The sequence below is a fragment of the Engraulis encrasicolus genome, chromosome 1, assembly GCF_034702125.1.
Source record: "Engraulis encrasicolus isolate BLACKSEA-1 chromosome 1, IST_EnEncr_1.0, whole genome shotgun sequence".
NCBI classification, from domain to species: Eukaryota; Metazoa; Chordata; class Actinopteri; order Clupeiformes; family Engraulidae; genus Engraulis; species Engraulis encrasicolus.
The window spans coordinates 24,217,055-24,289,143 of NC_085857.1; the positions used below are offsets into that span (position 1 = coordinate 24,217,055).

The 72,089-nt window shown below is 43.0% G+C and overlaps 2 protein-coding genes and 3 long non-coding RNA genes across 5 annotated transcripts; 1 reads left to right on the top strand and 4 right to left on the bottom strand.

Moving 5' to 3' along the window:
* Positions 1-539: 539 nt before the first annotated feature.
* Positions 540-5,674, bottom strand: LOC134449215 (uncharacterized). Its single transcript, XR_010034916.1, has 8 exons — positions 5,506-5,674; positions 4,247-4,316; positions 3,881-3,973; positions 3,352-3,436; positions 3,114-3,183; positions 2,790-3,005; positions 2,402-2,546; positions 540-619 (listed from the first exon to the last, which is right to left on the bottom strand). It is a non-coding gene; the product is annotated as an uncharacterized LOC134449215 (long non-coding RNA).
* Positions 5,675-6,774: 1,100 nt separating this feature from the next.
* On the top strand, positions 6,775-16,928 carry cdc6 (cell division cycle 6 homolog (S. cerevisiae)). The gene is made up of 12 exons (XM_063206471.1): positions 6,775-6,926; positions 7,836-8,134; positions 8,496-8,852; positions 9,392-9,591; positions 10,112-10,281; positions 10,685-10,791; positions 11,117-11,256; positions 11,953-12,053; positions 12,382-12,452; positions 14,126-14,310; positions 14,901-15,041; positions 16,302-16,928. Exons 2-12 carry the CDS (start codon positions 7,879-7,881, stop codon positions 16,389-16,391), a joined length of 1,818 nt encoding a protein of 605 aa, XP_063062541.1. The 5' UTR covers positions 6,775-6,926; positions 7,836-7,878; the 3' UTR covers positions 16,392-16,928.
* A 1,633-nt stretch (positions 16,929-18,561) lies between these two features.
* LOC134456661 (B-cell receptor CD22-like) lies at positions 18,562-22,689 on the bottom strand. The gene is made up of 6 exons (XM_063208110.1): positions 22,446-22,689; positions 21,999-22,262; positions 21,543-21,553; positions 19,640-19,839; positions 19,411-19,465; positions 18,562-19,063 (listed from the first exon to the last, which is right to left on the bottom strand). Exons 1-6 carry the CDS (start codon positions 22,687-22,689, stop codon positions 18,899-18,901), a joined length of 939 nt encoding a protein of 312 aa, XP_063064180.1. The 3' UTR covers positions 18,562-18,898.
* A 29,750-nt stretch (positions 22,690-52,439) lies between these two features.
* Positions 52,440-53,597, bottom strand: LOC134455477 (uncharacterized). The gene is made up of 3 exons (XR_010036116.1): positions 53,396-53,597; positions 53,223-53,308; positions 52,440-53,133 (listed from the first exon to the last, which is right to left on the bottom strand). It is a non-coding gene; the product is annotated as an uncharacterized LOC134455477 (long non-coding RNA).
* A 1,550-nt stretch (positions 53,598-55,147) lies between these two features.
* LOC134455520 (uncharacterized) lies at positions 55,148-55,820 on the bottom strand. The gene is made up of 3 exons (XR_010036120.1): positions 55,615-55,820; positions 55,442-55,527; positions 55,148-55,352 (listed from the first exon to the last, which is right to left on the bottom strand). It is a non-coding gene; the product is annotated as an uncharacterized LOC134455520 (long non-coding RNA).
* Positions 55,821-72,089: the final 16,269 nt, after the last annotated feature.

Here is a 72,089-nt window from a genome sequence, read left to right on the forward strand (position 1 = left end):
ACACAAAAAATGCTCTTTCTTCAGGTGTTACTTGAAGCTGCATAGGCTGTCTGAATGTCAGTGGATTCAAAAGAGTCATTGAAAGATACTCCCATTTCTGTTGTTGTGGACTGGTGGTGTCTACGTAGGTGGTGTCTACATAGTAAGTCCTTGTACACTTGAACAGCCATCTTGGCTGCAAATTATCATCATATCCTGTGCATCTGACAAAGCGTGTACTTGACAAAGATGCCAAACTACTTTCTTGATGTCTGTAGTAACTATTTACATTTTGGGCATAAACACATGTTGAGTGATCACTGGGCTGCTGGGAAGCTTTGAGAGAAGTTGTAGTGCCTTTGTTCGTTTGTTGGTTGAGATGGGAACGTCATAAACATATTCAAACAAGGTGAAAACAGAGCTGAGCTGTGCTGGATATAACAAGTTGCAGACCCAGTAAAGCTTGAACAGCTTGTCAATTGTGCAAGTCAGGCCGTCTGCAACGAGAATGGTCACACGGTCATTCCTGGCGGTTATGACAGACTCTTCAGGTTCCCAATGCAGACCACTAGTGATAGGGTTGTGGATTCCATCTCAGTGTCAGTAGTGCAGTGAAGAGGGATGTGAAGTTGGTTCCAGACTGAGAAGAAGTAGAAGAGGAGGAAGAAGAAGAGAGAGAGAGAGAGAGAGAGAGATCATCAATAATACTTAATAGCAAGTTTTACTTAACTGATTGAAAGGTATGAAGCATACCAGTCAGTATAGCCGAATCAACTACACATACATTGATATCATGACATCTTCTTAGCTCTTCATTAAACTGAGTGAATTTAATTTCATTCATTTTTCATTTCATTCTTTATATATACGTATGAAGAGTTTATTGCAAAACGGTGTATCTACCCTTTTTTTTGGCATTTTATTATTGAAAATGGCTGTCCAGAGGTCCTATCACCTATGTGTGAATTCTTGCCATTCAAATATTTTGAGAACATACTTTTTCAACTTACAGTATATCACGCAAGTGAGTACACCCCTCACAGTTTTTTTGAAGATTTGTGATGACATATTTTCATAGGAAAGCATTGAAGACATTTCACTTTGACACAATGATTAGTGACCTTTTAACAACATATTAATTTGCTTAAAATTTCTTGTTCAATCAGAAAAAAACTAAATACAGCCATTAATGTTTGAATATGTACTCACAAAAGTGAGTACACCTCAGATTAAAATCCGGTAGAGAAGGGGCAGTGTTGGCTCGAAATGAAACTAAATGAAAAGGGATGAAAGGGGAGGTCATCAGTGTGCATTTCAACCTTTCTTTGCATTGAACTTTTACATTTTGAGTCTGCACCTGGCTTAAATAGATTGGTGTGAGATTTGAATGCAATCCTATGGAGAATATCATGATCTGCTTCAGTAGTCACAGTGCATGTTGATATGCATGTTTCTTTTAGGTGTATTTCAGATTACCAATGTTGACAGCATCCATGCATTCCCAAACCATGTCAGTCCCACTACCATGCTTGGCTTTTGATAGGATACACTTTTTTTGTAAAACTTACTTGTTTACCACCACACATGCTTGACACCATCTAAAGTATATTTGTTAATCTGGGTCTCTTCAGATCACACGACATGGTTCCAGTGATCCATATCCTTGGTCTGTTCATCTCTCTTGAGACCAAGATAAACAAATTTGCTTTAGATGGTGTCAAGCATGTGTGGTGGTAAACAAGTGAGTTTTACAAAAAAAGTGTATCCTCTCAGTAGCCACGCATGGTAGTGGGACTGACATGGTTTGGGGATGCATGAATGCTGTCAACATTGGCAATCTGAAATACACCTAAAACAAACATGCATGTCAACATGCACTGTGACTACTGAAGCAGATCATGATATTCTCCATAGGATTGCATTCAAATCTCACACCGATCTATTTAAGCCAGATGCAGACTCAAAATGTAAAAGTTTAATGCAAAGAAAGGTTGAAGCGCACACTGATGACCTCCCTTTTCATTTCAAGACGATTCGAGCCAACACAGCCCCTTCTCTACCGGATTTTAATCTGGGGTGCACTCACTTTTGTGAGTACATGTTCAAACATTAATGGGTGTATTTTGCTTTTTTCTGAGTGAACAAGAAATTTAAGCGGTTAAATAAGTTGTTAAAAGGTCACTAATCATTGTTTTTACAAATTTTTGTAATGCTTTCCTATGAAAATGTATACTCAAAAATCTGCAAAAACTGTGAGGGGTGTATTCACTTTCGTGATATACTGTATATGAAATTCATTTTGCAATGCGGTATACGTATGAACTTATACAGTATAATATCAGGAAGGAGCCAAGACTGACTTGCACCAACACAGACCCACACGCAAACACACCCAAACGCAAACACACACACATATTCCTACCAAAGATGTCAGCGATGCAGAGTCCTAGCTGGCCAATAGTGTGTGAGGTGTTAAGTTCCGCCTCTCCGTGCAGCAGCAGCAGGTTGGAGGATGGGACCTTTAGCTTGACTGACAGCTCTTCCACTGCATGCTTCAGAAGCTCTGTCTGCAACACACATACACATAAATATTACTGACACACACATCAGCTGTATAGGGTTATCTACTTTCCATGGCTTCCCCCAACTATAAAACAGAATTATAATACTTCCTGTAAAAAGTCTTTGACTAGGCAAAGCGCTATACAAAACAGATGTACTGCTGTGTGTGTGTGTGTGTGTGTGTGTGTGTGTACCTGTGCTAGTTGTATTTGGTGTATGTCTGGTCTGTGGCGTATCTTTAAGTTTACCAGTCGTGCCGGTGTGTTCTGCTGATGCTGCTGCAAGCGTTTTCATTGGCTGGTTTTCCTGCGAGGGCGTGGACTGCATACGATGGCGATGTCTGCATCGTCAGACTCCTCTCCTTCATCCTCCTCCTTTAATTGGCTAGCTGCCGCAGCAACCCCGGCCCCTCTGGTGATGGACGCAGCAGGGAGCCAAGCGCATCCAGCCTCATGTTAATCTCCCTGTCACACACACACACATACACACACAATGTAAGGAAAGTTGAAAAGTCACTGTAGAGAAAGTGTCAGTGCGTGGCATGCACACAAGTGTGTGTGTTGTGTACTCACGTTAGTTTGCGGTTGGGCCGCCGCCGTGCCTTGAGTGGTGTGGAGGGGGGCGGAACGCCTCAGCACAGTCCTAACACCAACACATACACACACAAGGATGCATTAACACACATCAACATGATGGATATGGTAAGCATACAGCAATAAATTGGAAAAATATTGTATAGGGGCTACTATGTTGACTCATGGTCTGTGTGTGTGTGTGTGTGTGTGTGTGTGTGTGTGTGTGTACACTCACATTGTGCTTTGCATGGGTTTGGTCACCTGGTCCGAGTCATCTGAGAGTTCGGTACACTGCTTCCCTCACCATCGCTGTCAGAAATCTGTCAACCACACAATATACAGTCTCAAGTTTGCCGTCCGTGTTAGCTGTAACTCATCCAAATACTGCTACTTTGTACAGCAGGCACATATTTACTGACCAAGTTGCTCTCTATGACAAAAGTGCTATGGGCTACTGTGACAGGTAAACAAGAAACAACAGGTTAACAACACTTGGCGCTAATTAGTTCTCTACAACTACAAACCGCTGCTGTTCCCTTCCGTTTGGGATCCATATCACCAAACTATAGTTCTCTTGAACTTAACTGCATTGTTATAAGAATATGGCTATGACAGCCTTAAATAGCAGGTTAAAATATGGTCATTGACATTTTGGTGACAAGGTCATAACTCTGTATCGCAATGAGGTCCTAACAGAGGCTCTGCATGAAAGTGTTTTTAAAGATTAAAAGACGTTTTAAAAGTAACTATCCTTTGAAAAATACCTGCACAAAATCAACCAGAAAAGACATCTCAGATTTTACACTGCAGCGGCTTCGGAGTCAGAATATGTGTGAGAACTGTGTAGCACTTTTCATCTGAAAATGAGAGCAGAAAATTGTACAGCAGTACTTAAATGTCACATTTACCAAAGTCTCTGTGTTATAACAATATCACAGTAACATATTTATCACAATTGCATACAATACAACAATAAGAAAAAAAATCTGAAAAAAAAAAAACTAAAAAAAAAACAAATGAAAGGAGGCAGAGGGCCTGTAAGTGGATGGCAATTAGACACATGATCACATAGACAATATGATACACATGGAAACACACACACACACACACACACACACACACACACACACCATCAGTCTGATCATCCAACTGTTCAATCAGAGTAGGAGCTTGGACAGATGTGGCCACAAGACCTGGGCCCTGATTAAGAGAGAAGAGAGAGAGGGGGGGAGAGCACGTTAGTGCCCAGTGCATTGAAGGTACTTTAAAAATCCTGTAGCCATAACTGGTGTTGATACCTTGGTAGTCGCCACACTTCACACGCAGCTGTTCTACTCTGCCACCTAAAACTCAAACTTCTTTTCTTCTTTTCAAATGTCATGGTATCGTCACCAATTACCATTGCCTACAAAATCTCGTGCGTGGCCGTTTTATCCCTCGAACAGCGTACATCTGGCACGTCGCACCCTCCATCTGAAACAACTGCCGGTATTTTCCCAACACACCGTCATACGAGGTCTACCGAGACAAAACACGACAGCGTTGACCAGTTGCCCAGATCTACCATATTCAACTACATACTGAAACGGTGAAAACCACGACACTTACATGGAACTACGGTTCAAAGCTTGTATATTGACTGGCCACAACAACTACAACCAAGCCGACATAATGTGATTCGGAAATTCGCTTGTATCACCTTTCATCGAGCCAACACAAAACAGTGGGATACTGCTTGCTTTTACTGGTGCTATTCTACGAGGGTGGCGGATGGTCTGATTTACATGATTTGACGCAGAACTGCTTACGTTTGAAGCGCTGAAGTTTAAAATCGCCTCTATGCTAGCTAGCCCTTGTCTTGCCCCCTCCGATACCTGCTGTTACTAGCAGCATCCACTTTTGCCCCACTACCAGTACTAGCTCTACGTCAATCCATCCGTGGTGTTTCAGTATCCTTACATAAATCCTGTCAGACTTTCTTTCATGCTCAGAAAATAGCTTTCAAACTTCACATCAGTTAAGTGCCGCCTGATTTCTTCCACACCAGCTAATTATCAGTTACCCTATTAGCAACCAATGTTAGCAAACCATCCAATATCACATTTCAAACCTTTAATTTTCCCAACACAACACGTTTTAACCATTAAGTTAGATGTGAATTAAAAGAAAATAAATATAATTTATAGTGCAAGCATTAAAGATCAATAGCTAACTGAGTATCAATAACTAGCTACATCTGATTGTAGGCTAGCTTAATGTTCACAGAATCACTGAGGCTGTTCCAATGTTCGTACAGCAAAACTTGTGAAGCAGGGTTTGATTTTAACCATACATTAACGGTAACACACGTAATTGTTACGAAATTATACCAATAAAGCGAATTACTTACGCCAGCCTCTCTCGGTGTCTGAAGTCAAGTCGCCGCATCTTGCATTTCCAACGGTAGAAAAGGCGGGCGGAAGTCTGCTTTCAAATGTCCACAGTCACGCGATTGGACAGCCAAACGGCCGTTAGTTTCTCACTTGTAGTATTAGCACGACCCAGAAATGAACCTCTTAACTTCAGGTTTCACAATTCTGTGAAATCTTACACAAAAATGACACATAATCTGTCACTGTCTACACATCCCAATGTGTTGTTTTTTTGATACATCTGTTTAGGTACATATAGTGTGTCCCACGGTGCACCCGATGTGAACAGAAAAAATAGCCTACTAGGAAAACTAATATGGCCTATTTAAAAACAAAGCACAAAAAAGCAACAGCAACAATAACAATCATGTCGATTTCCCTCACCTGTTTTTGACGTCCAAAAAAGTGACCTAGACTGACGTCCGAATTTTGAACTTCATAATGACGTACAAATAGGGTCATTATTAGACGTCCAAATAAAGGACCTAGTTTGTACGTCATTCTAGGGTCCAAAACTGGTCATGGACCGACGGACGCAATTTAGACCTAATTTCAACGTCTATACGACGTCCAATGTTTAGTGGGTCGTTCTCCGTTAATTTCCATTTCTCTGATCTACCTACAGATAATGGCCGCTACAGATTGCCGCAAAAAGGGGGGCGGGGTCCTCTCTAGTGTTATTTTCTACCTCTATGCCTATGGATTATTGCATTCATAAATTCGATTTACAATATTTTACCAAAATACAGCAGTTAGGCTATGTGATGATGTTTCTTTGTTGGGGTTAACGGACTCAGCAAAACATAGGGGGAAAATAGGTCTACAGTGTAGACTTTACCACGCATATATTTTTCCCCTCCACATTAACAATTTCTTGGTCTCTCTGTTCAGTATTTTACCATTTCTATTACAATGTTGCACAATGAATTGGGGGTTAGACAAAGTATAGTCCTAATCCAAGTTTAATATGGTTTAATTTAATACACTATCCATTAATACACACAACATAGTTTCTTAAAAGAGCATGCATTTAAAACACATGCAATATCGGTAGTTTCTCATAGAATATTTCCCGGGAGAAAAAAATCCGCGAAAAAGTGAAGTTGACAAAAGGTTGATTGTCCCGCCACGACAGCTGTGAGGTGGGAATGCATGGCATTGGTTGGCTCAGAGCGGGTCTGGGTTGGGCTTATGTGCAGTCTGAACGCATTTAGCCAATGAAGAGAAGGCAATGGATGACAGTGTCCCCGAGGGACGAATGGGTGCTAAGAGGAGGTACTAAGAACTTGTAGGGATACCGTCACTTTGGCGGCAGTTCCAGTTTGAGAATTCAGTACACAGAAGACCGCGGAAGACGTAGAACCAGTTGTGAGGACGAAAATACAGCTCATATCGTAAGGTAAGAGGTTTCCTTAAATTATTATCGCCATTTAAACAATCTAAATTTGACATGATTTGTGTCACAGTTTGCCTATTGTCCCCACTCAAACTGTTTCTGTGAGCTTCATTTCGAATGGTTGTAACAACTTTGGCGCCCATTTGGGTCTTATCTGTTTGGAAGATTAACAAAGTTGCAATCAGACTCATCTAATTCTACACATTTGTGCTTCACTATCGTGTCACAACAACTGTTTTCGATCTCATGTTCCTCTGAATCAGTCTGTTGTTGACTAACTTTTTGGTGTGGGTTAGGGGAAATAAAAGATGCCTACGAGACGAACTAGCCTAATAAATACCTAGCAAGATAATCTGTCGTGTCACTGGAATTCTTGGTTGACACTTATCACATCGGATTTGTGAATGAAATGTGATCAATATCAGTACAGATTTTTGTTCGTGAAGGTACATTTTCGTCAGTAATTTGCATTGCAAGTAGTTGGCGCCACAAATCCACCATGGCATTGTCCTTCCGCATTGAACTCCCGCGACTGTACGTGGAAATGGTTTCACACTTCATTGTGAAATGACACTGACTGGCTACCATAAAACACCTTTAGAACTAAGTATTTCTCTCACACTAACTGACTTTGGTGTGCTAAATGATTGGAAGATTAGAATTCAACATGCTAATTTGTACGATACTTTATTTCATCATCCTACCAACCGTGGTGGTGGTGCTGAATGCTAGTACGGTACACAACAATGTTTGTACAAATGTCTCTGTTTGTGTTGTCAATAACCTGCATTTGCACAATTTAACGGGCCAATCAGGAACGTAAACAACCAATGAAGGTGCTAATTATTGTGGCTTTTTTATCTTCTAGTCCTTCTTTTTATACCCGGAAGCTGATTTTGTGTGTTTCTGCAGTTTCTTCTGTTTGTACAGATTAGTGTCATAGACAGAAAAAAACATGCCCAGCACACGGTCCCAGAGCCAGTCCACCCTGCCGTTCCCCAGACGGAAGTCTTCCAGGCCTGTCCCCCGGTCCAAGAGCATCACCACACCAGAAGACGCGGAGCAGGTCCCACCCCAGCCCCAGGCACCAGCAGCAGCAGCAGCCACTACTGCTAAACCAGCCCCAGACACCCCTCTCTCGCCCAGGCACTCAGCCCTCAAGAATGCCCCTCCGTCCCCAAGGCTGCCCCTGAGCCCACGGAAGCGCATGGGTGAGCATCACGTTTTACACACTATCATAGGAGGTGTCGCTCAGGGTTGTTCAGAGAGAGGGTGATGACTTTGGGTTCCTAAACACACACAACCATATCATGATGTGAAATGACAATATGTTTTACAGTTTAGTCATATGACTGTTGCAGTTGTATCTAGCATCCTCACACAAAGTTGTATCTTGCTGGGAGTTTGGGATCGTTCTATAAAATAATTGACTGAAGAGTTTGTATACGTGTAAAGCACCACTAGCTGCGGTTGCTACATTGCATCCTCACAAAGCTAAATGTCCAGTTTGTTTTTGTATTGCACTAATGACTTGATTGCACAGCTTGGCTCACCGTGAATATGTCATTTCAGGCGATGAGAACGGATGCAACACCCTTCCCAGCATGCTGGGTTCCCCACCAAAGCAGAGCCGCGTCGCCCTAACATCCCCTCAGAAACTACCCTCCCCTCACAAGATGACCGCCCTGTCTCCCCACAAACTCAACCTCTCGCCGTACAAGCGCAAGTCCACCGGCTCCTCGTCCTCTCCACGCAAGCTCTCCTTCGACGAGAACACCCCAGTGTTCACCTCGCCAGCCCGCTCAAAGCCCGCTGCAGACGTCCCGCTCTCCCCCTTGTCCCGGAACTCCCCCCTGAAGCGCCAGGAGACGCCCAGTAAGAAGCCAGAGGGGAAACCTGCCGTCAGCACACGCCTCTTCCCTGAACAGAGTAAGTTGAATTCCCACTTTGGATACATGTGTGAATTGCAAATTGTACTACACCATACCTTTTGGTGATGTTTAGATGACTGTCTGTTTTAGTCTAAATCACACTTTCGAATTCAGAATGCATGTTCAGCAGGTATTTTGTAGTATGTAAATGTGCAAAGTCAAACATGTCTCAGCAGAGTCTGAGGGATTTAAAAAAACCTGACTCTCAAATGACACAAAGGAGCATACCACAAGGCTGGGCATGGCGATATTTAATCTGAATGCTCATTGTCCACGAGGACTCAACTGGCTGGATTAACAAACTAGCCCAGGTTCAGTCTAGTCTCCATGTGCAATGGCATGCCATCATTATAAGGCGTCTTCCATATAGCCCAACTTCCAGGGTGTGAAGAAGGCCCTCCTCGTTGTCAATGTCCAAAAACAATACTGTGGAACTAAAATGCATAAGCTTGCCTTTTCACAGAAGCCCATGTCACGCCTCTAGTCTCCATACCAGAGTGTAACGATGTCTCACTTCGGTCTGCCTGTCTTCTTCAGAGTCCCAGTTCCAGAGCGTGAAGCAGGCCCTCCACACGGCGGTGCCCGAGAGGCTGCTGTCCCGCGAGGCAGAGCGCGCCTCCATCGTCTCCTTCCTGGAGGCCCACGTGGTGCCCGGCCTGCCCTCCAGCCTCTACATCTCCGGCGCCCCCGGCACGGGCAAGACGGCCTGCCTCAACTGCGTGCTGCAGGAGAGAGAGGTGAGCACTGGGACGGGTCACTTTGCACACATTATCCAAATCCTAGGTGTGTGTGTGTGTGTGTGTGACTTACAGTATTTTTGAAGAAGGTGCGCTCCGATAGTTTCAAAATGGCCATTCAGGTTTTATCAACCAAATCATCAGTACTTTTGTTTGGAGAAAATCTGTGTACAGTATTGATATTTATCAGGACAGCACGTTTTCAGACGATTTTCATGAAAGAAAATGACTGATGGCAGGTCAGGACAAAAAAATGCTTTGCAAGCTGTATTAACACGTTCGCTCCTTTCTTGCGCTCTCTCTCTCTCTCTCTCTCTCTTTCTTTCTCTCTTTCTTTCTCTCTCTCTCTCTCTCTCTCTCTCTCTCTCTCTCTCTCTCTCTCTCTGTCTCTCTGTCTCTCTTTCTCTCTCTCTCTCTCTCTCTCTCTCTCTCTCTCTCTCTCTCTCTGTCTCTCTGTCTCTCTTTCTCTTTCTGTCTCTCTCTCTCTCTCTCTCTCTCTCTCTCTCTCCCTCCATCTCAGGACCTCCTGAAAGGTGTTGAGAAGGTGGTGGTGAACTGCATGACGCTGCGCAGCTCCCACTCCATCTTCCCACTGCTGGCCGAGAAGCTGGGGGCCGCGCGGGGAGGGGCACACGGGCAGGCCGGCGAAGCACGCCTGGAGAAGCTCCTGACCAGCAGCGGACCCACTGTGTACGTACATCACGTGTGTGGGTGGGGGTGTGTGTTCAGGGGAGGCCTGCTTGCAGGATGCGACCCAGGATATGTGTGGGTGGTGGAGAGACGCATAAAAAGTTAACATAAAGAAAGCATAAAAGTTCAAAGTCCTTTGATCTTTTCAGGGTCATTACAATGTAACATATACATTTTATTCCACCACTCTTTGACACCAATGGTTGCTGTAGTTGTCATTGCATTGTTTAAAATGTAGCAACAGGTTTTGGTGTAATTGGCAACACGACACAAATTGGCAACACAAACCATGCTAATTCTTTACACTAGGCTTTGGTCTATGCTCAAAATAGTCTATATGTGAATGTTATCTTGGATGTAGCTAATTTGTCATTTATCGTCTCATCTTCTCTTTTGCTCACAGGCTGTTGGTCCTGGACGAGATGGATCAGCTGGACAGCAAGAGCCAGGAGGTGCTGTACACCATCTTTGAATGGCCCTACCTCCCCAAGTCTCGCCTCTGTCTCATCGGTGAGTGGGGCACACTGCTGTTTAGTGGAAAGAGACATTTCAGAGGGACGATTGTGATTGAGTGTGTCTTGGCTCTTTCCATGACTGTGACGTGATTGGATGAGAACTTTCAAACAATAGAAGAGATGTACTGAGGCTGAAACAAAACGAATAATAAAAAGCAGAATCCACCTATATAATAATTGACAATATATGAACATTTGTTAGCAAATTTTGATCTTGTGTCTACCCAGAACAAGGTGAATGATGGTGAACGCAATGTGTTCTCGTGATGTGCAATGTGCAGGCCCTTGGTTTCATACATAACCATCTCTGTTGTCTGCAGGTATTGCCAACGCCCTGGACCTGACGGACCGCATCCTGCCGCGTCTGCAGGCCAAGCCCCACTGCCGGCCACAGCTGCTCCACTTCCCCCCCTACAGCCGACAGGAGCTCACCGCCATCGTCCAGGACCGCCTCACACAGGTACGGCAAGCCACAGGGCTCAAACAGGACATTTACGCTACAGATGATTCTTTAGAAGAAAATCATACAGGTAATTGTTGCAGAAGCCCAATAGTCTATTGTGTGCAGGAATCCACACGTCACCAGAAGCACATGTGTAAGTGTGGAAATATTAGTTGACAATTTGTTATTTTTTGCCTATTTTTGGCATCCCACAGGTCAGGGAATTACTGTAATATCAGTAATAAAGTTAAAGGTACACTGCAAGATTTTTAGATTTCCAGAATTCATGCTGCCTATTCACTAATGTTACCTTTTTCATGAATACTTACCACCACCATGAAATTCTAAGTATTAAAAAATTGCACTTTTCATACATGAAAAGGGGGATCTTCTCCACGGTCCACCATTTTGAATTTCCAGAAATGGGCATTTTTGGCTGCAAAAATTACTGTTATTGGGCCATACTAGAAAATTTTAGTTTATTACTTAGTAAACTTTCATGAAAAGATCAGCCCAGTTTCAATGAGCAGCATAGTTGCAGTACCCTTTTTAACCATTTCCTGCACAGTGTCCCTTTAAGGTCACTCCAGACATGGAAAGTCAGGGAATTGGTTGATTCTATGTGCCTAGTCAGGGGTCATCGGGGAATGTTGATTTGTGGTTCAATAAGCCAAACTTCTGCGAAAGTCGCTCAATTCTCTTTTCCTCTTCCAGGTGGGTGGAGAGGGCGTTCTGGATGCCTCAGCTGTACAGTTCTGTGCCAGGAAGGTGTCTGCCGTGTCTGGCGACGCTCGCAAAGCCCTCGACATTTGCAGGTGAGTCAAAGAGCCATTAGGTCACAGGATATTATGTACATGGTTAAAACATTGTTCATAAAGCCAGAGGTGGAATCAATCGAATCGAATCAATGGAAGGTTTATGGGGATTCCACTGAAAATGAAATGGTGTGTGTTGCAAGGGACGTACCCTTAAGAATAAGTCCCAATCATGTCAGGCCTACCTTGGAAAATGGTGGCACTATTGTCTCTGTAATATTAATATTGCCTCTAATACATCAATGCAAATGGTACGCACATGGTCTTGCAGTGAAGAATCTCTGCTAATACTGCATGTCTGGTCTTCCCTATGCTTGCTCTGTCACAGGAGGGCAGTTGAAATGGTGGAGTCTGTGGAGAGGTCAAAGAAGTCTTCCGAACCGGCGGCTGATAAAAAAGGTGAGGCTCGCTGCTGGCACTCCATGAAAAGCTTTGATATTGGCAAATGGGGTGAGATGACTGCTTCTTGGGCATACGAAGACCATTTTGTAACCTGTGAAAACAGATTTGTATAGACGGCCACTACTATAAACTGTGTACTATAACCAGAGATGGGACCAAGTCACTAATTTGCAAGTCGCAAGTAAGTCTCAAGTCCTTCCAATCAAGTCCGAGTCAAGTCACAAGTTACGACACATTTGACCAAGTCAAGTCCAAGTCCAAGTCATGCCAAAGCCAAGTCAAGTCAAGTCCAAGTCCAAGTCGTGCCAAAGCCAAGTCAAGTCCAAGTCTTATTTTTTCCAAGTCATTAACAAGTCACCTTGTATTATATGTGCAATATTGACAATTACCTTTGGTCATAAATTCATTACCTCTCCACACTGCTTTGCATGTCCCCCTTCGTCAGTCATGTCCCGAAAATCGACCATGGTATACTATGATTTCAGTTTTTTGAGCATGGTTCGGCATTGGTTTTTGGTTTTACTAGGTTTAACTATAAATTGAACCATGGTTTTACTCTGAAAACTAACCATGGTTTTACCACGGATTATAATTATTCATTAAATTACTTTTATCTTTTATCCAACGCATATATTGGTGACAGTCCTTTGAGCAATATGGGGTTAGGTGCCTTGCTCAAGGGCACTTCAGTCATGGATGGAGATGTAGGAAGAGGTGGGTTTAAGGGTGGGATTCAAACCTGCAACTCTGTGATCTCCAGCCCAACTCCCTAACCATTACAGCACGGCTGCAGACAAGCTTTCATGTTTGTTTGGGTGACCATGCTGATCATATATATTTTTTAGCATGGTTTTTGACTATGGTTGAAGGTAAATCATTTATTTTTCTTTCTTTCATGCATTTTTTTCACACACAAAATGCAAAAAAATATATATATATTCATTGACTTGGAGCACAATTGCAAGTCATTGCAAGCTAAAACTGTCAAGTCGAGTCAAGTCTCAAGTCAATAGCGTACAAGTCGAGTCAAGTCACAAGTCACTCCTAATATTGGCAAGTCAAGTCTCAAGTCGAGTCATTTGTGACTCAAGTCACAAGTCAGTCCGAGTCACAAGTCACAAGTCCACATCTCTGACTATAACCGTGGTTGTGTAGTCATGCGCCAGGGAAACATGCAAGCGCCGTTCATTCCTATTAGGCAAGGCAACAGAAGCAAAGCCAACAGTTGGAGACCAATTTAATCCCATGCAAAGGGAAGCAAATTTCACCAGTGGCCACCAATCCGATTGACCCGTGGGTCGTTGAGCTGTCTGAATGGAGCACTGCATTTTACCATGCTTCTCTCATTTTGCTTTTTAAAACTAGTCTCCAGCATTAGGTTCAATTGCAATTGGGCAGCCGTGTCCTACTTGTTAAAGAGATGGGCTTTAGATCAGAGGGTTGCAAGTTCGAATCCCACCCTTACCTCTCCCTTCACCTCCATCTATGGCCAAAGAGCTCTTGAGCAAGGCACAGGACCCCACATTGCTCCAGGGACTGTAACCAATGCCCTGTAAAAATAACTAAGTTTCTTTGGATAAAAGTGTCAGCTAAATGTAATGCAATTGTCCAGAGTAGTATGATTCTAGCAGTATCTCACACCTGTCTCTTTCGCCTCTGTTTTCCCGCAGCGGTGCGTGTGAGCGTGCCCCAGGTGGCACGGGTGCTATCGGAGGTGTACGGCGACCGCATGGCCAGCGGGGGCACTAGCGGCTCGGACGCGGGCGAGAGCTTCCCGCTGCAACAGAAGCTGCTGGTCTGCTGCCTGCTGTTGCTCACGCGCGGCGCCAAGAGCAAGGAGATCCCCCTCGGCAAGGTGAGCTTATGGCACCGCTGCGTAGACACGGACACTACATACCGCACGGTGACCATTCCTGTGTATTGGAACAAGCGTTGTCATGTTATGCCAGCACATTGCTATCGATCGGTGACGAGCCTGTACGACGTTCATTTCCCTAAAAGTGACGGTAACGCCTGTGAGAAATATCAGTATGCTGTCCTAAGCCGGTGACGCCCAGTGTTGGCCCACGGCAAAAGGCTGAACATGGCGCCTATGGTGTTATCTATGGCGCTGTTGTGCTAGCCTTGCGAGAAAGACGAAAAACATCAAACATTTTGCCTGCAATCATAAAGGTCATATAACTCAGTCGGGACTATGGCTAGAATCAAACCGTTGTAATGAGTCCGCACCAGCGTGGATGTGAGGCAGACATAGTAAAGACCTTTGGGTGCTTCAAGGAATAGAAAAGCGCTGTATTAATGCAGTCCATATAAAAGTATATGAAATTAGCTGTATGACTGAAACGTAACAACATCTTTGTCATGAGTGTATAAATGCAGTGCATAAAATGTGCTAAATGACTTAACATTTAACCATCCCTTTTTGTGTTTTGCTTGTCCGTCCAGCTGTCGGAGGCCTACGCCAAGCTGTGTGCCCAGAGGAAGGTGGGTGGCGTGGGGCAGGGCGAGTGCCTCTCCCTCTGCGGACTCCTGGAGAGCAGGGGCATCCTGGCCCTCAAGAAGGCCAAGGAGGCTCGCCTCACCAAGGTACGGAACCAGGCGTCTTTTCATTCTCCCGCACAGTGCGCGAATGCACCTGTATCATTTACTCAGGGCTGATAGTATTCAGACTCCATGCCTGATTTCAGGCTTGACAGAATTTGCCAAAATAAAAACATTGATAATAATTAGCCGTTATTCTTATCTCAGAAAGTGTTACAGGTTCAGGGTTTTCTTCTACTATCAGGCTTGAATAATGGTCATACACAGGCTATTAAATGTTTGAATAATGTGTCAAAATAGGCCTATGTTACGTCACTATGCAGTATCTTGTTGTCGTCGTCGTTAGAGCAGCGGACAAAGTTCAGGCTCAGGATTTTTTTCCACCATCACCCCTGTTTACTGGTACATACTGGAAACGTACACGCTTCCATTGTCTTTAATTTTCTATTCAAAAGGTGTGCAAATGCACCTGTATCGCATGGGCTATGCCTTTGGGGGCACTGGTTAGAATCCGGTCTGGGTCATTTCCAGTAATGGGCAAAATGGGTTCATTAGTCACAATCCAGTACCACATATTCCAAATGACCTGGTTTTACTTGTCCAATTCATCCAGGTGATTGGCTGATCACCCGGTGGAATTGAACATGTAAACAGGGTTCCCACGGGTCATGGAATTTCTGGAATATCATGGAATTTCATGAAAGTTTTTCCCGTCATGGAATTTTACCATTTAGCGTGCACAGTCATGGAATATCATGGAATTTTCCGAATAGTTGTGTAGAAGCAAACACTTTTTTTTTTTTTTTTTTGGTTATACTACAACGCTCCGCCAAAGACGGTTTTGGTTTCGTGCTGTAATGTGTAACATTCTAGAATGCAATGAGCCCAGCTGGCAGTGGTGCTGTGTCGGTTTTCACCCTTTAAAAAAAAAATTAACGTCATTTCTTTTTACGGAAGTGGTCATGGAAATCCTGTTTTTTTGGGTCTGAAAAGTCATGGAGAATCATGGGATTTTGTATCTGAATGGGAATGGGAACCCTGATGTAAAACAAGGTCCTTTGGAATATGTGGTGCTGGATTGCAACTAATGAATGGTCCAAAAGGAACTTGGTCTCATTCCCTTCTAACCTATTTCACCCCTGACCCGTTTTCATGCCTGCCTCCTTAACTGTGACCACTTTTCTGAAAATTAATGTCATCAAATACACTGGGCTCTGTAAACTTAAAGCTCCCCTAAGTGTCAAGTGTGTGTTATGTTTTATCTTTAATTTCAACGCTAATCTATTTTATTTTTTATTTATTCAGGTGTCTCTGAAGATCGAAGAGAAGGATGTGGAGAACGCTCTGAAAGACCGTGCTCTCCTGGGCAGCATCCTGCAAGCAGGCCTTCCCTGAACACACACACACACACACAAACACACACACACACACACACACACACACACACACACACACACACACACACACACACACACACACACAGATGGGAATGCTCAACCTGGCTTCTATTTATACACTGCATAATGATTTGACCATATCGATTTTAAAGCAGATATTTATTTTAGGGTTTTTTTGTAAATAGGATTCCATTGACATTTTTATTTGTACATAAATGTTTTGTCAAATTAATTCTCTAGAATGGGAATGCTGCAGTAGGTCCAGAAGAGTTAGGAAATATCTGAAGTATTACAAGGCCATGGTTTTATTTTCTAACTTTTATTGAACCTACATTTGTATTATTATTTTGCAGTTTCTGCAAACGTTACAAATCATTGAAGAACTTTATAAGTTGGAGTCTGCTTGTCATAATGCACAATAATGTTTGCAATTTGTTGTTTTTAATTGCATTCTTTCCTCTACCTTTTGAGAAGTGATGTAAAAATGTTTGTTGCCCGTGCCCTTCTCTTTTTAAATAAATTTTGAAATATGCAATGTCCAAGTGGTGTTATTTATTAACTATTACATATAGCCATTTCTGTTGTGTGTGTGTGTGTTTGTGCAATTACTCACATTGGTGAGAATTGGTGCCGTATGCAGCCTCCAAAGCTGATGTGGCAGAATGTGTATACAGTATGTAGGCCTATTTGAAAGCACTTCAAGTCCACTGTATAGATGATATTGTGCTATAAATACATGTTATGTCCATGCTTATGGCTGACAACGTATAAACAAGCTCAGTACAACATGTTAACAGAATTTCAAGATACACACCCAGGTTAAAAAAAAGAATTTGTGATTTCTCTCATTTTATGCACACAACTACTTGGTCAATGCACAAGTTCTTGTATGTATATTTTTCTTTTAGATCAATACATCTGGTGCAGCAAGTTTACAGCAATTGGTTTAGTAGCAGAAAAAAATTACATGCTTTTGATTTTTAAATGGCAAGATTATTCCATGGTGTAATCACTGTTCTTCTCAGCTCTACCAACAACGGCATGCAGTTAATCACATACAGTTGAGGACGATATTATTAGCCCGCCTCCTGAAACTAGAAATTTCTCTAGATTTCTCAGTGAGAATGACCATTGTTTACAGTTTCTGTAATTCTGGAAACAAATACACTGATGGAGATCATGTCCAATGAGTTGAAATTGGATTTTTCTATTGTTGCAATGAGTTAACACAAAAAAGGCCAAAAATGACGACAAAATTATTAACACCCTGATCATTAATAGTCAATATGGCACCATTTATGAACCAAAACTGGTAACAGGCTCTGATAAGTTGTTACCTAGGTTGGCATATGCCCCACTAGGGATTTTGTCCAATTTCTTCACTGCATAGTGTTCTAGCTGGTCCAAATTGCATGGATGCTGAGCATAGACATTTGCCACAGACTCTCAGAGGGATTAAGGTCTGGACTATGAGCGGGTCATTCCAATATCATGGTTTTAGTGTCCTTGAAGAACCTCTGAACTAATTTTAAAGTATGCTTTGGCTTACAATGTTGTTGGAAGACCCAGCAATCCTGGGGTCCATATCTCGAAAGCGTCTTTGCTAACGACGGTAGCAACGTCCTTCGTAAGAGCGACTCAAGTCTCTCTCGACAGCGACGCTCACCACTAAATCCAAGGGAATGGTAAAACGGTCTTAAGACGGTTAGCAACGACAATAATCGAGAAACCCCTGGGGATTATGATAGAATGTGGAAGTTGACCATGCAAAAATATGCTCATAGAGGAAGCTTTCAATAAGATGATAACCCAAAACAAAACGTACATCCAAAATAGTTCAAATGTTCTTCAAGGATAATAAAACCATGGTCATGTAGTGGTTCAGACCTCAATTCTTTAGATAGTCTTAGTGCTGAAAATGAATGTCCAATCTCAACATCCATGCAATTTGGACCAGCTTAACTATTTGCAATAAAAAATGGGCAAAAATCCCTGGTAGGACATGTGCCAACATAGTTAACAACTAATCAAAGTGCCTGGTGTCAATATATGGCACTGTATTGACTATTAATGAAAATGGGGCTAATAACTTTGTCCTTGCCATTTTTACCCTTTTTGTTTAAACTCATTGTAAAAATGGAAAAGTCAATGTTTTTATTGGATACTATCTCCAGGGTGTATTAGTTTCCAGAATAACATAGATTTATTAATGATGATCATTCTCAATGATTAATCAAGAGAGATGTCTAATTTCAGGAGGGGGGCTAATAATATCGTCCTAAACTGTACATTCACTTAGGGTAACAGAGTGTCAATGGCCATGCAAGACCAAACAGGTGAAGATTTTTTGAAATAGAGTTAAAGAAAACAACAGAGGAAAGGTACCAGGAGCATGTTCATTATCTGAAGTTCCGAAAAAAAGCATTCAGTGTACTAAAACAATGTGTACAAAAAAAGTGGTGTTATCAGCCACTTGGTGGCTGCGCCTCCTCTGTGGAGCTGGACTCAGGCGTAGGTGATGGAGTCATCCTGCTGGTTAGTTTGGGGTTTGGGGCGTTTAATCCGAACTCTGGAGTATTGAACATCATCTTGGCCATGTGTGGACGCTTGCTGGGGACCTTGGGTCATGGTCCTCATTCCCACAATGTCATAATGGAGACCAGCCTCAGTCTGGCCGGGAGAAAACAGGTGAAGCAATACAGGTGAAGACGCCATTTTGGAAATGTGAAAATCTACTCAAACTTGTAAAAAAAATGTAGGGGCTTTTATGCCTTTATTTGATAGGACAGTGTGAGATGGTGAGAGGAAGTGAGTGAGAGAGGATCAGAAATCAAACCCCCTTGTCCCCGGCTTAACACTAAAGGCTTGACTTCACATTGCATTGCTCCCATGGTTACTTGGTTTTAATGGTGTTAAACATTTAGAATAAATATTATATATATACATTGGTACAGAACTCTGTCATTTTTTTTCCACAAAAGATCAAGGTCATAGACTTTGGACAGCAAACTGCTCACCTGCAAGTCAGCATGTGTGGCTCTTGTACCTGAAGTCATTCTTTCCTTCTTCTTACTGTTAACAAAAAAAACTTTCTTCTAATAGATCTGTGTCATGTCCACCTCAAAAGATTATTTCAAGGAAATTGTACTGACTGTCCAACAGCAAAGGCAGATCATACTCTGCCACTCTATCAAAATGAATGTTGAGAAAATGTAAAGATATGCTGTAGTGTGCAAAATCACCCACCTGGTGGCAGCACCTCCTCTGTTGAACTGCACTGAGGCGTAGGTGACGGAGTCATCCTGTAGGGTAGTTTGGGGCTTGGAGTGTTTGATCCGAACGCTGGAATACTGAACGTCGTCTTGGTCCTGTGTGGACGCCGTCTGTGGAAGGTCAAATGTCACGGCCCTTGTTGCCACATTGCCGCACAGGAGACCAGAGCCACTCTGAAGAAGAGAGAAGTGGTGTGTCTCAAATGGCGTACTTGTGCACTTCGGGCACTATGTTTCAGTGTGGTCAGTGCGCCCTACACACTGAAACATTGTGGTCGAAGTGCACAACTGCGCCATTTGAGACACGGCAATGGAGTGAAATTCATTTCTCCAAACTTAATCCCTTCCTCTGTCCTCTGTCTTTAATGTTGACTTGGGTTGAGGCGATTGTAAATTTGACATTCATTTAAGTGTTCTTTTCCAGATAGATCAGGTTTGCTATTTAAATGTTATTTTAAATACCGAACTTTGAAACAGACAAATTTGGTCATATGCCACAAGATTTAATTTCTAACTCCAGATACAGCAGGGGTCAGGAACCTATGGCTCTAGAGCCATATGTGGCTCTTTTGGCAACTGTATACGGCTCTTACTTATCTAGGGTCGCCAACCATCCCTTGAAATATGGAATTGTCCTGTATTTATAAATAAAAGTATGGGTTCCATATAGAGTTGAAAGGGACAAGGGAGGTTAACAAGTGTTAAAATGCAGGAAATTACATCTAAGAAATACAAAATTCTCCCAGACCCTCGCCATAATGAAGTTGACAGTTGGCAACCTTATTAGGCTTACCTGTTATCAATAAAAGCAATAACTTGACAGTACACTCTAAAATTGTTGGGCTTAATTGAAATACATGCTTTTGATTGTATTCAGTGTTTTTAAAATGGTATGGCTCTCATGAAAATTTCTTTAAAAAAATTTGCCGTTTATGGCTCTCTCCAACAAAAAGGTTCCTGACCCATGAGATACAGTATATCAGGAGCCTGACATCACCCACGTAAGGCTGCTTTCACACCCAAGCGGTGAAGCGTCACAGGACGGAAACGATTTTTACCGGCGGTGGCGAAAATTAGTTGTGTGGATTGGCACTGCCCTCACGATCCGATTCGATCACGATTCGAGAGGTAGCGATCCCATCCTATGCGATTCGATCCTATGTGATTCAATCCAATCCAATTCTACAGTGCATTGCAATGCATTACATTTCTACTGAAAGCAAAGCACATGTTTAATCAGTCATGATGAGGCAATACAAGTAGTCAGATACTGAGCAACAATTTATTGGCTGTTTTCTGTATCAATCTGTCTCAGTCTGTATCAGTCTTGCAATGTTTTGAAGGGCTTTTATTTTATTTAACATTAATTTGCTATCCATGGAAGTAATTGAATCCGGATCGATTCTGGAACTTGCCGGATCGATTCTGGATCGTCCATGCCCCGCATCGATTCGGATCGCCGAATCGATTATTGTTGACACCCCAAGTGAAAATACATGGAAACAGATCTGTCCTTCCACACCAACCGGCGGTAGTGAGGCGTCAGCGACGAGGGAGCCGGCTCCGCTCTGCGCTGCATTTGGAAAATAGAACTCAAGTGGATTTTGGGTGGCAGTGACCGGCGGTGTCCTATTCAAATGAATGGCAAACTAGCGCACTAACTTTGGCTGTCAGGGGGGGGGTTTGAACAGGACTGGCCGAGCACGCCAACGCTGTCGGTGTGAAAGGCAGAGTAGAACACACCGGCGGAAACTAAGCAGAAAGACCTCATTCGTCTCGCTTCCGTTCCGCGATGCCTTGGCGTGAATTTGACCTAATGATGTTGAAGATGTAATGTAAAACATCACAACAATGATGATTAACTATGTTTACTTAACCTGTTTGTAACCTGTAACAAGAGTTAGAAGATGTTCAGCCAAACCGCTCACCTGCACGTCCATATGTGTGGCTCTTGAAGTCATTTGTTCATTCTTCTTCCTGTTTTACACAAATAAAATGATCATTTGTCTTTTTTCTTGTACTTCTAATAAATCCATGTCATCTCGACATCGACATACTTTCATTTGATTTTGAAAAAAATATATACTTTATATATATACTATATATGCATAAAGTAAACATACCTAATGTAGACAATTCCAAGTAGCAAGGCAACCAGAATCAGGAATGTTGTTACAATGGCTGCCAGGGTCACAGGGACAGCAACTGACTCGTGGGTAAGCAGACAGCATTTATAATAAAGTTTTATCAAAAAACCATTAACTCCTTTTTAGTAGACAATATTAAAAATATTTAATACTAGAAAATATTTTCATAGTCCTCTGCATACTCACCTTTCTGAACAGCGATGTCAGCAGATGTTTGAGAGCCCACCTCGTTGTGTGCCTGGCAGTAGTAAAGTCCACTGGTATCAGAGGTGACATTGAAGCTGATGCTCTCTCCTGAGCCCCTAGTGAGAGAGTCAGCTCCAGTCTTCATGTACCAGGTGTAGTTGTGCACAGGTGGGTTGGCATCACTGCTGCAGGTCAGAGTCACTGAAGCGCCCTCAATGATTTCGCCAGAGACATTGAGGAACACCACTGCATTCTTTGGCTTGTCTGACGAAACATGTAATATGTAAACATGGTTTAGAAATTCTTAACTTTGAAAAAATATGTAGGCTACAACCTGTTTTTATCAATGAAGTGGCCACATCAGTTTATCCTCAATCCTGTTTCAGAAATAGGATGATTTCATATGTTCTAAATGTCTTGAGAGGAGGATGGAATTGGTCAACTCACATCTGACATTGAGAATCACAGCAGGGGATGAGAGATTATCGTGTCCTCCAACGGCACAGTAGTAACTGCCTGAGTCCTCACTGCTGACTGGGTTTAACAGCAGTGTGTTGTCTCTGGTTGTGTGGCTAGACAGAAGTGGTTGGCCATTCTTGTACCAGGTGAAGGTGGGGTTGTTGGGCAGGGAACAGGTGGTGTTACACATCAGAGTGACTATTTCACCCTCTGTTACTTTATCAGATGTCATTCTTACCTGCAATGCTAAAAAAGTGTGTTAGTTGTATTCTGTATTATTCCATGTTTAATTTCATGAAGTTTACTAGTTACAGATGTTGATGATACTTACAGGTGACAAAGATGCTAAGTCCAGATGATCCCGAGTATGTCTTTCCCTGTTTTGATGCCATTTTCAGGACATATCGTCCAGAGTCACTATCTTTTATATTGCGGATTATAAAAGTGACATTGCCTGTTTTGCCCGTGTACTGTGACTTATGAGGATTGTCTGACAACTGCATGTCTGCTTGAGGTTCTCCTGTCTTCTCCCAGGATGTTTTTTGAAGGCTTTGGTCACCAGGGTATGTGTAGATGCAGGGAATGTCCTGTGATGTGCCTGAGAGTGCACAGACACTGGTGGAGACGCACTTCACAGCCCAGCAACGTTTCTCTGGGACACCTAACGATCATCATAACGGTAATTACAGTAGATATCACTTATCAGGAAAATATATCACGATTGGTGGCGGTTTGTCTGTGAAAGATTGTTATTGACCCTGGTCATTTAATCAAAAGAATCCAAGTTCTGTGGGGCTGGACATCTTGGGGGTGGACATCAAGGTATGCTGTGCCTCTTGTCCAAGGATCTCAATCAGTTCATTTTTACCACAGAGTGAGATATAATCTACTGTACATATGTACCTTTACCTCACACCTGCCACTGATTAAATGTTTTGATATGAGTGGCAGGCGCAAAGCATTGTAATTTGTACTCACACATTGTCTCTGAGCGTTGAGCCTCATACAGTTTCACTGCACAGGAGTAGTTGGCGACTTCAAAGAGGCTGAGTGGGTCCAGTAGTATGGAGGCTGCCGTTTTGCCTGGTAGTTGCTGTCCATTCTTGTACCACACATACTGAAAGTCAGATCCCAAATTACAGGTTGAGCTGCAGGTGACTTCCGTCTGGTTCTGGGTGCCCTCTACGACATCCTCCCTCACCTGCAGGTCTGGGAGTAGAGGTCAGTGTTGGCTGTGGTCATGCTTGTGAGTAAAGCCATGATCTAACTGCAATGTTCCTAGTTAATTTCGATTTAATTTTTTATTAAGGATAGCCAAGGGGATCCGACTAACAGTTACAAATTACCTGTGATTGAAAGTGTGACACCAGCCTTGTTTGTTATCCAACTTCTGTGCCTTATAGTGCTAAACCGGAAGTGATATACACCCATATGTTCATCAGACAGTCTGTCTATCCTGAGGTCACATGAGGGAGAACTAGATCCCTTGTGTCCTTGAAATATCACAGTCTGCTTCCTATACCACTCTCCTCCCTCATATGTGTTTCCAAGTCCCCATGAGTCGTAATATGATGGGTAGTAATATCTGCAAGGCAGAACCACGGGTGCCCCTTTAATGCCACAGACATCTGAAGTGCTGTGCGTTACATTCCCAGCTGAATCCCCAGCTGAAACAGAGAGAGAAATAAATGTCGGACCAGTGGGAATATCTGTAAATATGTATGCCCCATGGGCTTAGGGCCTGTGACAGCCTTGACCGGGTAATCTGGGGCCAGCTCTAACCCCGCCAGCCACCCACCCGGTCACCCTTCAATTAAATTTCTCCTGATTTATTACCGCTCTATCCCCATGTAGGCCTATGTGTAATGTGTCATTGAACTGACTGAAGTTCTGTAACATACCTGTCAAACACAGGAGACAATGTGCCAAGAGAATTCTGATGAGCATCAGAAGCATGGCTTTTTCTGTCTGTAAACATAAAGAATTAAAATATCAAGTTTCTTTTTATTTAACAAACATGACAGTGGCATATATTAGGCCTACTTTACACATTATACTAATATTGTCAACCCAAGTGCTGACAATATAATGCCAGGATTTCGGTTGGGTTAGGTTTATCAATATGGGTGCAACAATAACCCATCCCAGTAGTTTACTGTACCCAAAATAGGTTTCCCTAAATCACACTTCTTTCCATACAACATTCTTTCTGCCTGCCCTGGAAGAAGTGAACTGGCCTAAGGAAGTTGCACTTAATAAAACCATAAACATTATTTCATTGGCAGGAAAAAATGAATCGAAATTACATAGAAGAGTAGATTAAAATGTTTGTATCGTGTTGTCATGAAAATATCACATTTTACAGACAATGACAAATTAATTACAAGCCTTAAAAGCATTCTCACAAAATTACGGCCAATGTTTTCCAAGTGTGATTACAAGGGCTCAAAATAATTGCCTGACAAAACCAAGACTGCAGATTCAATTTGAACTCTGTATGTGGAAAGCTAAAATAAATGAGTTTCCCCCTATTGCTTTTATCCCCCCCATGTCTGCTGATTGACCATGTGTAGTTTCATTAAGGAAATGCAACTCACCCTTATCCCATAGAAGTGAAATAAGAAGGGCCCTTACATCTCAAAGATGAAGTGCACGGTTCAGCACAAGGATCATTTGAGTGTCGTGTAAGCTTCAGTGAAGCTGTCAAGCTCTTAATGGTGGGCTGGTGTGAGGGGAGTGCATACGAACATGTTCCACAGGATGTGGTTAAACACCTTGTGCAGACCATCAAAGTACATCCAAGTGCAGGCCATTTAAATTCAAGTTCAAACTTATACATTAATTATGGCACTTTATCAAACACAGAAAATTAGCCTATGTAATACACAACATAACACAACATATTGGCAGATACACAGCTCCTAGTTGTAATCACAATGAACCATTGCTGGAAGGGAGGCTGTTGAAAGGGTGTCTGGTGAAAGGCAGGTGTGATTTCTGATGAACAGGCTACATGGCAAGGATGTGGCATGCAGTCATCTGGTTGTCATGGCGGTTAGAGATGCATCACATTACTATAGACAACAGAGTCCTCTTCTGGGGTCCGTTTCTTGATTCTTGTCGTTGCTAACCGTCTTAAGACTGTCTTACCATTCCCTTGGATTTAGTGGTGAGCGTCGCTGTCGAGAGAGAGTTGAGTCTCTCGTACGAAGGACTTTGCTAACGACGATAGCAAAGACGCTTTCGAGAAACGGACCCCTGGTCTGCAAAGAATAATCAACAACAATTCATCACCACAGTAGTAGACTTTCAGTATGATGTAGAGTCAAGTGTGATCATTTGAAAAATTACTTTGCTAAGTCTGAGTGGTTGTCTATACAACAGCTTGTTGTTTCTTGCAGCCCATAGTACAAACCACAGAGCAGTAGGCCTCTCGGGCACAGAGGCTGTAACCACAATGCATCACACTAAAATGAAAATGTGTTAAATGCAGGGGATGTGGGTAAACGGTCTTTGAGTCCTTCGATTCTTTTTTCTCATGCATTTGGTCTTTATATCAGCTCCACTGCCAGATGAGATGACATGTCATTTGTTTGAAGCTTTTCTGTCCTAACCTTAATAATCTGACACGTTTCCTTTGACAAACCAAGTTACTGTTATTCCAAGGCAATGTTTGAGGCTTCAGCAGGAGCCTCTGCAATTTATATAGATATATTTAAAATATTTTTGGGGGGTTTTATTGCCTTTATTTGACAGGATAGGGAAGGTAGTGACAGGAAGTGAGTGAGCAGAGAGAGATGGGGAAGGGTGAGCAAAGGACCCGGGCCGGGAATCGAACCCGGGTTGGCCGCATAGAGAACGAGTGCCCTACCATTTGCGCCACGGTGGGGTCTAGAGCCTCTTCAATTTAAACAAAACTGATGCCACAATCCATTCCAACTAACACATTCATGAGAATAAAAAAGAAATAAAAATAAGTACGGCATGCATAACTGATTCCAATAAGGTTTCTAGGTAGGCTATCTTTAGAGAAGAACACTCACCGAATGAATGAATGAATGAAAGTTATCCCTAGTTCAGGTGCTTTCTAAAAACAAGCTATGCATTAAATAACTGCAGGACATGTGTAACTAAGTCAATTTTCCACTTGGAGCAGTTGTCACTCTTAATTATTTAAACTCTGAGGGTGCTGGCCCAAATGTTCAATTCAGTATTTCAAGGAGGCCGCACCTTGCATAAACAGTGTTTTTATTGCACAAATGTGTTTCGGTATGTGCCCTCTTCAGTGTGCAAAGTAACAAAAAAAAACAAGCATAAATACCCACACCCATTACCACACCGTGTTGTAGCCAACCAATGACAAAAAATAATATACATATTTACAGTCGTGTAATGCAACATACACGTAACCATCCTCACATTCATAAAAAAAACAGGTCAGCTGTAGGTCTTAATACATGCCATTTGGAATGCAGGAATTCAGATTTAAATGTACAAAGCCTCTCACTTTAAGAGATGGTTATCTCTATCTCCCCCTCGTGGACATCGATGAACCATCTCTGACCTGCAGATTGAAAGTGCTTCACCACAGATTATTTGTCATCACTTCTTCTAATTGAACTCTTGTCTTGAAAAATTCTGGTTTTCAATTGCCTCTTCGTTTTACCAACATAGATTAATCCACACAGACAGGTCAAAAAATAAACAACAAAGGTGCATAAACAAGTAATTCTACCCTTGACTGTGTATGTTTATTTTCTCGTCAACAATTGAATCAGACCATGCTTTCTTCAAAACCTTCCATCATTGAACCTTATTGTAGGATCACAATCACTTTCCTTAACATAAGCACTTTTATCCTGGATGACAATGGAACACCCCTTGTCTGTTGGTTTAATCACTATGTCCTCATCAGTCATTAGTGTGCTTAGTGCGTCTTTTTCTGTGTTCGTAGGATTATGTCTCATGGAATAGTCCTCAGTTCTTAAACAGAACATATCTCGCTCTACCAGCCGGCAGAATGTCTCAATATAGGGGATTCATGGGAGGGAGGAATATGCTCTTGGGTTCGAAGACAGTCTTTTCAGTTTCGTCAGTGGATCCAAACATGACAGCCAATAGATTGTGTTGCATTACAGTTATTTTGGTGTAAACCGCCTTCAGAGGAATAGATCTAAAAAACTCCAACCAATAGATTATCTTGACAGGTGGACTGAATACACCACTGCCATTGGTTAGCTACAGTTCAATAGCATGTAGTGTAACTAATGTCGCCTTCACGGGCTCGGGACCTCTCGAGACAGCTGACGACACTGCTCACGTGACAGCCAAGTTCTGGACTTTGGCACATGAACGCCACTGATCCCGGAACAATCGGAAATCATGCGTGTTTTGTTTTGGTTCTCTTTTCTTTTTTTTCACCTCCACTTGAGCCTCCACACCCACGACATATCATTTTAGCTGAAGTAAGCCAAATTAAACAGTCAGAGACCAGCATTGCTGTCATATATGCATCTGCAATTGAATGACATCAACTGGTGTTGTTGATAGTGATTACAAGACGATATTTTAGCTTTTATGATACTGTTTACATGTCAGTTGCATGCATGGGCGCCATGTTGATGATGCGTGTGTCGTCACACAAAACACAAGCTCGGGAACTCGTTGTTCTATACTTCCGCCAGAGATCAACCTCGATAATTATCGATCTGATATTGCGTCACCAAATGTTCACTCCCACTTTCCCGAGGTTTTAGGTCGGCTTTCTGGGGATTCTCGACTTTTTGAACGAGGTATAAGGCCATAACGTCTTACCTTGTGACATGCTGTGACACATATGGACTCTGATGAGTAGTGTGGTGCAGTGACACCTCTTGTCTGCGAGCCCGTTTGAAATGAATTCTGCCATATTGGACATCACCCTGGTCATGTGGCGTCATTGTCTGTGTAAAGATTGTGGAAGAGAACAGAAACCTATAGTGGCAGAAAACATTTTGTATAGTTTGGCCTTGTCAAGCTAGTTTAATGGTACATTCCAGAGGACCATGGGGGCATTCCTAGGGGTGAGCCAGCTGGGCCCGGGGAGGCACGAGAGGGGGCGCTGCCCAGGGTGCCGGTCATTACGGCTCCGGGCATTCCATTTGTGTTGGTCACTATGAATCTGAGGTCAGATCATTCACAAAGCTTAAGACACAACCTAAAACACAGCTCCATTGGTTTCATTTTTCAAATTTGGAATACATCTCATAATGGTATTAATAGTCCTAAAATGAATAACTGGCAGCAATAACATAGATTTGGTTATTGACGTGAATAGTGACCTTGAAGTAACCCAATTCACCTGATGACAATTATGTTATGTCAGGAAGGAGCACCTAACAGTAAACTCATGTCAATATGTACAACTGAGGGGGAGGGGCTTAGGACATACTGTCTGTCTTCAGATTGTGTAATTATTATTTTATGTGTTGTATACTTCAGGGTGTATGCAGGGTTTTAAAAAGTATTAAAAGGTGATAAATTAAAAAGCCAAAATTTAATGGCCTTAAAAGTTGTAAATTTGCTCAAAAGGTATTATTTTTAGAAAAATGAGGTATTATTTTTTGTTGTTGTACCATTTTGACCCAAAAAAATTGGTTGATTCTGTATCTGGGGGCAGTATGAGGGGCAGTCATGGTTATGCGGTTAGGGCGTCAGATTGCTAACCTGCCAGGTTAATGGGGGGAGTAATTAACCAGTGCTCTCCCCCATCCTCTTCCATGACTGGTCCCGCCGCACTGCTCCCTTTTGGGCATCTTTTTGCAAAAAACGAAAGTGTAATGTAATGTTAAGGAGGTAGAAATTACAAAAGAGGTCTTGTTAGTACTTGCTTCGGAGTGTCGTGATGTTTGTAAAAAAAATCTAAAGGTAGTGAAAAAGGGTATTAAATGGTAGTAAATTTGACTTGAAGATTGGTGTATATACCCTGGTATTGCAATTATGGTGTGATTGTTGTTATATATTATGTTAGATGTAGTATGCATTATACGTGTACTTACACAGAAATGATAGTGTGTAACATATAATATCCCACTGTCCACCTATCCCACTATCCAATATTCTCATAGCCTGTTGTCTTGTTTTTCGCCGGGCCACACTGTGCACAAGTGTAATGGTAGTCATCGTTGACCTGCCGTTTCCGAGGAGGCTCACCGCTGCCACTCACACCTGAGGAGATGGAGTTGGCTTCACAATAGTCGTCTAATGATCACAGAGAGAGAGAGAGAGAGAGAGAGAGAGAGAGAGAGAGAGAGAGAGAGACCTCATACTTTACAGAGCTCCCAAATGGTTTACTGCTGTTATTTAATAATGTTTGGTGAAAAATAGGGGTGGCATATATTTCTAAATTCACTTTCAGGGTTGCATCACAACTTGGCACACATAAAGTAGCTGGCACTTAATCATCCAGGTATGTTAGGCAATTGTTAAAGGACCAGTTCAGTCAATTTCAACATGCAGTTGTAATGCTCACACTACCCTTTCCCTCTTCCTTAGCCTTTTCCTAGATCTTGGTCATTGTAATGGGGGCAGCGCTTTGTTTACATTTTAAAAAAACATTTTTATTTATTCCCAAAAACATCCGAAAGCTTTTACAACATCAGCAGACAACTAGCAAACAGCGGTACCTTTTGGGAAAATATTTAGGATTAGGCCTATGTTATTATTATTTTTTTAATGTAAACAAACACACGGAAGAATGTAGCATGCTACACGGATCCATTGACTTTCACTAGCTTAGCGACATATTCCCTCTTTTAACTTGTCTTAAAGCAAGACAACGCTTAACATGAAAAATAAGACCCAAAATAGTGGCATACCCCTTTAAGTGATTACACCTAGTCACAAAAGTAACTTGTCAGGACTCATAAGCGAACCGTACTGAGACGACGTCCATAAAGGTCTTAGTATGGTTCACTTCCAAGGGGTCTGGGTACACTAATGCGTTCACATATGCACCGAAAATGCTGAGTCACAGGTCTGTGTTCGCTTAAATGGCTGAAAGGGATCAGGTGTGAAAACACCATTACTGATGTGGTCTCAGTATGTTCACTAATGAGTCCTTACAAGTTACACTTGTGATTAGGTGAAATGACTCTAATCTTTAACTGTAGTGAGTTGGCCAGTAACTTGGGTAGTTACCAATGGGAAATTAAATTGCAACCAACAAAGTAACTAACGTAGCATCTACAGTTTCAACAAATGCACCCCATTGCTGTAGGAAAATGTAGTAGGTTTGATGGTGGGACCAAACACTTAAACTCTAAGCATCGACTTAATATGTGTACCATTGCGGGTTCGCTTCTTCCGGGGAGCCAGGGTTGATTTGATATTGTGGGACGCGAATTCGCGACTGTATCTGAAGTCGGGTGATAGTGCGCTTGGAATGGTGAGTTGTGGCACATTTCGTCTGTTGGCTTTAGTCCGATGTATCACACTGCTATTACATACGCGTGTTTGTAGTTTGCATCAAAGAGGCTTGAGACAAGAGGGCTTACTCACGTCATAACAGCGTAGTAGGAAATGATGGCGAGGGGAGTACGGAAATGTTATTCACTGTGGAACAGGTCATAGGACAGCGTGAATGTCTGTCAGCTATCCTTAATTACCCCCAGCAATTACTGCTGACCAACAGCTGCCGTTACTTGGCCACAAATTATCCATCATGGTGTCGCCCCCACTGACCATGTGCAAGGGAGTACGAAAATGGCATCCATCGCACCCACTGACCAATGACCATGCGCAAGGGAGTTAATTTTCCATCCACTCGTGTCCTCAGGCAACGCCCCCGTACTACACAGTGGCCAATGCATTCCCCGCCAAGAGATTGTTCTTTCTCTTGAGTTTCTTTGGTTTGAATGTTTCCAGTTGGTGATCGCCCTTGGCAATGGGGCACCTAAGTCTCCACCCCTTCCGGGCGGCTCATGGGGCTGGGAACGCAAAAACTTTTGACTGGGCTGTAATGGACTGATCAAAGCTATTTTCCGATCCACCTCGCATTTCCCCGTCGATCACACATATGCTGTGCCTCAGAATTAATAACAACCAATGGTGTGCTTGTTGACTTCACTTGGCAAGCGATTTTTAAGTTGTGTACGTGCAAAAATGTGTAATTATTTGGACTACACAACAGACGTCGCATGTACGACGTGCAGCCACTTAAGCTGCGGTGCAGTGGTAGGGTTGGCTGTGCCTCAGTGCACGTCAAATATGCGAGGCGCACGTGTAGTCTCTAACACAGTTTTGCACAAAAGCTAAAATAACGGTTCTTGCGTGTCGAAAATGAGTGGCCTTATTACACAAATCCAAACCTTTCAAATGTACTGCCATCATATGTGAAATCCGGAGCACATGCCAAACGGGATGAGGATTTAGCTTGACTAGCTCCATTAACTCTCATTCAAAATTTTGAGAGCTCCAGCCCCACGGATCGGAAGTAGAAGGGCGTGACTTAGGTGCCCCATGTGATCGATTGAATCTCTCCTCCCCTCTCTGACTGATTGTGGGGTGACCTGGACTTCACCTGGCAGGTATTGTGTGTGTGTGTGTGTGTGTGTGTGTGTGTGTGTGTGTGTGTGTGTGTGTGTGTGTGTGTGTGTGCGCGCGCGCGTGTGCGTGTGCGCGCTCGTTTGTGTGTGTGTGCGTGTGTGCGCGCGCGTGCGTGTGCACGCTCGTGTGTTCGTGTGCTCTCCATAATGTCTGTTGGCCTAATTGAAATATGTGTTTGTAATCGCAGGTGAAATTGATGTGGCAGAGTCTGCGTCCTCGCCATAAGCTGCTGTTTTGTTCACCTGCGGTTAACGTCAAGGAGCAGCTTCGAGAAATGTGTTCCTCCTACTCATCTGGGCATTGAAGACAGCACACGTGATAGCTGTTGCGTGTGGCCTGAATCTGGGCCTGTTTGGTTATTCATGGCATATGTGGGACAATAAACCAGTGCATTACACCGTCCGTTTAAACAGTCCACATGAAGGTGCTTGGAACGTGTAGTGCATTTTCCAAACATTGTTTTTATTTCTTTTGTGTGTTTTTGGATAGTTTAATTTGCATGTTTTGTTTCCTTTATCTTTCTGATTTTGTTTGATGCGCTTAACTGCATGGTGTGCGCTTCTCATCAACTGTGTGGTGAAATGCCTTATTTGCTGTGTCAATTTGCATGCCCTGTATTTAATGTATTTATTTTGTTTTCTGTTTGTGTAACCCCACCAATGGCCACTGGGGGGTACTCAACAGGTCAAAGGTATTCAATGAGATGAATTGATAAAAAAAAGGAGGAGGCTGGTGTTAAAAAAATATATAGGTTTTATTAAATTGCTGTTCAAATAACGAAAGAAAGTGGTAAAGTAATTGAATTTATTCACAAAAAAAAACAACTGAACAAAAATAAACAGAAAACTGAATAGGCCGGCTGTGGCAAGTACTGTGCCCACCCCACTAATAATACACCCACCCGGAGTGACTACAGGGCAAGCTGAGCCGGCTCAGGGCCGTACACTACACACTACCAGGGTTAACACAAGAGTTAACTTCTCTACACCGCACCGCAAGCTGAGCCAACTCAGGGCCGTACACTACACACTACCAGGGTTAACTTCTTTACACTGCACAAGAAGCTGGGCCAACTCAGGGCCGTGCACTACACACTACAAGGGTTAACACAAGGATTGACTTGTTTATAATTCACAGATATGTTTATCTATAGGGTGGGGATCCCATAGGGGTGCAGCACCTATCTCCCCTTCAAGCTACTTGGCCACAGCCGGACCGAAATAAAATAAAAGACAAAAGAAAAGAAAGACAGGATGGAGGCGGTCTCACAAAGCGACCAGTAAAGGCGTTCTAATGGCCTTCGCGTTCTGACTGACTTGCTCACGAATTAGATCTTGCAATACGTGTATCAATACTAACAAAAAAACAGTGGTTACATAACACAACAGTGGTTGTCTATAAAACAAACACAAAGAAAGGGGAATAAAATCATTAATCTTGCCCATCAGTGCCATTTGTTCATATAAAATAAGACACAGTATACACGCAATATATTTACATTTTAAACTACCTCGTTCCTTGTGTGCCACCGCTTCCCGTCCAGGTCAGCGCAAGAGACTGCTAGGTTGCCTAACATCAGCACAAACATTACAATTAAAATACACACAATGGCATTTAGGGCCGCACGACACATACAACCGTAAAACATGGCAGAGGAAAATCAACAATCAACAAGGACAATCAACATGTATGCAAAATGGGCTCTTAAATAAAATAACATATTATATCAATTACCTTAGTAAAGTTCAGTCCAGGAAGGAATCTCATAAGTGTGGTTGCCTTCTGTGCTGTACTGACTGCGGGGCAAACAACATGATAGCTGTGAGTATGTGTGTGGAACTAATGAGTGTGGCATGAGTACCTACTTTTAATAAATACGACGGGTTGCTCAGCGCAATTTTCCTCGGGTTCAGCGTGGCTTGACTGCAGGGCAGACAGCATTGTAAACATTAGACACTTGTGTACGCGAGATACTACTTTAAGACGGCAGAGAAGGTAACTGAAACGAACGGCAAACTACTTACTTAGAAGTTGATCCAAATCGGTAATGAAATCGTGTCGAAGGAGTAATTTCACCGCCGGCACAGCCAAAGTATACGTGCTTCTCAGCGTTTACCGCTCGAGTGTGATTTGAAACAAAGGGCTCACTGGAGCTAGTGGGAACGTCACGTCATGTGACAAGCTGCAAGGCTGCCAACCAATCAGGGTCCATCTATGGTTTAAAGGGCCAAGGGCAAGTGCCTGTCACATATTCCCCCACTTTTTAAGGGCACCGTCCCGGTGGCCACTAATGCCATGGCCTAAAATACTGATTAGACAGAACTGCAAGAACCGAACTCTGTTGGCCCTCCAGGTGTTGGGTCGCTGACTGTGGCAGCCGGAAGGGGTTTGAATGCTGGCCCGCTCTGGTTCGTCTGGGACGTCCTGGGTCTTCCAGGGGGCTGCTTGGACTTGAAACTGCTTCCTGTTCTCCATCAGTATGGTCCTGGGCATGCATAGTTTCCCTTGTTCGTGACGGCTGATCCTCTAGGGTGGCTTCGGCACCGGGGTGACTGTTGGAGGTAGATGGTTGGCCTTCTGTGTCTGGCCGTTCATTTGTGTTTGGTTGCAACGCTGCTTGGTCGTTTGGTGTTAGTTGCACCCACATGGTATCCTCCTCCTCCTCCTCCTCATCGTCACCTTCCTGCCGCTTGTTCACTTCCTTCTGCCTACCTGGTGGCGGTGCTGAGGGTGCCTCTGGTGGTGGTGGTTCCAGCTGGGCAGGTATTACTTTCAGCTCGGAGCGGTGCATGTTCTTGTCTGGGCCTGATCCATTCTCGGGTGTAATGTGGTATACTAGTCCTTTTTCGTCGTAGCATTTCACTATCTTATACACTGTTGGCCCCCAGTGGTCCTGTATTTTATGCCTGCCCAAGGGATGGCTTTTTTTGTACACTCTTGTTCCAGCTGGTAGAACGGGTAGAGGGGGGACGTGCCGTTCCCGGGACACAGCAGCAGCTTCTAAGTGACTTTTGGCACTGGAGTAGACCTCAGCCAAATGATCGGCATGGGCTGTGACCCAGTCTTCGTGGCTGATGGTGGTTGGCTCTTCTCTGACCAGGCCCAGCAGAAAGTCCACTGGAAGTTGGGGCTTTTGGCCAAACAACAGCTCATAGGGGGAGTGGCTGGTGGACTGGTGGACAGTGGTATTGTACGCAAAGAGCAGTTGTGGCAGAGCTCGGGGCCATTTTCTCTTTTGTTCTGGTGGGAGGGTGCGCAGAAGATCGTGGAGCGTTCGGTTAAAGCGCTCGCACTGCCCGTTTCCTTGTGGGTGGTATGGGGTAGTCCTGCTTTTTTCTATCTTGTACAGTTTACACAGTCGTTTCAGTAGTTCCCCTTCGAAGGCTCGGCCTTGGTCCGAGTGGATCCTTTTGGGTACACCGAAAGAGTAGAACCACTTTTCAGTGAGGATCTGGACCACAGTCTCTGCTTTCTGGTTCATAGTTGGGTAGGCCTGTGTGAATTTGGAAAATATATCTGTTATGATTAGGACGTTCTCATGTCCATCACTTGCTTTATCCATTAAGGTGAAATCAAGGGCAATGACTTCAAGCGGTTTGGAGGCCAGGAGATGGCCGGAGAAGGTACGGACAGTTGGGACTTCCCCTTTGGCCACCAGGCAGCGTTGGCACAGTTTACACCACTCCTCAATGTCACGGCGCATCATTGGCCAGTAGCACCTTTGTCGTACTAGCTCTGTTGTTCGCTCGATCCTTTGGTGGCCATGATCATTATGCAGACTAGTCAAGACCTCTTTGTAGAGTGACTTTGGTAGCAGCAACTGCAGCGTGACCTGTCGAGCTGGTGGTAATTGCACTTCCCGGTATAGGACGCCGTCACGCTCCCTGATGCGCTTCCACTCCCTCAGCAGCTCCAGCACTTCTTTTGACTCTTTGGCTCTTTCCTCTCGGTTTGGTTTTCGTGCTCGGCTCCAGTATGGCCAGAAAGCCCCAATGGTGGGATCCTTGGCTTGTAGCCGCTGTAGGTCTGCAGGCTGGCGGACAGGGATTGCATCGACAGCCGAGGTAATGGCTGTCAAAGTCGGCAGTCCTAATTTGCTGGTGTTATTGGTCAGCTCCGGGGGGACAGTAATTCCAGCGGACAGTGTTGAGATCGACTGGGGGGCTAACTCGTAAGTCTGACGGGAAAGGGCGTCGCAATTCCGATTGGCAGTCCCAGGGCGGTATTTCAACTCGAAATCAAAAGCCGCCAACTGAGATGCCCATCTCTGTTCCACTGCCGCCAATTTTGCGGTCTGGAGGTGACTGAGAGGGTTGTTATCAGTGTAAACTACGAATTTGGCCCCCAATAAGTATTCACGGAAACGCTCAGTCACTGCCCATTTTAATGCCAAGAACTCGAGCTTCATCGAGCTATAGTTATTCATGTTCTTTTCGGTTGGCCGTAGAGCTCTGCTGGCAAATGCCACTGGGCGCCGTCTCCCCTCCACATCCTGAGACAGCACCGCTCCCAGCCCATGAGAACTGGCGTCGATCTCGAGTACGAAAGGCTTTGAGAAGTCAGCGTACGTCAGTACTGGGGCACTGGCCAGCTCTTGTTTGAGGGTCTGGAAGGCTTGTTCACAGCGGTCATTCCAACGACCCCCCAACTTAACATGGGAACCACCAGCAGCTCTCTTGCCTTTCCCTTGGGCCTCTGCAACCAGGTGGTGGAGGGGACCGGCGTGCCGTGCAAAGCCCTCCACAAAGCGTCTGTAGTAAGATGCGAAGCCAAGGAAGGATCTGAGCTCGGTAAGGGTACTTGGTCGTTTCCACTCCAGCACCGTTCGTATCTTGTCTGGGTCGGTGGCCACACCGCTCGCGGAGATCACATGGCCGAGGTACTTTACTTCTGCCTGAAAGAGATGGCACTTCTCCAGCTTCAACTTCAGGTTGTGTTCTCGGAGCCTCTTAAACACGAGTTCCAGCCGTTGCAGATGTTGATGGAATGACGATGAGAAGATTACAATGTCATCTAAATAGAGCAGTAATGAGTTGAAACTCTGGTCTCCAAAGATGCGCTCCATCAGGCGCTGGAATGTCCCTGGGGCATTACAGAGCCCGAATGGCATACGGTTGAACTCAAAGAGTCCAAACGGAGTGCAGAAGGCAGTCTTGTCCTTGTCTTTCTCTGCCATGGGAACCTGGTTGTAGCCTGACGCCAGATCAAGAGTTGAGAACAGTGTGGCCCCCGTCAGAGCGTCCAAGGACTCCTCAATTCTCGGAAGTGGATAAGCATCCTTTCGGGTCTTTGAATTGAGCTGTCTGTAATCGACACAAAGTCGAATAGTTCCATCCTTTTTTTGAACGACTACAATTGGGGAGGCGTACGGGCTGCAACTTGGTCGAGCTACACCCTTGTCCACTAACTCTTGAATGTGGGCTTTCACGACTGCAAACTGTGACGGGGGTAAACGCCGGTACCGTTGACGCACTGGAACTTCATCCAGCAAAGGTATCTGGTGTTGCACAAGGGTCGTGCAGCCTATGTCCCCATCATGTTGGCTAAACACCTGGCGATACTTCTCCAAGAGTGTCTTTACCTCTAGTTGCTCAGAGGTGGAGAGGCTTGGCCACTGCAGACTAGTAAAATCTACTGTGCTGGGGTTAGCAGATGCCGTTGACTGTATGAAGGCCATATGGTCAGCCTCTGTATCAGATGCTGGTGGAGAGTCAGTGACATACAAAGTTCCCAGTACAGTGTGGGGGTGGAGCCACTGGTCTTCAGTCCCAACATTGACAACTGGAATCTGCACTCGCCCTTGTGTGATGGGCAGAAGGGCTGCAGAGATGAGGATATTCGCTGGCAGGCGACCCTCACCATAAGGCAGAGGTTCCAAGAGGCAGGTTTTAATGGCACCTACTGCAAGGGAACATGTTGCGGGGACAAACTGGAGGCAGCCTGCTGGTAGACGCAGGGTAGGGCCAGGCTGAACTGCTGCTCGACCAAGGTGCCCAGAGTTGGAGATGCGTTCCCAACTTTGACATTCGGAAAAGGCTCGTTTCCACACTTTACTTGCTGTTTGGACTGGGGGGTACTGGAACAAATGCTGGCCATGTTCCTGAAAGAGTTCTTCGTAGCAGCTGCGGATGGCGTTCATCCCGAGCAGACCTGGCACAGACTTCTTCTGTTGTTTGGTAATGGGGTCAGGGGCGTCTTTCACGACAAGTACTCCTATTTTCGGTAGAACTTTCCCCAGGACCTCAAGGTCCAGCTCCAGGTAGCCCAGGTATGGAATGGCTAGTCCGTTAGCAGCTTTGAGTTGCAGCCAATCACATGGCCGCATGACTTCTTTGACTTGTGGCTGTATGCATTGGTGGAAGAAGCTCTCTGTTACTGTTGTCACCATCGAGCCAGTGTCTAAAAGGCAGCGTGTAGTCACTCCCCCAAAACGAACATCGATGATGGGGCAGTTTCCAATAAGTTGCGAAGTCGATGGAGACGGAGCTGACTGTTCCACTGAGCCCAGCAAAACCCCTCCCAGTGCCTGGCTCCCAACACCGGAGGGCGCTAGTTTTCCTGTGGCTTAGCACTACTGGCTACCTCCCCGTCCCGCTCCCCGCTGACCCCCCCGCTCGACCCACTATAAGGCACTGGCCCTGGCCCTGGCTCTACTGGAAGGACGGCGCGGCATACTCTGGCTATGTGCCCAGCTTTATTACAACGCAGGCAGATGGGTTTTCCGTCTGCCGTATAACGAGGTTGGGGTCGCTGGCTGGATGGGCGTTGGGCGGAGTTAGGCTTAGCATGTGGTTGTCTCAAATGACTCAAGATGGCCTCAAGCTGTGCTTGGTGATTACGTAAGCCTTCCTTGAGTTCAGCGAACTCGGACGTGGGGCCAACAGTGACTGCGTTAGCGTCAGCCTCGTAAGAATTACACGAGTAAGCACGAGCTCGAGATGGCTGGGTACGTCTATTTAACCACTCAAGGGCTTCACGGCGCGTGTCACGAAAGGTTAGGGTGCCATTAGCTGAAATCGTATCTAATAAATCACCTTGCAGTTTGTCATCACGTAGACCTTCCACAAACTGGTCACGTAAGACATGGTCACCATTATCCAAGTTATCATCCCTGTCCTTAATTTGCTCCATAAGCTCCATTAACACATGGGAATATTCCCTGACTGATTCACTTTCCTGCTGCCGGCGGTGATAAAACTGACGGTAAAGTGTGTTAAGTGTTTTTGAGCAGCGGAAATTCTCCTTTAAAATTGTGAATATTTTCTCCGGGTCATTTCTATCAGCTGATGGACTGAACTTTACTTCCCTCTTAGCTTCCCCATCCAACAAATCATACACAAACAAAGCCTTATCTAAGGGAGGACCTGGACGGGCCGAGAGAGACCGACGTACTTCCTCAATCCAGTCCTCTACTGAAATATTGTCAACTGACCTCTTGCCAGAAAACCTGGGACATTTTCGCTCTCGTGGCAAGCACACCAATCGTTCGGTAGCAGTCTGACCTGATGCAGAGGTAGTAGCAGTCAGGGAAGATGGCTGCGTTACTGACGGCCCTCCATCCCCGGAGGGCTGGTTACCTCGCAGCCGCTCATTGTCAGCCTGCAGCTGTTTCACCAAGTCTGTGAGGGCCCTCACTTGAGCCTCCAGGCTTTCAGGTTCGGACATGCTGGAGGAAGAGTTGGAGTGCTTGAGAGCGACGAGTGATCCGTGTTCCTAAGCGTAACCACTGTTTTTTTGTTTTTTTTGTTTTTTTTTTTAAACCCTACTATGGCTCACTTCTAACCACCTCCAACAAAAAAAAGGAAATATCAAGAGATACAAAAAAGGAAAACAGAAAAATAAAGTAACACACAGCCTCCAATCCTGCTCACAGCGCCAAATGTAACCCCACCAATGGCCACTGGGGGGTACTCAACAGGTCAAAGGTATTCAATGAGATGAATTGATAAAAAAGGAGGAGGCTGGTGTTAAAAAAATATATAGGTTTTATTAAATTGCTGTTCAAATAACGAAAGAAAGTGGTAAAGTAATTGAATTTATTCACCAAAAAAACAACTGAACAAAAATAAACAGAAAACTGAATAGGCCGGCTGTGGCAAGTACTGTGCCCACCCCACTAATAATACACCCACCCGGAGTGACTACAGGGCAAGCTGAGCCGGCTCAGGGCCGTACACTACACACTACCAGGGTTAACACAAGAGTTAACTTCTCTACACCGCACCGCAAGCTGAGCCAACTCAGGGCCGTACACTACACACTACCAGGGTTAACTTCTTTACACTGCACAAGAAGCTGGGCCAACTCAGGGCCGTGCACTACACACTACAAGGGTTAACACAAGGATTGACTTGTTTATAATTCACAGATATGTTTATCTATAGGGTGGGGATCCCATAGGGGTGCAGCACCTATCTCCCCTTCAAGCTACTTGGCCACAGCCGGACCGAAATAAAATAAAAGACAAAAGAAAAGAAAGACAGGATGGAGGCGGTCTCACAAAGCGACCAGTAAAGGCGTTCTAATGGCCTTCGCGTTCTGACTGACTTGCTCACGAATTAGATCTTGCAATACGTGTATCAATACTAACAAAAAAACAGTGGTTACATAACACAACAGTGGTTGTCTATAAAACAAACACAAAGAAAGGGGAATAAAATCATTAATCTTGCCCATCAGTGCCATTTGTTCATATAAAATAAGACACAGTATACACGCAATATATTTACATTTTAAACTACCTCGTTCCTTGTGTGCCACCGCTTCCCGTCCAGGTCAGCGCAAGAGACTGCTAGGTTGCCTAACATCAGCACAAACATTACAATTAAAATACACACAATGGCATTTAGGGCCGCACGACACATACAACCGTAAAACATGGCAGAGGAAAATCAACAATCAACAAGGACAATCAACATGTATGCAAAATGGGCTCTTAAATAAAATAACATATTATATCAATTACCTTAGTAAAGTTCAGTCCAGGAAGGAATCTCATAAGTGTGGTTGCCTTCTGCGCTGTACTGACTGCGGGGCAAACAACATGATAGCTGTGAGTATGTGTGTGGAACTAATGTGCAGACAGTTGTTCGAGTGTGGCATGAGTACCTACTTTTAATAAATACGACGGGTTGCTCAGCGCAATTTTCCTCGGGTTCAGCGTGGCTTGACTGCAGGGCAGACAGCATTGTAAACATTAGACACTTGTGTACGCGAGATACTACTTTAAGACGGCAGAGAAGGTAACTGAAACGAACGGCAAACTACTTACTTAGAAGTTGATCCAAATCGGTAATGAAATCGTGTCGAAGGAGTAATTTCACCGCCGGCACAGCCAAAGTATACGTGCTTCTCAGCGTTTACCGCTCGAGTGTGATTTGAAACAAAGGGCTCACTGGAGCTAGTGGGAACGTCACGTCATGTGACAAGCTGCAAGGCTGCCAACCAATCAGGGTCCATCTATGGTTTAAAGGGCCAAGGGCAAGTGCCTGTCACATTTGGAATTTCATAACTGCATCCACATCGCATGTACTCTTGGAAAAGGATGCATGAACCGTGTGCGACCAGAGTAATTGTGATCTTGTCTTTTCAATTGTGCTATTTTAGTCGTCCAGTATAAATAAAACAAGTGATATTTGTGGAATTCACGTGCCTGTCTCCATAGTGTGCGAACCTGTGTTGCCAAGGTTTTGCGTTAGGGGCTTACACTCACGTTCTACGGCCAGCCCTCTGTAGATGGCGTAGTCATGTAATGAACTAAAATCAAATTCTAAAACTGGTCCACATTACTACATAAGCATTGACTTAACATTTCCACTGTGTGTGAGTGGGGATGAAGCAGAGCCGATTTCACCATTAGGCAGTCTTGGCAGTTGCCCAGGGCCCAAATTTGCGTGTATGTTTTGACTAGGTCCCCAAAGTGGGTAGAATAGCTGCTGGGCCGGAGTAATGGATACCTAACAAATGCACCCCAGTGCTGTAGGAAAGAAGTGGTAGCTTTTGTGAACTCACCGATGCGTCCTCTACAGGTGAAGTCTTGTGATGGAGTCATGGATGCCTAATACACTGCAGCAAGACTTATTTAGTCCTTGTTGAATTTCTCGAAGATGACATATGCATTCATGGCCGTAGCCACCTGTGAGGTAAGGGAGGTCCGGACCTCCCTAATTTTTTAGAGAAAATATACTTTTTAATCTCAGTTTTTGCATACACAATTGTCGTTTTGATTTACATAGCTTTTGTGTATGGATGAGTGTGTGGTACCATTGGAAAGGTCTCTTTCTGCACTTTCCACCAGTATGTGTATGACACGTGTGTGTCTCTGATTCCGCAATTTACGTCAACGAACAGTAGTTGCAAAATTAACTGGTGATCAGTTGACAATCGATTTCTTCGGCCATCCTGCAGCATACAGGCCAAGTCATATACTGACAGAATATTTATGCAAATTGATCAATATCAATATTACTTAATGTTGTTTTAGTAGTTTATATCCAGAATGTATGCGGCCATTCACAAGTGTTATCTTTTCTATTTATCATCGCCATCTATTTCTGAGTATGCCTGTTCAAAATGTTGGAAATCTATATTTTCTTTACTTCCATACTTTTCTCTACTTCGTCAGATCAGTAGATGTTAGTTTCTTCAAGTAAATATTCATTGAAATATCAAAGCTGTGAATGGCAATACATTGTCAAAATAAATCACAAAAATGGCAAAAAAAAAAATGTGTGTGCTGTGCGTGCACTATGGACCTCCCTTATTTCAAACTCCTGCCTACGACCATTACCAAGTTAAACACTACACAAAGTATTGTTTTTTGGTTGGAGGCAAAGGCAGACTGCATTGCTTCATAAAAGTCATAAAAGGGAACACCTGAAGTCTGTATAAGAGAATACAGGGAAAGCACAGCCCTTTTAAGAATGTTTTAAGGTCATATGAAGCAATAGTACAGCTTTTCAGTGATGCACACAAACAGCATGTTTGCATATTCTGCAAGAAAGTCTTTAAGGAAAAGGACACCCTACCAAAAATCAAGCATGGTGTCAGATCCATAATATTATGTCACCCCATTGATGCATTAGGTATTGGAGGCTTTGTCCATATCACAGGTATCATGACAGGCATCACAGGTATCATCTACAAACCCCAACTCCGGTGATGCTGGGACATCTGGTAAACTGTGAATAAAATCAAAATGCTATAATGTTCAAAACATTCAATCCATTCATTTGCTGGAGAATAGTGAAAAGACAAATTAAGTGTTACAACCGAGGAAAAAATAGCCTATTGTTTTGGTGGTCATTTGTACTCTTTTCTAATCTGCAACATGTCTCAAATAAGTTGGGACGGGGATCAATGAAATGTAATAAACATCCAAATTAGATAAAATAACGAAGAGGAACATTTCAAAATGAATTGTACTGATGGACAATATGAGTGTCCAGGTGTAAAACCATCACAGAGAGGCTGAGTCACTCAGAATTAACCCATTTTAGCCTAAGCCCTTTTTGGGAAAAGGTGCCCTTTCCCTTTTCAAACTTAAATATCTCAGCCTCCGAAGTCAAGTCAAGTCAAATTTATTTTTATAGCGCATTTCATACACAGGTGCAACTCAATGTGCTTCACAAAAAAACAAATGCAAAAGGAAAGAAAACAAGCAAAGAAAAGAAGACATTAGAGCAGTGGTCCCCAAACTAAGGCCCGGGGGCTGGATGCAGTCCGCCAAGCCCCTTTGACCGGCCCTCCGCCTCTCTGCACCTCACCATTTGAACTGTCCCAAAGAAGCAATCCTTACATAAAAAAATAATGATAAAATATTTTATTTTGTTTATCAAGAGGCCTTCCTACAGTTTCATTTTCACTAACCAAGTGTGAATCACCAGAAGTTTCTTGTCTTGATAGTTTCTCTCTCTGTAATATAATATCTCACTGTAATATAAACAGGCCTATCATTTATATTGTATCACTCATAAACTGTCAATCACCATATTTTTCTAACCTTTCCTTGCTATTTTTACATGGTTATTAGAAATTAAAACGAATACCTGTGGTATTTCAAATTGAAAGACATGTGAAGTACTCACTTCTTTTGCAAATCACTTGTAATGCTGAACTATTTTGTGCTAGAAATTATGGCTATAACAGGCAGTGGCCTAGTATAAAGCCCACATGATTGATCCCGGCCCCTGATCACAGTCAGGAACGATAATGTGGCCCCCAGAGAAAAAAGTTTGGGGACCCCTGCATTAGAGTCAAATAACATTTAAAACACCAAGATTAAAAACATATGGTAAAAAGAAAAACATAAAAAGAACAATACATTTAAAAAATATGTTTAAAACATTAAGATAAAAACATATGGTAAAAAATAAACATCGAAATAAAAATGATATAAAATGCAGGCTAGTTAAAAGCGGGGGGTGAGGGTGAGGTATGGGTGAGGTATTTTGATATTCATATAAAAAAAACATAGAATGCCAATATAGAATACTTATATGATGCATATAAAATGCATACATTTCACACAAAAAATGTACACATTATTTGTAAATGCCATACATAATTTGTACTTTATTTATACTAGTTTTACTTAATACTTTGTATGAGAAATCACTAAAGGGGCCACTTTCATACATGGCATATATATGTTTTATACCAATACTTTTACAAGGATTTACCACTAAGACAATGGTAAGTTCTTATAAGTTCTGAACACATTCTTTTCATAAGGAATGTGTATGAATTTTATATATAATTTCCATATGGGAAGACACATATACAAAAAACTCTTCAAATAGAATATTTATGAAAGGGTCAAATTACTCTAACAATGAAGTCAATAGTCAGTGTGAAACTTAGAAGTGGGACCAAACGTTTAAACTCTAAGCATTGACTTCACACTGCATTTTCACTGTGTGTGAGTGGGGATGAAGCAGCACCGATTTCACCAATAAGCATTCTAGGCAGTTGCTCAGGGCCCAAATTTGCCCATTGTAGGGGGCCACCAAAGGGTCCCACGTGTATGTTTTGACTAGGTCCCCAAAGTGGGTAGAATAGCTGCTGGGCCGGAGTAATGCTAGCCTGGGCGAATAGCCGACTGGCAAAAGCCATGAGGAATCCGCCTCCGTGGACGATGGGAAATGGTCTGATCTTACTCTATCATTTAAATTAATTGAAGTTCCAAACTCAAATTATAACCCATACTGTGCTTTATTAGCATGCCTGTTACGTTATAGCGCCGCAAAAGCATACAAATAACAAAACGAAAGTGTGAATAGAGTTACCTTAACCAATCAGTAACGTAACAGGATCAAGGTTTACATTGCTCTATGTAGGTTCATTGTTTCACAGTCATGTCCCTGAGCTTGCTCAATCGTGTTTGCTGTCAGAAGGGTGTTTCTGTGAATTTGTCTGCAATGAAAAAGCTGAATTGTGACATGGCTTATCTTAGAAGGCATCTGTTTTTGATGAACGGAAGGTTGTATAATACATCAACGATTTAAGCTGAACAAAAAAAAACCCCACTTGATCAAGTACTCATTATGTATGACAAGTTTAATTCAACTCAGCATGATGGACAAGAGCGTGCTGTATCTTCGCCTCTGAAGGGATCTGAATTGAGCCATGCGTTCCAATATGCCGCATCTACACTGTAACAAATAACTGTTAATTTAGGGCAATTCTGCAACAGCATTCTACTGTTTTTTGAAAAAACAGACAACTACTGTGAAAATACTAGAGTCAAGTATTGAACATAAACAGTAAGTACTGCACAATAGCAGCATTGGCCGTTGTGGAAGCAACCAAAAATATTTTAGGCAGCGCCATTGAAACCCTATCATCCTCCACTTGTCCGTGATCGCCATCAAGCTGCAATAGCCTACTGAAGAACTTAAGTCATTCTCACTGGTTAAATATGCTCTGATACTAACACGCATTAAACAATTTCTAAGGAAACTACAATACTTAACACATTGAATACCGGCGGTGCTCACGGAATTATGTCGTAGAATACCAGCGTTCTAAGCCCTTTTTTACGTTTTTTTGTAGACTCACAGCTTATTATGTGATAGGGCCACTGAAATATGTTATGACTCGTTTGAAAGTGGAGACGCTGCCCTCTTAGTAGGTGAAAACTGTGTGTCTCTACGAGCTTTTATTGCCGAGTAAACCCACGCTAAACCGAAGTGGGTATCCATGGAATTCAGCTACAATCGGAGATATTGAGGTTTTTGTGAAGGGTGCGCTTCTTCAGAATGTGACGAGTTTGAAAGGGGATGAGTTGGTTTTAATCACAATTTGGTGCAAGGTTAGCTCTGACACACATCTTCCTGCACGTCGAGACACGCCTCCTGCTCTAAACCACTACGACACCGGCAATCAATGCCCTTCGAAATCCACGTTTTTCACACAGACTGAACACAAGCTCTTTGCACACATGCAGAAGGTCGGACATTTGCTAAAATAGTTCCCGATGACTCCCGAAATAATAGCCCAACATTGACAACAAATCCCAATGATATGATGCTTAGATGTAGCCCATCCGATCCATATGTAGCCAGCTATGCTAGCTTCTGGCTTTTCACATACAGGAAGACAGTTCAACATAGGGGTGAATAATCAAATAAACTTATCTGGTTGGCGATCAAACTTCTAAATCGGAGCGCATTACTCCAATTACAATTCGGGTGCCATTTTGATCCAAGGAGCTGGTAAAGGTCTAGGTAGCAAGCCCAGAAAGTTCAAGATACTCCTGGCACGATATACAATGGTCTCTGTGTTTACCTATTGCGTGAAGTCAGACACAATACACGCTACCGATCGTGGGCTACTAGGGAAACAACAACATAGCACGATTCACGAATACGGCAGCACACCTCCTGCTCTGTCACACTACGACACCAGCAATCGATGCCCTTTGAAATCCCCGTTTTTCACGTGGACTGAACACAAACTCTTTGCACACATGCAGAGGGTGAGACATTTGCTAAAATAGCTCCCGATGACTCCCGAAATAATAGCCCAACATTGACAACAAATCCAAATGATATGATGCTTAGATGTAGCCTAGCCCATCCGATCCGAATCATATGCGGTGGCAGATGGACACTCCCAACTGAGATCGCTCCCGGACGTGTAGTCCCAGGTGTTTCTATCACTGCCGGACGTGTTGTCCCACCCGGATCGATAGTCTGGGTAGTGGGAGCGAGCCGACAGGGGAGCGTCCTGTGTTGGGAGCGACAATCAGGGAATCATGATATGTAGCCATGCTAGCTTCTGGCTTCTCACATACAGGAAGACACAGAAACTTATCTTTTTGGCGATCAAACGTCCAAATCGGAGCGCATTACTGCAATCACATATCGGGTGCCATTTGGATCCAAGGATCTGGTAAAGGTCTAGCAAGTCCAGAAAGTTCAAGATACTCCAGGCACTATACAATGGTGTTTACCTATTGCGTGAAGTCAGAGACAACACATGCTACAGTGACCGTACTAGGGAAATCAATGCAGGCAGCGCGATAGGCGACATGGGTTGGCATCCAGACATCTTGGTAAGTTAAATTAAAATATCCAAATCATAACACTCAAACATCATAACAATCAAACAACTTTGGACTGCAAATGTTGTCATTTATGTCCATCACAGAGCTACCAAAATCACATATATTGTCCATTGAAGGGTGTAGATTCAAAATATGATATTTAAATGCAAAAACGCATTTTTACGTTTTGGTATACAACGCATGGGCGTGAAAAACGCATTATTACGTCGTCGGTACTCAATGTGTTAAAAAGTGTTTGATGCAGCACATTATGATGATTTTCATCACTATAGGTATGTATACATGGGCACTTCTGATCCGATTAGAATAGGGATATTTTTCTACTCCGATCAGGAATTCCCTTGTATACGGCCCGATCGGACTAGATTTCTTTGATCGGATCAGAATTCTAATCGGACTAGAAGAGGTGGTGTAGTCTGCTCAGATGATCCATATATACACTCTATTCCACTTGGTTCTTTGTGACGCAATCATGTCACATATTTCAACAAATGAAGCTCTGGTTATCCTAACATTTTTACGCCGCTCTTGGTCGCTGAATTCCTGCAGAACAACTCTCTCCCACCAACCCTGGCTTCGTACTCTCATCCACAGACTTCTTTCTTGTTTGTGGGGTGTTTTAAGTGCACTGGTGACAACAGCGCGTCGGAGTGCCGCTGTTACGCACTTGCCCATAAGCGCAAGATTAAGTACAGCAGTGTCGCTTCCCGCTGCACTTTCAGAAAGACTAAAATTCTAAATAAAGCAAGCGATACTTTCATGTTTATCGCAGTTTCAACCATATAGCCCGGCCTGTTGCTAACCACTGTCCCTGGTAACGGCGCGTGGCAGGTATTCGAACGTTCGAGTTCAATGTAATGTATACACTTCATTCCGATCAGACTAATCGGATCAGATCTATTCCGATCGGCGAAAAGAGCGCCATATATACACAGCTTATGATTTTGATATGAAAGTGTGAATGGCTGAAACATTTTAAGAATTTGAACACTCTTGCAACAAGCAGCCCCATCTAAACCAATCTGCTAATCAGTGCCTGGCCTCACCTGAGTAGGGCTGTTATGCCATTATTCAATTACGGGCGTCACCTGCCAAGGGCCTGATGACTCTGGTCACATGGTACTCTTGCACCTGTATATAAATCTGGACTATCAACACTTCAGTTGCTTGCCTGCCTGCTGGCTGGCCTGCATGGCACAGCATAGCACTTGCTTGCTTACATGCTTGCTTACATGCTTGCTTACATGCTTGCTTACATGCTTGCTTACATGCTTGCTTACATGCTTGCTTACATGCTTGCTTACATGCTTGCTTACATGCTTGCTTACATGCTTGCTTACATGCTTGCTTACATGCTTGCATACTTTCCTCTTTGTGAAAGCTTGCTGTATGTGGCATCATTTGTGGCATTGTTGCATATAATGTGCCTGCTGCAAATTAGGCATTGCTTTGAGAGCTAGCTTGTAGTGCTGCTTGTTTGCTGTGCTACTTGGTGCAAATTAATTTTTTAAAGACTGACCAATGCTATATTCATCATTGGCTCATCAAGAGATACAGTAAAAAGCCCACCTCGCACACTGTCATTGTAACATAGCACTGCGTACTCTGAAATTTTATTCATGCCCACACTTTCAAAGGACCACCGCAAACCATTTTCTCAATACAGCATAGCGCCATAGTATCATGCTCAAGGCACTCCAGTCATGGTGAACGATGGGAGGGTGGGGTGGTAACATGGCCATGGTACCACAGTTATGGAGAAATGATGGGTGGGGTGGCCATGGCCATATTCATGAATAAAACTATGACCCAGTATTTGCCTGTCATCACACAGTACAATTCAACTTTTTAACTGAAATGTACTGTTATTTTACTTATACCACTGCATAAATATTGTAGAGCACTTTCAGTTTAACATTACTAATACTGTGAACGTTCTGTAGAGTACTGTTATTTAACAGTTCAATTGCTGCTGAAAAAATGTTATATACTGTGATACATTAAACAGCAATGAGCTGTATTTGATTTTTGGTGTGAAATAACAGTAGAATTACAGGTAAATATAATTGCCAGTAACTGCCGTTATTTTGCAGGGAAATTTTCTTAGAGTGTACTTCATATCTATGGGCATCCTACACTGAGTCCTCTGCCACAGATGTGTGAATGTGAGTATCAATGAGCATGGCCCATGTTAAACTGCTTTGAGTGCTCAAATGAGTGGGAAAGCACCATACAGTAGCCTATAAATGCAGTCCATTTAACAGATTGTGTCTAACACAGCACCAACAACATATTGAGAGGTAAGCTATTATTATATTATAAGCTATCATATGGATATTTATTGAGGGCCATATGAAGACCATGTTATCATAGGAAAATTAAATAATAACATGTTGTGTATTATTCTTTGGAAAAAAGCAAAGGGTCCCCCAAAAACCTGGAACTCAGCTGCCTATAAAGTGTTATCCTTTATGGTTGTTCAAGGTGGAAGCAGGTTCGCACACTGAATAAGGAACTGAGGTCAAGCACAAGGAGGTTTTTTTATTATTATTCTTCTCAGAGCAGAGTAGAGCAGACGTTTCAGGTTTCTTTCATCATCAGTGTTCTCTGCCATCATCCGTGCACCTTTTTATTTTTCTAATCATCTAGACGCAAAAATACCTCTTTGGTAGTAAAATTGCCATTGTTAGTATTTTTTTATGAGCAATGAAAGATGTAAGACTGTGTTTGCATAAGCAATGATCAAAGGACAAGAGGTGGATTAGATTCACATTTTATTTTTTCATTATTTTATAGCTTGACAAAATGAATCTCAATTTTTATTTGACAATAATGACATTCAAATACTGTAAGCCTATAACAATGAGACTTGTTCAATTTAGAAATTATTCATCTGATCTTGCTGCTTGACTACATGGCAGCTACCAACATGCTCTAAACTTCCTCCTCATTTATGGCATCAGGTGTCACAACAAAAGACTTGTTTTCAGGGACTTTGTAATTTTCGACAATGACCTTCTTGCAATCCCCACTGCTGCTCTCCAGATACACACTGACATAATTCATCTTAACTGGTGGAACAGAGATAGTCTCATCTGCAGGGATGGTCATGTAAGGTACACTCCCTGTAAACTTCTGCTCCCCTCCTCCCACCCCCTTGCTCAAAATGTCCGCACTGCGCATCTCATTGTTGGAGAAATAAATGCGGACGGCCCCTCCCGTGGTGTTGGAAACCTCCGGACCTGCAACGCCTACTGCTGACCGATGTATGGTATTGGAGTTGACTGAAGTGTTGACTCCCATTTTGTTTTTAAATCAGGAACAAAGTATCTGCGGGGGAAAAAAGAACAAGTTGTTTTGATGTGTATAAATTGTTAATGCGTATGAGGTTTTTTCGCAGGTTAATTCCACTTGCAAAAAAATATTTGACGATGGCGACCCTTGGAGCCTAGTGAGTGGATAATCATCTTGATGTAGAGGTGAAATGACTCTGGCCATCTGCTATATTTTACACTGACCTTTGACTCTACTGTTACAGTAATTTGACTGTATATACTGTACGTTCATTGTGTATTAGTTAGCTCTTCCTTTTCTACCTTTGGCTGACAGGTTATCTGCACTTTTGAGCCACACTATATACACATATGTGTGTGTGTGTGTGTGTGTGTGTGTGTGTGTGTGTGTGTGTGTGTGTGTGTGTGTGTGTGTGTGTGTGTGTGTGTGTGTGTGTGTGTGTTTTCACGGCTGTATCTACAGTATATACGTAGGCCTATGTGTGGACTGGCTTGGTCTTGGTCTCACCTGAGTGTGTCTGGTCTGACTGTCTCGTAGTCGACTTCTGTTTCAGCAGACTCTTGATTTCTGTGAAGCTGGTTTTGACTGCAACACTGGTAATACACACACATACCAATAACCATTAAAAAAAAACACAGCACTGTCTACACAGGACAGAAAGCTGTAGTCCCAAAGCAACGTCCTATTCATCACACGACAAATACTTAGAAACGGAGAACAATGATGGCTTTATCTGATTCCAAATATAATGCATTATTTTGGATACCAGTGAAGACAACATGTTGAGGCTTAAGTGTAGGCCCATGTGCAACACCATACAAACCAGGGTTGTGTTTCTTTAAAGCAGAGTGGTTAGCCAGTTAGCAACCTGGGTAGTTACCAATGGGAAATTGCACTGCAACCAACAAAGTTACTAACATAGTTACCAACTACAGTTTCAGAAATGCACCGCAGTGCTGTAGGGAAAAAAAGTTGTAGGTTTGGTGAACTCACCAATGCGTCCTCTGCTGGTGAAGTCTTGTGATCAGGGACCAAAGAAATGGATGCCTAATACAGTGTAACTGCAGCAAGACTTATATAGTCCTTGTTGAATTTCATCATTCTCATTGACGTACAATGCATTTCTGTGGAACTGACTGTATGGGAAAAGCTCAGTTGCGCCATAGCTTATCTCACAAGACACATGTACATAGTTAAAAAAGAAAACCTCCAGATAGAATATTTACGAAAGGGTCAAATTACTCTAAGAATGGAGTCAATAGTCAGTGTGAAACTTGGGATGAGAAGATTAGCTAATACAATAAGTAGCCTAGAGTTTTGTACCTGTACTTACAGCTTACAGTAAACCCTAAAACAATGTATGAAACACTTTCATCAAGTACTACGCACATGTTTGCATATTTGATACACATTCAGACCACCAAGGTTTTGGGAGGAACCATTTGGCCATTTACATGGGACTAATTGAGCTTAATGTAGTATGACCAAGTGACCACTGACAAAATGTTTAACTCATGAACCGACTACGCCACCAGAGGGCGCTAGAGTCCCTCTGGAAATTGAATGACACAATAGTAAACTGAAAGCACACAGGTCCGTAAGGAACGACAGAGACAGGATTACGGGGAACAACGGATTTCTTCTTTTTAATACAGGAAGGTGTGCAGCATACACAATATTTAAAAATAACAGACACTAAAATAACCAGACAAAACAATAGACATGACACCCAAGCCAGAAGAGCATGAATGGCTACTGGGTTCCCCCTTCTTTAGCCTATGTAGCTTCGGATAATTACAATGCAACAGACAATTTGCACAGCAAGCACATCTAGTTGAATAAGCATGCATAGAATGAAATCATTAAACACAGCACACGGATTTACACTCGGCATAAGGCCCTAGGCACTACAAACGTGAAGCTACTGTGCGCATCAGGAGGTCCAGGCACTACTGGCTCAATCACGGAGTGGGATGTACCCGTCCGTCGACACAAAAAGAATTAACATAAAATAAAACACCCAGAATATAATCGGAAGTAGATTAAATGCACATCGCAAACACACGCATACACTCAGTCCATTTATAGTCCATGGCGCGCCAACACGCGCATCACATCCACCGTTTCATCTCACTCTCCACACTCACGCATTCACTCGCTATATCTCTACAGAACAAAAACAGCAGCGCGTCAAGAGCAATGCGCCTACCCTCGGAGATCACCGGCTACCTGCAGAAGGCATCAGGGAAAAGTATGAGTAAACAGCATATTCATTAATAGCCTAATTGAGAGGGCAAATGAAGGAGAGTCGGACATACCACAAGGGGTGAGGCACATTGCCTATATAGACAGCAGCAACGGCAACAGCAGGAAGATGGACAGGCTAGTGCACCATACTAGATTCCTAAAAGGTAAAGGTGGTGAGTGAGGGGAGCGTTTACAATTAAAATAGCCTAAAATCAGTCATAGGGAATACTAGGAGATAACATACCGGGAGAGGTTAAGTCAATGTCTACGCCCGCAGTTCAGTTAACTTGGAACTCAAGAAGCGGTTACGCTCTTGCAAAAGACGCACCGCAGGACCAGACAACCCCACGCGGGTTTCCACATCCCCGTGGAATACAATTGCCTACGGGCGCAGACTCTCCCAGCGACAACAGAACAAAGAACAAAATGGTGATCGACCAGCCGCTGCACACGCGAAGCAGGTGTAGCGCTTTTAAAAAGGAACTGGAATCTTAACAATTGGTGCTCCTCACTCACATGACACCACGCCACAGCCGATTGCCGCTGTGGCTTAAAGGCACACGCACCAATATGTTACAATCTTCCCCCAGTATTTCTGTCGTCGCCCCGACGACAATAACAAACAGACCCCCGATGCCTGAATAGCCTATTTCCCACCACTGGGACTCCGGTCGCATGCGCGCGCACATTCTCACACACGCACACTCACCAAGTTAACGATTATCACACATAACCACGCACGCAGGCACACACTCCTTAATATGCGCCCATTAAATTCAACATAAGCATACACACGCATAGACACATATACACACATTGCACAATCACATAGTAAGACATGGAATTTGGGTGGATGGACATGGGTCCGTGCCTTGGATCCGGCAGTCCCCCTCTAGAACGTTCACTCCCCAGTCCAGACGTCAGTCCTCCGTCCGGCCGATGTGGGGAGAACAGACCATGTGCCCCAGACTTGGCTGCAGGCGAGGGCTGCGCACCTGCAGTGACCCGCTGCCCATCACAGTCCCGGGCCAGGTGTCCGGGCTGCTGGCACCGCCAGCAAATGACAGTGGCTCCACGCGAGCCTGGTTGGAGCCTCTTCAGAAGGTCTATCCCTTGAGAAATCAGACGTATCTGCTCCTGTTGCCTTTCCGCCATGCGCTTCAGTTCCTCGAATTCACGACGTTCTTCCTCCATGTTATAGGCCATCAGGACAAGCAATGGTTTGAAGACTCAGGGATAGAGGGACGGCCAGTGTGGATTGGCCGTGAGACGGGCTGCTGTTTTTGTTCTCTACCACTTCAGTTTCACTCACACAAGCGCGCATACAAAACCGTTCATACACACACACCTCACTGAACTAATCAAGACAACAAAGTAGTCCGTTGGTAAAACAAACTAAAAACCCCAAAAATCCTGTCTCTTATGTCCTACCCTGCCGACGTCACGTCAAAATGTAGTATGACCAAGTGACCACTGACAAAATGTTTAACTCATGAACCGACTACGCCACCAGAGGGCGCTAGAGTCCCTCTGGAAATTGAATGACACAATAGTAAACTGAAAGCACACAGGTCCGTAAGGAACGACAGAGACAGGATTACGGGGAACAACGGATTTCTTCTTTTTAATACAGGAAGGTGTGCAGCATACACAATATTTAAAAATAACAGACACTAAAATAACCAGACAAAACAATAGACATGACACCCAAGCCAGAAGAGCATGAATGGCTACTGGGTTCCCCCTTCTTTAGCCTATGTAGCTTCGGATAATTACAATGCAACAGACAATTTGCACAGCAAGCACATCTAGTTGAATAAGCATGCATAGAATGAAATCATTAAACACAGCACACGGATTTACACTCGGCATAAGGCCCTAGGCACTACAAACGTGAAGCTACTGTGCATCAGGGGGTCCAGGCATACTGGCCCAATCACGGAGTGGGATGTACCCGACCCGGTCGACACAAAAAGAATGAACACAAAATAAAACACACAGAATATAATCGGAGTAGATTACGTGTACATAGAAAACACACGCACACACTCACTCTATTGAAAGTCCATGGCGCGCCAACACGCGCATCACATCCACCGTTTTATCACTCTCCACACTCACGCATTCACTCGCTATGTCTCTACAGAACAAAAACAGCAGCGCGTCAAGAGCAGCGCGTCTACCCTCGCATCACCGGTTACCTGCAGAAGGCATCAGGGGAAAGTATGAGTAAACAGCATATTCATTAATAGCCTAATTAAGAGGGCAAATGAAGGAGAGTCGGACATACCACAAGGGGTGAGGCACATTGCCTATACAGACAGCAGCAACGGCAACAGCAGGAAGATGGACAGGCTAGTGCACCATACTAGATTCCTAAAAGGTAAAGGTGGTGAGTGAGGAGAGCGTTTACAATTAAAATAGCTTACAATCAGCCATAGGGAATACTAGAAGATAACATACCGGGAGAGGTTAAGTCAATGTCTACGCCCGCAGTTCAGTTAACTTGGAACTCAAGAAGCGGTTACGCTCTTGCAAAAGACGCACCGCAGGACCCGACAACCCCACACGGGTTTCCACATCCCCGTGGAGTACAATTGCCTACGGGCGCAGACTCTCCTAGCGACAACAGAACAAGGAGCAAAATGGTGATCGACCAGCCGCTGCACACGCGAAGCAGGTGTAGCGCTTTTAAAAAGGAACTGGAATCTTAACAATTGGTGCTCCTCACTCACATGACACCACGCCACAGCTGATTGCCGCTGTGGCTTAAAGGCACACGCACCAATATGTTACATTAAGAAAAAAAGGTATCGCACACCAATGAAGTCTTTCTCGAGGTGCTGGCTTCCTGAGAATACAAATGTTAAAGAAAATGAAGGGGGGGTCGCAAAAAAACAAGACCCACAAACCAACACGAAGGGGCAAGTAAAGAAGATCTGGGCCGGACCCGCTCCCAGACCTACCGACCGAGGAAGTAACAATATTTAACCTGTCCAGTAAGTCTTTAGATGAGTTCCATCTCTCGATACTTAACAAAGGACTTTCATTCGTACCCACCAATCATATAAAAGACTTTGATGTGAAAGTGGACTTGTTCAAGCTTTTTTAGGAACATTCGTTTAAGAGAATTCTTTAAAGAAAAGTTACTGAGTGTGGTGATACAAACACAATTGAGAAAAAAGTATTTTAAAAACAAAAGCACTTTTGTACCTCCAATTAATCAAAACTATTCAATTGAGACTTACTGTAGACTGGTTGAACAGGATGTTGATAAATGTGATGTGATCTGGGAAAACCCTTCACATGGTGGGATTTTACATTTTTGAGATATCGTTACCATTTGAAAGTCAATTTCAAGCTCTTTCCAAAGGTGTTTTCGTTATTTTCACATCTTGTCTCTATTAAATGTTATACTTACCCAAAGTCAACTTAGTCGTTTGGAGGAATTCTGAGAAAAAACACTCTAAAGGTTGGGTATGGAGATTGTGGCCAGAGGAGGTATTGCAACTATGCAAGGCGGTTGTGGCCAGAGAAGGTATTGCAACTATGCAAGGCACTTGTGGCCAGAGTAGGTATTGCAACTTAGGAAAATGTGAGGTTGAGTATGGAGGATTGTGGCCAGAGTAGGTATTGCAACTATTTTTTCTTTGATTTATTTACGTAATGTGTTTAGTTTTGAGTTTGAGTCAAAGAAACAACTAAGGAAACAAACAAACAAAAAAAATCCTTGTTTCAACACAGCATGGATAGCACATTATTATGGATAATTATTATGATCATTGTAATTATTATTAATAATATTATAGTTATTGGGATACTGCATAATTGAGCCATTCTAAGTACTTGGGACACTCTAATCCCCAATGGAGATATTATTATAGTTAGCTTTTCATTCAGTGCTTGATTATCATTATCATCTTTCGTTCATTTGTTTGTAAGAATAGTTGTAATCCACATCAACACAATGTAATGTTCCTAGACTCTAACTGTGCAATAATTGATTTCTTTGCATAACTATAATACAGTATAGACCTTATGTTTATGATAGCAGGAACCCAGCTCCTCCTTTGTCAGATAGCTATCTTGAATTTAGACCAGTGACACAATCTGGAAGCAGTGTAGCGTACTCATACGATGCTCCGGTTGCCTCACTGATGGTGGGAGATACGGGCAGGACAGTTTTTTTGGTCAAGGTCCCTCTTAAAGATTAGTCTCCTCCTTCTGTATTGTCTCTAGTTGAATTTTGCTCTCGTCCATGACCATAGCACAGCCCCACCCCCCTAACCATCACCCTAACTGAAGTAGCTCATCATAGAACTAGGGTCCGCCCCCAGTCCCACACCAGAATTGGATTAGTTAGAGTAAGGGATATGTCCAATGGAGTGATTTGTCATTGGATGGCATTCTCGAATTGCCTCAAGTCCATTATATACCTTGGTTTTGGTATAGCAAACATTTACAAAATGTTTGTGATGGAAAGGAATTGTAATACAGATTATCAATTAGGCCTAACCTTGAAGGGTCACTAGGCTTAGTTGCTGCTCTTTCAATCATTTATGATTATCACTACTCAGAAAAATAAATCTCAGAAGCAATACCGGAATGAAAGCAACTTTTAAAGAATTCATTAATCTCATTTATTTATCTTCAGTAAATTTGTAATCCAATGGCACTACTTCTGAGGACAAAAAAACACTGGAAAAAAATATTGTTTGATGCAACACACCAAGAGTAGGACTAGCACATTGCACTTGGTTTTGATATTCAGATTATTATTATTATTATTATTATTATTATTATTATTATTATTATTATTATAGTAAATAACAGAAGGCTACTCATCAAACACTACCTACCACATGCCTGTTAATTTCAAATCGGCTGAATGAATGTAATTTCATTACTTTTCACTATAGGCCTATGGGGTCTTCCATGTTTTTTTTTTTGGTCTCCCAGACCCCCAAACTGCTGGCTAACGAATGTAATTTCATTATTTTTCACTAGGCCTATAGGCCTGTTTTTTTTTTTTTTTTCTCCCAGAGACACCCAAAATGCTGGCTAACTGCGGGTCGTCTATAAGCTACATAGTGGCCTGTGTATATAGAATCATTTCAAATTAAATTGTCTATTCATTGATTCGTCATGTATAGTCATGTAGCCGCAAACAAGAGAAAAGGGAATGCTTCACTGGGTCCTCTGTCCAGTCATGTAGCCTATTCGTAATTTACTGCCTAACTTTTGCCATTTTTAAATAGGTTCCTAAAGCATTCCATCGGGTAAAGAAACGAATGATGTGTAGGCCTATTGGACCAGCCATTTCACTGTTTCGGGTATGAAGCGAAAATATCAGCAAAAACTTTTCAGGTGTCTCGGAAAAGTGCAATGAGCTCTCTGCTCGGAGGTAAAATATGGTTTTGCGCGATTCCAAAACACCAGCTGCACGCAAAAAACAAACATAGCCTACATCATGCCTCGGAATACTTGTAGTAGGGCCTAGGCTACACAGGGCGGTGAAGACCGCTTTGTTTTTTTACCCTCTGCCGCAGGCAGCACAGACATAACAGAAGAGAAAAGGTTTTCTCCGCGCTTATCTTCTTCACCATCTCGCGCATCGCTTGAAATGAATTAGGTGATTTGAAATACTCGGAATACTTGTAGTAGGCTACACAGGGCGGTGAAGACCGCTTGGTTGTTTACCCTCTGCCGCAGGCAGCACAGACATAACAGAAGAGAAAGGGTTTTCTCCGCGCTTGTCTTCTTCACCGTCTCGCGCATCGCTTGAAATGAATTAGGTGATTTGAAAGACTGGGGTGAAAGTCACCGGTGCATCTCAGTTTGACTTTGAAAATTGATTGTTGAAGATGTCTTTACTGAACCCATTAGTGAGGCAAGACATAAATGCATAAGTAGCCTATACTTTTTTTCAACATATGAGATGATCCAGTGACGCTTCTACAGTGTTAGGAAACCAGTTGACCAAAACCACGACACTCAATTCAGCACAGCGTATTATGACAAAGTGTGTACCAGCGCGGCAAAAGAATGAATCTTTTCGCCATGCGCTGCCTCGGAATAGTAGGCCTACAAGACCACTTTTGACCCTCTGCAGCAGGCAGCACAAAAATAGAGAGGAGAAAAGTTTTTCATCGCGCTCTTCTATACTGTCCGGTGCGTCGCGGTAAATGACTGACAGTTAAATGTCACCGAGTATCTCAGACTCTGGAAACGGACTGCTGAAGACTTGTTAGCTGAACACATTCATTGGGCACGGTTCTAAATAAAAGCATTTTAATCTTCCACATCTGTCCGGTGTGTCGCGGTAAATGACTGACAGTATCTCAGACTCTGGAAACGGACTGCTGAAGACTTGTTAGCTGAACACATTCATTGGGCACGGTTCTAAATAAAAGTATTTTAATCTTCCACATCTGAGATGATCCGATGAGGCGTCTTTAAATTACAGAAACCTAACAAGCCCTGTCTTGACCACATCTACATCTTTCAATTCAGCACCGTTTATTATGACAACAAGTAGGACACAGCGCAGTAAATTAATTTTTTCCTAATAGATAAATCACACGGGCGCTTTAGTTTAAGGTTTGCATGTGAGCTATCCAATCAAAAAATGAAATCTACATTCCAGTGCCGTTTAGTAGCCTAATCGCAGTTGTAGTGATAAACTGCAAGAGGCACATGCGGCTGGAGTTGATAAGCACAGGGCTCGGCGGCCTCCGATCCACGGAGAGGTGTTGCCTACTGTTTGTATTCATTGTTCGGGCCTATAACTTGAGGGAAAACTCTGCTTCATCGAGACAGAAGGCGTTTTCAACTGCTCAGAGGCGCTGACAATGAGTCAGTGAATAGGCCTACACATGTGTAAATTCTGAGCCTTCAAGTCTACAAGCTCTGATGTCTTTCCCTCAACCTCGCGCGCCCCTGCGCTACAAGCGTAGTCAGCACGTTGGCTGCGCAGGCAGACTGCTCACGGCTGCCTCCCTTCTCACCACACATCGGGCCATTTCAATCTTAATTTTAACACATTAAAACAGCGATTTCAGACCAAATATTTTCAGAGATGATAGACAAGATGTTAAACAACAATAATTTAATGAAAAACCGATTTCAGGAAAACATTGCTTCTCGACTTATTTTCGCTGTTTCCTGAGAAACAGCCAGCGCGACATCCGACGGGTTTTCCCAGATCGCATCACAAATATCTCAAAGAAAAACAGAGATTACAATACAAAAACCTGACAAAAGAGGAGCGAAACGCTTTGAAGGATCTAAAAGAAGATGAGTCTATTGTCATAAAATCAGCAGATAAGGGTGGAGCTACGGTGGTAATGAACAAAACTGATTATGTAAAAGAATGCTTAAGACAGTTAGCTGACGAAATGTTTTATGAAAAAATACCACAACCACAATCCAACACAACATTTTAAGAATATTATTTTTGAAACCATTGATGAATTGTTTGAAAAAGGAGACATCTCCAGAAAAGAACATGACTTTTTACGCATTGAACACACGGTTATTCCAACTTTTTATACTTTATCCAAGATAAGCAAGAATCTTGATCAACCGCCAGGCTGACCAATAGTGGCCAGTATTGGTTCTATTACATCCAATCTGTCAACCTATGTGGACCACTTTATCAGACATTTGACAGAAGCTTTGCCTTCTTTCACTAAAGATACAGGTCACATGGGGCACCTAAGTCTCCACCCCTTCCGGGCGGCTTGTGGGGCTGGGAACGCAAACACTTTTGACTGGGCTGTAATGGACTGATCAAAGCTATTTTCCGACCCCCCTCGCATTTCCCCGTCGATCACACATGGGTCATTCCACGCCAAATCTCCGAATCATCCCGCACGACCATCTCAGATCTGGCAGAAAAAAATCAAGGAGGTTCACAAACGTCCCAATAGGAAAAGTGCAAAATTATAGCTCTCAACTCCTCATAGTTTTGTCATTAAAAATGTTTTTGTCAGGTACCCCCCTGACTCGTTTGGAACAGACTTCTCAGAGAGCCCACTTTCAGATTGCAGTATCTAAAAAACTGTTATAAGTAGGTCCTTACAAATTTCAAGGGGTAGCATTTGGAACATGTACTTGTGAAATGTGGATTTTCACACATCCTCTTGTCATTTACCACCGTTTTCTGGGGGCTTAAAGTTGCTTGAAAAATTCTCACCTTTGAATTTGTGGGCATCTTTGAATGACTGTGGTAAGTGGAGTTTTAAAGACAGAGGTTTGATATGGACAATGTATGTTCCCAACCATTCTGTGCATGTTGTGTTGAAAGACTGATCTTCTGCGATGAACAGTTTAGAAGATATGAAGTCTTTAAAATGGAAAAACTGAAACTTGGTACCATCTTTGCCACGTTATTTAAAAAAAATGTCACGACTCACCACAATATTATCAACAGTTTTGGAAAGATTAGATATCTGTTCTTAACATATCCAAAAACTGTGATGGTATTCTGCCTCATTTGGTCACAATGATTTTTTAAAAACCCACTGTTTGTTGTGTGACTTCCACTGCTCCTATGAAAACCTGATATTGGGGGGCAACTTTGCCATGCTATACCAAAACAATGACAGCAATCACCACAATGAACTGAACAGTTTTGGAAAGATAGGATGTCTGTTTGTAACATATCCAAAAACTGGGATGGTGTTCTGCATCAATGTCTTGTAATGACTCTTGAAAAACCCTTTGCTGTTACATCAGCAGCTCCTGTGAAAATGCCTAAGTCACATGAATTACCAGGGGCGGAGCTACAGGGGGACAAGCAGGGCATTTGTCCAGGGCCCTCCTGAATTTGTGGTAGGGGCCATAATCATGACCTTTGCAGACTTTTGGGTGCCAATCTATTTGAGCTGACACTGTGAATGACAGGCAGTTTGACTTGGGCATTTTTGATACAAGAAATGTGAATTGAGTATTTTTGAAGCACACAATAAGAAACAGTTGAGTGATTTATATACCATTATTATTTTTCTTTTTCTTTTGGCTTTAAGGTAACTAATTTTTTTGGTAACTAAATGTTTGTGAATTAAAGGTTATGGCCATGTGTTTAAACCTCAACACTGTAGGAGTTAACATTTTGCTATTATACCGTAAAGTAAGTCTTGAATTGCAGTAGTGATAAATTAATTGAATCATTCTGATTGGTAAAGTAGCATTGTTAACACATAGTCTTGATACAGGATGTTAGCCAAGCTCTATATCAGCATACAATTTTATTTGACAAATTTCTCTTAGTTGGAAAGACACTTTGATATATTGACATTTTTCATTTTGGTACATTTCCAGTTTCCCATCACTTCTGCAACTTTGTTCAGTTTACAGAGGTATGTATCAAACTCACAGACCTTTGCCATGAACCAATACAAAGCGCTAGGTTCCTCGGTCATGGTTAGGACTGGGGCGGGGCCAAGTTCTATGAACAGGTCACCTTTGTCATGGTTTTTTTGGGGGGGGTGGGACACTTTTATGATCATGGAGAAGAGAAAAAACAGTGATGATACAAAAGGAGGAGACTGTTCGTAGGGAGGTAACCTGACTAAACAGCTGTCCTGCCCCTCCAATCACCATGACTGAGCTACCCTGAGCATGGTGCTAGACCACTGCAAGACTGACTAAATGTTCATCAAGGGCCAACTCTGTCTCAGAGCTGAGTAATGCAAGTATTAATGATTATGATGATCAACATTAACCGTGATAAGTTTGTATAAATGGACATACATGTATACATGATGTGAAACACAAATCAAATGTAGAAAGAATAATCACATGATAAAAGGTAATATCTCATACACAATCTGAAATAATCCACTGCAGACCTCAGAACTGCATCAAAATTGGTAAACAAGTTATTAAAGATCGTTATGAATTGTAATAAAAAGCATTGAGATGTGGTGATAGTCAGGATGTACTTGTTTCAAGATCTACGGGGATGTTTCAGTGATTCAACATTTCATCACTTTATTCCGGTATTTGGTTTTCAGTGCCTGAAGATGAAGTTTACACACGTCTATAACCTTTGATTTACTGGAATGTAGTTACAGAAAAAGCTGAAAAAAAACCTCTGTCAACAGCCACTTTTACTTTTTTGCCGTATTATATTGAGTGTGTCGAAAATGCTCAAGTCAAATATCTTGTATCAAAAATGTCTGACTCAAATTGCTCAAGTCATTCACAGTGGCGGAACAATTGCACATAGAGCCTCATGGCAAATACTGGTAGATAGGGCCCCCATGTAGCCTGCAAAGATCAGAGCAGGGGCCCCACCTCAATAGAGCAGCAAGCTGCAGATGTCACACAGCCGTTTTTACAAGTCCATTCTTAAAAAATGAGACAGAGCACCACCCCAGTTTTTGGATATGTTAAAAACAGACATTGAGTCTTTCTAAAACTGTAAATGTCATAGTGGTGAGTTCTGTCATTTCTTTTGTATAACATGGCGAAGATGCCACTAATATCAATTTTTCATAGGAGCTATGAAAGTCACCCAACAGTGGCTTTTTGAAAAATCATTGTGACCAAATGAGGCAGAATACCATCACAGTTTTTGGATATGTTAAGAACAGACATCTAATCTTTCCAAAACTGTTGATAATATGGTGGTGAGTCGTGACATTTTTTTTAATGACATGGCAAAGATGGCACCAAGTTTCAGTTTTTCCATTTTAAAGACTTCATATCTTCTAAACTGTTCATCGCAGAAGATCAGTCTTTCAACACAACATGCACAGAATGGTTGGGAAAATACATTGTCCATATCAAACCTCTGTCTTTAAAACTGCGCTTACCACAGTCCTTCAAAGATGCCCACAAATTCAAAGGTGAGAATTTTCCAAGCAACTTTAAGCCCCCAGAAAACGGTGGTAAATGACAAGAGGATGTGTGAAAATCCACATTTCACAAGTACATGTTCCAAATGTTACCCTTTGAAATTTGTAAGGACCTACTTAAAGCAGTTTTTTGGATACGGCAATCTGAAAGTGGGCTCTCTGAGAAGTCTGTTCCAAACGAGTCAGGGGGGTACCTGACATAAACATTTTTAATGACAAAACTATGAGGAGTTGAGAGCTATAATTTTGCACTTTTCCTATTGGGACGTTTGTGAACCTCCTTGATTTTTTTCTGCCAAATCTGAGGTGGTCGTGCGGGATGATTCGGAGATTTGGCGTGGAATGACCCTTAGAGAACTTTGAATCCCACCCTTGCAAGCAGAATACGTATATGGCCTCCCAAGACCTTCTATAGGGCGTCTCCTGCAATGACCTTGAAACTGCATATTTGTCCCTAGGCATGATAATACAGGTAGTAACTGGGACCAGGGGCATAGTGAGTGATTTAAAACTTTAAAATAATAGACACATGGAAACCTGGGGAGACCTGTGACATTTTGAATGTGTTAACAGTAGAAAATGTATTTAAGGTCTGGAAGTTCCTCTTCTCCAGAGAAAATACAAAGCTTGCCCTTCTAAAGAAAAAAACGGATTCCCCCCCCTTCATTTTCACCCAGGCTTACTTGTGCCCCGTTTTCTTGTGGCTGGCCACATTGGGCAATACTCCCACAAATGCCTTTTGACCCTCAAATTCATATTATTTTGGTAATACCTTGCAATAGAACTATACACGTTTCCTGCGAGTACATTTAGAACATCTATTTTAAGGGTATAAGTAATATTCAAAGAAATAAAAAATGCACATGTGCAAAATGCATGTTTTAATAAGATCAAATCGAGATGCTGTTAACAATGTTCCTGGGGTGCAAAGGAGTGTAAGGCAGCTCGAGTTGGTCGTTCCGCTTGTCGATGGCGCCAGACAGCGCCTTCAGGTCAGACTGAAAGGCCTTGATGAGTCTCTGCGGTTCTTCCTCTCCAAACAGCTCCTCGGGAAAGTAGCCCAGTGGACGCTGTGGGGAAGAGATGAAGAGGCCAGTCAAAAGAGTATAATACTGGCCTACAAAAGGCGAAGCGCAGCAACTAACAGTAGAACCAGAGAGAGTAGAGAGAGAGAGAGGCTCCATTGGCCCATTGTTTCCGGGTTCTATTATTGGGGGGAAATTCCCCTTTAGGCAGACCTAAGGACTGTTCTATTCAATGCTAGGAGCATTATGACACGCCCCTTTAGGCAGACCGGAACCTGGTCATGTTAGGTGCCCATAGAAACCTATTATGTTGGCATATCTCTATATACTTAAAGAATCTCTGCTACAACTGAGGGGGAACGGCCTTCAAAGGCTTTGTAGTTGGATTTTGTAGTTAAGGCAAATTTGACATACTGTAACAGTATCTCCAAAACTATAGGCCTTATGGTCCAAATGTCTCCCATTTTTAGTCAACGCCAAGTCCGTCCGCTCGTCGCATAACTCAAAAACTAAAATCAACAGATTTGGACGAAACTTTGTGGAGTTGTTGATAATGACCCAAGGAACACGTGATTAAATTCTGGTGGTGATCCGGATCACAAACTGGAACCAGGACTTTTGAAAAAAAATTCTTCACCATTGCTGGGCTATACATCTAGACAACCTAGTGACCAGAAATTGAATTGCGGGGACTCCACCAAAAGAAGGCAGAAAGACTTGGGGTGTAACAGTCAAATGTTCCATCAAGCAGCTTTCTGGGCGGAGGTTTGCGCCAAAGTCATTTAGTTTAAGTCCTTTCACTCGGCGGCCATCTTGGCTACGCCTCAGGGTTACCATTTGGGAAATCGGACGTACCTGTTTGATTCCTGCCCATGAATCCTTTGGAGAAAATTTCACTTATCCAGTTCTGAAGCTCTGCATCATCACTGACTGTCTCATTGGACATGTAGTAGTTAGTCACGACCCCATCAGGCTTCTCCAAGTGTTTATATACTGCATCTAAAATAAACAAAGTTTTGCATCACTTCTACCAGTTTGATAAGCAAACTGTAATGGATCCAGTTTTCCAGTGACCAAGGACAACATGTCAGCTTTAAGAATTTTTTCATTCATCACCAAGGATGTAAGAGCTACTGGTCTAAAATCTTTCAACTCCTTGGGTTTACTTAATTTAGCTAGTGGGATTATGGTGGAGCTCTTCCATATATGGGGAATATGGCCCTCTTTTGCACACATATTGAAGAGGCAGGTGAAAACTCCACTTAGTTGGTCTGCACAGAAGCGTAATGTGCGCCCACTAACAGCATCGGGACCAGCAGCCTTCCTAATATTGACCTTCTTAAACAAGGATGTTACTTGTTCCTGAGGAATCATTATGTCATTGTTAGGAACCAAAGTGTTTTTCAGCATAGAAATGTTGTCAGAGAAGTCAGATGATTCAAAACGTGAGTAAAATAAATTAAATGCATCAGGAAGGTCACATGACTCAACCCCTTGAACAGAAATAGGCACTCTCCTTTCAGCTTGTTGATTTAAAGATGCCATTGATTTAATTCCCCGCCAGGCAGCTCTAAGATCCCCCCCACTGTATTGCTCTTCTACTTTCCTTTTGTATTTAATTTTAGCTTTCCTGATCTCATTTTTTACTTCTTTGGACACTGCTTTGATCTCCCAAATGTCCCCAGTATAGAACGTCCTCTTTTTCTTGTTGATGACAGATTTCAGTTCTTTCGTCACCCATGGCTTATTGTTCGGATAGCTGACCGTTGTCTTAGTGGGGATAACCATATCCTCACAGAATGTGACATAAGATGATACAATGTCTGTAAGTTCATCAATGTTATCACACCCCTCCTGAAAGCACTCCCAATCCGTGCATTCAAAACACGCTTGAAGTGAGGAAATACTATCCTCTGACCAGACTTTCACAGTTCTCTCTTCATGCTCCACGCGTCTGAAAGAGGGTTTGTACACTGGTACAAGGTAAACGCTGTTGTGGTAGGAAGCTCCCAAGGAAGGCATGGGTACGGAACTGTAAGCCCCACCTACTGACCCATAACACAGATCAATAGACGTCATTTTCTGTGTTGTAGCGCAAGTCACATATTGCTCATAAGTCCTCATAGTCCTACTCAAGTCACAATGGTTAAAATCCCCTAAAATGAATTTGGGTGCGTCAGGGCAGATTTCATCCAGTTTGTGCGTTGTGTCTGCAATCAGCTGAGCAGCCGCTGCTGCATTTGCGCAAGTATGTTCAACTGCAGTGTGCAGGGCGGGGGGCAGGTCTGGATCACATCTCCCTCCTCCCCCCTGAGCACATCTTCCTCCTCCCCCCTGAGCACATCGAGTGCCTCCCCCTTGTCATTCAGCGGCAGCGCTAAGCTTCTACATGGGAAGAAAAATAGCTCTGGGAGTCACTGCACCGTGCAGAGCAGAGACGCAGAGTTTTCACAAATAAAATCGTAGATCCACTCTCTCTACTCCACTAATGTATAATGGTTTGGTGAGTGTAGGAAACACGAGCGGGGAGCTTTGAGTGAACCGCGCGATGAACAGCACGCGACCCTGTTTAGTATAATTTATTAATCCCGAGGGAAATTAATATAAGCTATTATTATTATTATTATTAGCTAATATAAGCTACATGTAGCCTAGTAGGCCTATTTGTTAAGGCATGGGTCTAATTTGAATTAATATTAAGTGTCTCTTCTTAGTATCTTAGTTTGAAGACCAGGTATTTGGTGCCAGTTTCTAAAATTTGAAAGATGGGTAGGCTACTACAAGAAAACTAAAGTAAAACGCCTATGCAGTGGCGAATTAGGCTACTCCATGTGTGATCCGCTCGAAATTAAACATAGGCCTACCCATCATTTAAAAGCATGAGCACATTCTTCAAAGTCCCAAAGCCTGGATGCTGTCGCCACAATCTCTTTAGGATTGGGGACTGGACTCTGAGCAGGCCATTGCAGTAGCCTTTGGTAGGCCTATCTTTCGTGCATCTGCCCCGCTTACAAACTGACACCCTGACACATTTAGCATTAAACTTTTGTTTTTAACCGTCTAACAGCGCTTAACATTATCATTAAATCAATGGAACCTAAAGCAGTTGCAGAGACCGTTTCAATCTTCTCCTTTACTATGAAAGAGAAAGTAAGGTCAAGGACAAATTATTCTATGTAAATGGAAATAAACACTCATGCAATTGGAACGTGGAAAATGAAAATTAAATATATTTAGTAGGCTAAATATATTTAATTAGCACTCCAAACGACGAGACATGATACAAGCTGTGTGCATATATATACAGTGTAGCCAACTACGCATTCACTATTATTGATGAATGATTCTATGCCCAGTGTTTAGTAAATGTAGGCCTATTTACTTAACACTCCAAACGACGAGACACGATACAATCTCCCTAGAATACAGGGTAACGCATTCGCTATTGATGGATGATTCTATGTCCAGTGTTTAGTAGGTCTAAATATATTTAGGCCTACTTAACACTTCAAACGACGAGACACGATAACAAGCTGTGTGCATAGAATAAGCCTACTGCATTCGCCAGATAATTTGGGTCCATTTCTCAAATATGGTGCGCTATTATGATTGACGAATGATTCTATGTCCAGTGTTTAGTAAATATATTTACTTAACAAACGACGAGACATAGCCTAATACAAACCACTTCACACCGCAATTAGCCTACATAGGCATTATTATTGTCCAAAGCAGCTCTAAGAGTCATCAATGTATGCTGGTGTGCTACACTTGGGCCTACCGCCATCGAATATCCTATTATGATTGATGAATGATCCGTCCAGTAAATACATTTATTTAGCACTCCAAACGACGAGACACGATACAAGCTGTGTGCATAGAATAGTGTAGTTCTAGACTATGCATTCGCCGGAGAAGACATTTGGCGCAAATTCTCAAATAGGGTGACGTCGGGATGGTGTGGGACTGTACAGACTACTATAATAGGAAAAATAGGAGGGGCGAGATCCAAAATGGGAGGGGCGGGATCTCAGAAATCCAGACCTGCCCACTTCTGCAAACTGCAGTTGGATGCTACTCCATTTGCGCGTGGGTGAATATACACCAGTGTATAAAAAAGTTGTTGAAACTCACGCGGAAGGTAGAAGGGGCGGAGTGAGATGGAAAGCAGTTCTATGTCGGCGGTACAGATTTTTTCCCTGACCGTGATGATGTTGCAATACCGCTCATTAATATAAAAACACACCCCTCCTCCTCTGCTTTTCCCAGTCGTCTCCGATGATCTGTCAAGGCGAATTGGGCTTCCAAACCCACTTATTGACAGATCCTCGTCTCGATCTTGGCCAGTGAGCCATGATTCCGTGAAAGCGAGTAAACACGAATCCCTGATCTCCCCTCTGGTTTTAGTCCATAATTCCAGTTCGTCAATCTTGTTGCGGATGGATTGCACATTTGACAGCAGTATAGTGGGAAGCGGTGGTAACTTGTGGCGATTGTCCAACCGAAAAGTTTTGAGTCTCCGGCGTAGTCCGCCTCTCTTCCCCCTCTTCCGAAGCCTCGGAGCCGGCGGTTTATACTGCAGCGCCCCCGGGATGGTATCAGGAATAATCCCGGAGGTTGAAGTCCGCAAGGAGAGGAGAAACTCTCTGCTGTATCTCCCGGTAATCCCGCGTCCACCTGCTTCCAAACAGGCAGGGGAACCCAGTAGCAGCGATGCCGAGAGGAAGAGCACAAAAAGCTCCAAGATAGTTCCCATAATTTGCATGGCTGAACATCACTGACAGTACACACTCATACGCGAAATTAACTTTTAAAAAGAGTTTAAGCAGTTCCAAACATTGAAAGACAGAGACACAGGCTGCTGGGTCGCACGCGAGGGAGCGCCCCGGAAGTGGACTTCATGTTTTTATGTTGTCCCGTCTACTTTTTTTTATTACTAGTCAATCTTTGGCTTCCAGTAATTCCCTGGGTAAGTTGGCATTCAAAATATTGCATTTGAAGCCGCCTACGCCCTCTTGTGAGCTATAAATCATATTACATAAGAACATATTGCAACACATTGATTGGGTGTCTGTAGTTAGTGAAGCCATACTTGTGGATGCTCTTCCACAGTTTGAGTCCGTCATCTCTGTAGTAGTAGTTGGGCACCGTCCCCAGGCCTCTCTCTCTGATGTCGTCAGGCAGGCAGAGGGAGCTGTAGGTCAGGGCAGCTGTGGCTCGCTTCAGCAGCTCTGTGGTGGACAGACTTCCGATGCCTGAATACTAAAATGAAATGAAACAATGCCTTTGGTGGTGTGCCATGCCAAGAGTCCATAACATAACCAAGATTAGCCTAGTGTGTGTCTGTGTGTTGGGATAAGGTTGCAAAATGACTGGAGTTGAACCAGTCGCCAAACGGTTATGATGCCATTTATTTTCCCTTTACATTATCACGCCGCAAGCATTTTCACAGGAGAATCATGACTTATTGATCTAATGTTCAGTTCGAGACATGGTGCCCCCCGAGCCCTGCCGTTGTAACCAACAAGCGATGTTTCGTACAGACCTATGCATGCAGAAAAGTTAGGCTACTAGTATCACTTTGACCGTGTGATGCGGTCTCCATTTTTGGCCTGGCTACCAGAAACAACATTCTCTAAGAATCTTCAGTCTCCAGAACAAGGTGTTTACATGGCACAATATCCCAGTTCCCATCGGAGGAAGGGCTAATTTTGGATAATTAAACAGGTGGTGTTTACATGCGCATATGCAAAGACTAGATGCTGAATATCCCAATCACATTCATGATACTGAAGAACACCCTCAGCGAGATCACTTTTCAGCATCACATTGTGAGATTGTACTGTACAGTGCTACTGATCCCAGTGCCAGACTTCTAATGCCCGAATTTGAATACTAAAATCAACGAGCAAGTTCACATGCACATGCTTGGCTATTGAGAGGATACACCTTTTTTGTAAAACTCACTTGTTCACCACCACACATGCTTGACACCATCTAAAGTACATTTGTTTATCTTGGTCTCTTCAGATCACACGACATGGTTCCAGTGATCCATATCCTTGGTCTGTTCATCTCTCTTGCGACCAAGATAAACAAATTTGCTTTAGATGGTGTCAAGCATGTGTGGTGGTAAACAAGTGAGTTTTACAAAAAAGGTGTATCCTCTCAATAGCCAAGCATGGTAGTGGGACTGACATGGTTTGGGGATGCATGAATGCTGTCAACATTGGCAATCTGAAATACACCTAAAAGAAACATGCATGCCAACATGCACTGTGACTACTGAAGCAGATCATGATATTCTCCATAGGATTGCATTCAAATCTCACACCAATCTATTTAAGACAGATGCAGACTCAAAATGTAAAAGTTCAATGCAAAGAAAGGTTGAAACGCACACTGATGACCTCCCTTGTCATCCCTTTTCATTTCGTTTCATTTCGAGACGATTCGAGCCAACACAGCCCCTTCTCTACCGGATTTTAATCTGGGGTGTACTCACTTTTGTGAGTACATGTTCAAACATTAATGGCTGTATTTTGTTTTATTTTGAGTGAACAAGAAATTTAAGCGGTTAAATATGTTGTTAAAAGGTCACTAATCATTGTGTCAAAGTGAAATTTCTGTAATGCTTTCCTATGAAAAGATATACTCAAAAATCTGCAAAACTGTGAGGGGTGTATTCACTTTCGTGATACTGTATGTACTTATATCATACAAGTCAATAAAATAGGCTTACATTTAAAAATCAGATTAACTATGTACAGTGGTGTAGTGGGGATTTTTTAAGTGGGGGTACGCGGTTTGTGAGATCATCAATTAATTAGGCAACTTACCATGTCAACCCCCTTTTTGTATTCAAACACAGACAGAATGTTTAATTTTGAAATCTCACCTCAGGAGAAATGGGTGGACTGCGTACCCCTGTGTACCGCGCCCACTACACCCCTGACGATGTAGATATTTAGCAACACACTTCAACTATTGTCCTTGTACAGCGTGTTGAGGGACATCACATTATTAAGCCATTTTTTGACAGATGTGA

Excerpts from the sequence above, each read along its gene's own strand:
- LOC134456661 (XM_063208110.1), bottom strand. The coding sequence starts at position 22,689 with ATGACATCTGATAAAGTAACAGAGGGTGAAATAGTCACTCTGATGTGT. Across the intron at positions 19,466-19,639 it reads AGAGGAGGTGCTGCCACCAG|TAAGAAGAAGGAAAGAATGA; the intron begins GTGGGTGATTTT and ends TTTTGTTAACAG. Across the intron at positions 19,064-19,410 it reads CCACACATGCTGACTTGCAG|ACTGAGGCTGGTCTCCATTA; the intron begins GTGAGCAGTTTG and ends TCTCCCGGCCAG.
- cdc6 (XM_063206471.1), top strand. The coding sequence starts at position 7,879 with ATGCCCAGCACACGGTCCCAGAGCCAGTCCACCCTGCCGTTCCCCAGA. Across the intron at positions 12,453-14,125 it reads ACCGGCGGCTGATAAAAAAG|CGGTGCGTGTGAGCGTGCCC; the intron begins GTGAGGCTCGCT and ends GTTTTCCCGCAG. Across the intron at positions 15,042-16,301 it reads AGGAGGCTCGCCTCACCAAG|GTGTCTCTGAAGATCGAAGA; the intron begins GTACGGAACCAG and ends TTATTTATTCAG.